Below are 72,089 nucleotides of genomic sequence, written 5' to 3'. Positions count from 1 at the left end.
TCACGGCCATGCATCTTATTGTTATAGAGTTCAATTTCCATTTTTGGACACAAAACTCCTCGCCAATCAAATGATGTCACAGATTCTTCACGACGGGTGCACATCATTTCCATAAGCTTCAGTCGTATTTTATCAACCATGACAACAATGGGCATCTCCTTCTCTTCCTTAACCCAACCGTTCAAACATTCAGCAACATTTGAGCACAACTCCCCATATCAACAGCCCGGGAAAAAAAACTAACCCATTTATCAACTGGAGCTCTCCTAAGATAATCTTGTAGCTTCTGATTTTTAACTAGCATCAAGTCATCCCAACTCTCCTTAAACTCTACATGTGTATTCACATATGCACATTTTTCAAAAAACTTCAACACACAATTGTTATATGTCTTGGTTGACTTAGGCAAGCATGCATTAACATTGTTTGTCATGTGCCAGTAACACCACCCATGATATGCACCTGGAAAAACGGTAGGGATTTGGTTGGCTAAACCACTACCTCGATCACTCACAAATATGAGTTGTCTTTGAGGAGAAACGACATCCCTGAGATGCTCCATAAAACATATACAGTTAGCATCAGTCTCAGCTGAAACCACAGCATAAGCTAAAGGATAAATTTCTGCAAAATAAAATCAAAAGAAACAGGAAAAAATGACAAAACAACACAGCAAAAAAATAATGAAACCAACAAGACAGAAAAAGGTTTCATCAAAAAAAATGATGAAAAAAAAGGTTTCAGAACATTACCATCACTACACCAAATTTCCAGATTAGTAACAGACATTCGTAACGGCTTATTGGTCGTTACAAAATCCCGTTACAAATGGCCGTTACGAAAACATTTGTAGCAGGCTCTTGCCGCTACGAATTTTAGAAAGTTTTGTAACAGAGGCCCGCCGTTACGAAATTTTTTATAGGCGTGCCAACTACACGCTTCGTCATACCTGGGTCGTAACACATGGAGTCTGTACGTGTGCCATTGACACGCGTTCCATTGTGTTTCCACCCAAACTGAAAAACGCTAGAGGATATTTCCTCCCATGCGTGTGCAATTCACATGCGTGATATGGGTATACCCTAATGAAAGCAGATCGGATTTTCCCATGACTCGACGACCAAAATTCCATTATCTCTCTTTCTTTCTTCAATCTTCTTCTTCTTCTGTTCCCTGGAGAACCATTAACAATCGCCTTTGTACTAACACCACCATCAACAACAACGTCAAAAACAACCAAATCTCTGTTACAATCAATAAACCGTCGATTAGATTTCATACCTTCCTTCATGAAACAAGGTTCAGTAAATTTTGAGTTCTAGATTTAGGTTTTTTAATGGGTTTTCAAAGTTTTGAAGTTAATGATTTCGAGTGAAATAGTGATTGATCGAGTGGATTTTAAGTTTTTTTGGAGATGATTAGGTGTTATTGAAGGAAGAACACAAATTTCAGAGAGGTTGAATCTCTTTCTCCATCAAAGGGAGCTTCAATAAAGATCATGGTGATTCAAAACGATAACTTCTTTAAACCCAATTCCATTTTTCATTGCATAGTCACATCTATGTTGTCTAATTTTTGTTTAATCGAAATATTGAATTTAGGATTCTGTAAAATTCATTTTAGGGTTTTGAGAGTTGGGAACTCTGTTTGAAACGTGAATTTTTTAGGAGGAAGGGGAGAATGAGAATTTCGACAGTGTAATTAAGACGAAGAAGATGAGGGGAAACAGGGGGAGTTTATGAGATTAATGGCTTAAGAAAAAAACAGATTCAGAAGATTCAGATACAAGGTGGCAGGAGAGCAAAGAGAAGAATTGTGCTAGTGGAAGTACAAGTAGAAGAAGAAGCAGAAGAACACCACCTCCACATTCTTTTTCTGTGGAGAATAAAGATGTCTGTGGAGACACTTTTTCCATTTATATTTTGATTTACAATTACAATTTATATCCTTATTTTTCTGTGATTTTTTGTTTATGAGATTAATTATTTGTTGTCAATAAGTAGGGGAAAGAAGAGGAGTTTTTAAGATGTCACCAATGTGTTGGTTTGAAATACAAAGGGGTGGTTGTTTGTTGCAAAAATTGTGAAGTTAAACAGTAATAGAGAAGTTGATCTAATATGAACTAATTTATGTTTTTATGTTCATGGTGCACAGGTATCCTGGGCATACAACTGAAGTGATTGCAGAGTCTTTCCCATTTTGTCGTGGAAGCTATAATTGCAAAACCATGATTGCATTTTGGCAACATGTCTAAGGTTGATATTTTTGTACTTTCTGTTGGCTTTATTAAAGTAACCAGTTGACCTTATTCAATTGATGAGTTCCATCCTTGCGCAGGATTTGAAGAGCCAGAAAATGAAGATGGAGGCAGAAGAGAGACTTAAATATTATAAATATTTGTTACAAGCACTTTTACCAGTCTTAAGTCAAATCCACGAAGAGCAAGTAATGGAAAAGGAGATCGAGGCAAAGATTCAATGTGCCTGGCTTAAGCTTGTTCATCATTCACCCTTTTTATATTGTCCGTTTTTGAGTTAAGCAATATGTTCTTTACTTAGAATAAATATTCTCCAAGATCAAAGTAATGTATGTTGAAAAGTGTTGGGTTAGGCTCATGCTTTTTTTATATCAGTCAACTGTTTATGGTCTTTCCAGTTATTTGTAGTTATCTCACTACCTTCATGTTCTTTTATCTAGAAAATAGGCCTTACAGTTGAGAGTGTACGAGACTGCAATCGAGTTGTTGTACGTCTTCCTTCCTACACAAAGGTAAGGTTGTTCTTTCTGAATGTAAGATAATGATACATGAATTGCTTAAACTTTATTTGTTGGAATCACCTCCTGGAAAAGATAATATACATGAATAAATATCAACCTTTAAAGCAGATATGCTGCACATTTTTTCTCAATTGAATCTTTTGCTTATAAAGTTTGCATTATGGTAAAAACCTCATAGTTGGATGCATCTTCTAGCACTGAATTGCGTTTTATTTTTTCCGTAGTCTAACCCAACTGCGAGAGGTTGAGTTTGCGTTTCTCAAAACTGTTTGTCATCGCTTCAGGCCTGGTATAGGAGAGGGATGGCAAATTCTTCTATGGGAAACTACGAGGATGCAATCCAGGATCTAGATATGCCATGAACATGGAACTTTCCTAGGGTGGAAACAGTAATATAAAAGAGGAACTTGAGATAATTAAAACACAAAGTCGCGGAGTAAAAAACTCACCTAAGAAGGCCAGCAATATGAATTGTAGCTCCATTGGTTAGTACATTTCCACTGTTATGACTTTTTAAGACAAGCAGTTTTGTTATCTTTATCGTGAATTCTAGAAAATGCTCCTATTGGGTGACCCCAGTTTCTGTTAAGGTACTACGTATTTTTGGAATATGACTCATTATCTATGATTTATGTTAACTCCTACTTAGCTGTATGATGTTACAGAAGGTGGTTCACATAATGCAGCCGCGTCATAGCCAAGCATTTTTTTTCTTTTGCCTCGCCCTAAAGATTGAATTATAATTGTTGATATGATAGTAGGGCCACTTCCCTGTTCATTATGTTCAATGACACTGTACTGTTCCCAGTATTTCCAAAAGCAAGCAATTGGTCAAAAGCCTGGGACTGATCTAAACGGTAATCCTACTTCAGGAAATGTATCGACTGACCTTAAGCGATATGTTGAGAGGATCTCATTGGAGAACAATTCTGGGCACCCTGTTGCTGATTCAAATCCTACCTGGGTGGCTGCACACAGATATGTATGTGGCGGTGTACATTGGCCAGCAGTTTTACCTGCTGAAATAGTTTTGGCAGGTCGATTTCTAGTAAAAGAAATAGAGAAGAGGAAGTACTCCAAGGGGGCTATGGATTCACCCGAAGCTTTGGTATTTCCTCTGGTTATTTGTTGCTTTGTGAGTTCAGTTCTTTTCTTCGTTCTTGCCTTGAGAAAGGATTGAGTTCACTAGTTGCTCACTTGTTTCATTCTTTTGTAGGAGATTTGTTATAAATATGAGCTTTACTCACTAATTGTTCTCACTTACTGTCTTCAGCTATCTTATGCAGATGAAGTTTCACTGAGTGGGTTTTCGCAGGTATACATGCAGCTCAATTTTGTGTAAAGGCATTTGTCTTCATCTATCCGTTATTTTATTTTCTTCTAAGTAACTAGTCTATTTGAGCAGGAATATCACTTCTAGGTAACTAATCTGTTTGAACTGTATTACAGAAACACAGATGACAGATGAGATTAATGAGAAGATTGAGAACATGAAGCAGGTTCAGGGAGCGTTGTGAAACCCCATTGGAGCAGCTGCTGACTTTGGTGGGGTAACATTTTGCATTTTATTTATATTTGTTAAGATTAAAATTAACCTTGACCGGAGAGTGATAGTTATCTTTGTTGTTTGCAGGATGAATTGGAATCTGAACTCGAGGAGTTGGAAGGAGCTGAGTTGGAGGAACAACTTTTACAACCTGCAACCATGGTAATCATGGTAAGATATTGGCAATCATGGTAATCATTTATAATCATGACATGGGTTCTATTGCTTATCAATTCTTGTAATGGTATGATTTTCTGTTTGTTTTTCTTGCCTCGCAGTTATGATGAAAAAGCTTTGACGAAGAAGATTTTGCACAAGTAGTTGCAGCTTCACCACCTGCAACTCTACCATCTACAGTTCACAGTTGATAGTCAAAAGTTCCAGGTATCTCTTCTTTTTTGTATGTTTCATTATCTTTCCGTTTATTTGACCTCTGAGCATTGTGAAACAATTACCGGATATAAGTTACAATATTTGTTTTTCATAGCTGATACTTACGTTTTTCGTTTCTCTGCTTCTTTGTTTTGCTTGATGCAGCTGGAGTGATCAAAGCTTAACCAACTAATGAAAGCTTAAGGGATTGAATGGTTGGCTCCATTTGGGGTTCTAATAGTAAGTGTTCTTATGCTAAGTCTACTACCATACTCCTCATTTTTTTCTCTTTTCATTGATTGTTACTTGGCATTTTGGGTTTCCACTATTTAAAGCTTAAAATGCCATTAGATGTACTCTTACTCGATCCTTTATCCTTACGTTGTTTGCCACTAATTGATATCTTCCAAGTTTCCTTCACATAGTTTTGTTGTATATTCTCAATGGATGTGCTTTGCATGATTGTTTAGTTTTCTGGCTATTTTCACGGTTGCAGCAACATAGCTGTTATAAATAGTCATGGATTAGAAATCATACATGAATTTTATGGCACATAGTATCCTTCTAAGATGTCTTACTGTTGTTTTCATATCTCCTCATCTATGCGGTGGCAGATCTTTCGAGGGGTTTCCCGTTGGTGTTTCTCCGACTACTTGAGATGTTGGAAGGACAAGAGGGCTTATACCCCAGAAAGCATATTCAAGCGAGAGGTTCTACCATTAAATGGCATCCATTAGCTCCCTTTGTAGCTGCAAGTTTTGAGTAACTTTCTGCTTATAGTGATTTAGAGAATGAACTGAACTTAGGAACTTAGTAGGTTTCTATGACTTTCCTCAGAATTTGATACTTAACAATAACATATCTTTTTGGTACTTAATAGAATTTCTATTCTTTTTGAATTTTTATTCTTCTTTGAATTGATTGAATGTTGATATGAATTGATTGAAAAAAATATTGAATGTAGATTATGGATAAATGAAAGATGTATGTAGGATATTTGGAATGCCAGGCGTATTTCCGGCAGAAAAATGAACTGCCGGTCAATATTGACTGGTCAAAATTGGTCTATATTGACTAATTTGACCAGGTCAATAATGACTGGCAGTAAAAATATTTGCTGTTACCAAAAAATTCGTAACGGCTTCAAGATGTTACAACTGTATGTTACAAAATTTCGTAACGGCTCTTGCCTGTTACGGCACGCCACGTAGTAACGGCTTAGGCTTGTTACAAAGGCCGTTACAACGCAAAATTCGTAACGGCCCCAATTGCCATTACAAAAAATTGTAATACCCCTTTTTGAAACAGGCAAAAGCCGTTACAACCCGTTTTGGTAACGGATAAGTTCTGTTTCTAATCCCAGAATTTGGTGTAGTGCATTATTCCCGTATAGTCCTGTTGCTGCCATCAGGTGACTGAGATATTTACTCTTCAAATGTGCTGCATCCATGAATAGCAAGGGATGGCAGTAATTAAATCCATGGATACATGCTCCGAAGGCAATGAACAATCTCACAAACTTTTGAGTGCTTTCAGTTTCCAAAACAACATGAGATCCAGGATTGGTTTCAGACAATTGCTTTGTAAACCAATGCAAATAAGCAAATGATTTCTCGTCCTCTCCCCATGCCATATTCAATGCATATCTCTTCCATGCGTATGCATAATAACGACTTATGTCAAATCCATATTCTCTCCTAATTTGTTCCATAATATCCTTTGTCTTCTTCTTTGGGTTCGGTTTAATCTCATCCTTGATCAAGGAACTTATTAGCTTCTTTGATATATGTGGTACGTTAATAAATCCAGCGCCACAAGTATGCTCATTATTTAACTCCTTGATAACAAATGGACTTCCTTCGACACCGTCACAAGAAACAGCATACATGTGGCAATTACACTTGTCCTTCTTCTTGTTAGCACAACAAGCAACAATCCGCAACTTCTCGTTTCTTGTTACCTTATATGCATAGCCGCTTGCAGCATGGTATTTCATTAAATCGTGACACACTTGGTCCACACCTCCTGGAAACACTTGTTCAACACTGTGAAAAAAACCTAGCCAACGAGCGGATTTCAACGGTTCTTTGACTACTTTAGGGTCATCATAATCAGTGACACTGGCTAGTGGATGATTAACAGGTACAACTTCTGACCTATGGGATGATGAGATGGAACTCTCACCTCTGTGGCATACTGAACTTGAACTTTCACCTCTATAATGTACATATAAGTCTAGTGTTGGAAAATTATTAAACAGAGAAAACATAGCAGCTGATTGGAGATCATAATCAGACTGAAGAAGCTTTTGCTGGTCACCAAATTTGTGAATGATTTCAATAGAAAATGGTGATAATTGGACCCAATTTAAACAAATATTATCCTTTAACTCCATAAGAGTTGATCTTAAACCAATACGAGACGACAATGAAGCTTCATTGTGACATACAACTGCAATGACAGAGTCCATATCTACAAAACAAAAAGTATGGAACCAAAAACGGTTTCACTCAATTTAAACGTGGAAAAAAAAATACATCCATATCGATTTCAATATGAAACAACAACAGCAACAAATAATCAACAAGAGCAAATGATTTCAATATGAACAACAAAGAAAAAGTAAAACATTATTGTAGCTTCTCTAACGAAATCAACTAGTAAATTCAAAAACAAATCAAACAAGTAAAAAATACCTGAAAATCCAATTTGCGTTACTGAAGAATATGGTTCGACTACTCAATCTGAAGATGATAGAGTTAATATGAAAATTCTAAGAATTAAACTGTTATTTCTCTTCTTTTCTTCAAATTAAGCTGAACAGAAGATGAGAACGAAAAACCAGATTTCTTCAATTTCTTCAATCAATCTGGATCTAAGATTGAAATCTACGATCTGTTCTCTAATTCAACTAACTGAAGCGAAAAGGAGATCTCAAAATTAGTTTTTGAGATGATCAAATCTGAAATTGAACCATAGAAAAAGATAGAAATAGCTTTGAAATGTAAATATCGATGAAATTGGTATAAATCTGGTATATATGAACCCTAAAGTCTCGAATCCTCTTTGTAAATCCGCTCTCCATTATGTTTCCGCCAAAATTTCCATTATAAAGATCGTGTATATATGAGGTTAAGGGCAGAATTGGAATTGTAAAATCAGTTAAAAACTAAATTTAACTAATTTGAATTAAATTGGGGTTTTTGTTCCATTTTCATTGGATACGGTTTTTATTTATCCCAAGTAATATGGGTGGTGTTTGTGTAACTCTAAGAGTATCACCCTGGTTTTGTAGAGCTTATTATGATGAGAATATGTTCTTTCGTATTTCTAACTTCTTATTACTTACATGCAGAAACTCTATGTCCTCATAACTCTTTGGATACTTGGGACACTAGAACGCTTTGAAGTTGTAAGTTTTAGTTTGCTTTAATCGAGGACTAGCAAAGTCTAAGTGTGGGGGAATTTGATAGGTGTAGAATACACCTTATTTACTATCTATTTTTTATGCTTTCTCTGCTATGTTTTCTTGTAAATTATACATTTTACGAGTGTTTTGAGTTTTATAGCTACTCTGGAGTTGCACGGAAGAAAAGAAGAAAAAAGCATCCTAATTTAAGCCAAAACGACACAATGGTCATAAAACAGGAAAACACAATCTGGAGCCAGGCCAAGGTTAAGGGGCAACTCGATTTGGAGAGGTATTAAAGACATGACAGCTTACGTAAGGGGGTTGCCAGATGGGTGGCCCTTATCCAGAAGGCGGGTGTGCTGTTAGCACCCAAATCCAACCTAACCCTAAAGTCGAGAAGCATCATCTCAATCATTCTCACATGAAAGTTAGAGAAGAAATAAAGCAGTCGTTGCTGCTATTGTTTGTCCGAGAGATTTAAAGAGAAATTCAGAGAAACTGAGAGATGGAAAGGGGATTTAAGACGATCAGTTATCCAAATCTGTCAGGACCCCAGTTTAATTATGCTTTTAATTATGTTAATTATGCTTTTATTAGCTTAGAAAGAGTTGTTATGGGCTGACCACTTTCTATAGGCGCCCATTAGGTCTTTTGAATTGTACGGACCGTTGTCAGTACTCGTGCGAGTCACACGAGCGGGGTTGTGTGTGTGTCCTTCTTATACTGGTCTGTGTTGTAGAAGACATTTATCTAAAAATTAAATCTGAAAATTCTTCTCTCTCAAGTCTGCTCTTCCTCTCCTCTCTAATCCTTAGGTATTCATTCATTTTTGAGCTAATTTGTAAGGCTAGTCCTTACAATTGGTATCAGGAGCAGTCGATCTGTAAACTATGGTTAATCAGAAAGACTTTGACGATCTTCACAAGAAATTCAATGCACTGATGAAGAGTCATGAAGAAATTGTTAAAAAGTTTGATGAAACCCAGAAAAGCATTTAAAACTCGTTAACAGAGATGAGAACAATGGAAGATAGGATCGTTAGCAAACTCAAAGCTGGTAACGGCCTTCTCGAAACACCTAAAGATGCTCATTCACGAAACAAACAAGGATAAGGTAATGATACTCAAGGTAATCGTCAAATCTTTAACCAGCTTACTAATCAGCACAAGCCTAAAATTGAATTTTCGAGGTTTGATGGTAATAATCCTAGATCTTGGATTCGCAAGTGTAAAATTTTTTTTCAATTACATATTATGGACGAAGAACAAAAAGTTATGTTAGCTTCTTTATACTTGGATGGCAAAGCAGACTTTTGGTTCCAAGATTATCAAGAAGGTAGAGACATCATATTATGGGAAGAGTTTGCGGTAGATATCAATTTTCGATTTCATGAGTTGGGTCATGATGATATAGTTGGAGAGTTCAATAAGTTAATCCAGGAAGGTAATGTGCTAGAATATAAGGAATTGTTTGAAGAACTAAAGGCTCTTATGATTGCTAAGAATAAACACCTGACTGAAAACTGTTTCACTTCCAGTTATGTGAGTGGATTAAAAGAAGAGTTAAGGCTGGCAGTGCAAATGTTCTCCCCAAAAAGTCTTAAGCAAGCTATGTACCTAGCTAGAATGCAGGAGGCCATCATGGGGAAAACTATAAAAAGGCTAAGGAAACATATAGGCTTCCTCCTATATCCATTCCCAGTAGAGGCAACAAAAAAAGCTTTGTGACATCTCCAAGAACAAGTTCACCTTCTCCAAGGAGTATGGCTAGCTCAAGTTTACCACCCATTAGGAAGCTCACTTATGCTGAAATGAAGTCCAGGCGTGACAAAGGGCTATCTTATAATTTTGATAAAGTTTATGCTACAGGACACAAATGTGTCAGACAACAGCTGTATATGTTAGTGGGGGAAGATGAAGATCAAGGTACATCTGAGGAAGCTTCTCCAGTCATACAAGAAATTGAAGAGGAAGTGGAGATATCTCTACATGCCCTATCAGGTATTAAACCTCAAAACACCATTAGAATTCAGGGTGTGGCTAGAAATAACAAACCCATAACCATTTTGGTGGATAGTGGTAGTACACACACCTTTGTAGACCCTGAAATTGATAGGTACAGTGGTGCCCTTATAGAACCCACGACAACTTTCCATGTGGTTGTAGCAGATGGAAACAAACTTACTAGTGAAGCAAAATGTCCTAAATTTTCATGGAGCATGCAAGGGCATACGTTTGAATGTGAAGCCAGAGTCTTAGCATTGGGGGGATGTGACATGGTGTTCGGAGTGGATTGGATGAAGGCTATTAGCCCTGTCAAGTTTGATTTCAAGCAACTAACTGTAACTTTCAATAGAGGCAATGAGGAGGTTGTTCTTATGGGAAGTACTGAAGCTCCAAAGGTGTCTATGATGACAGCAAAGGCATGCCAAAAGTACCTCAGGAAGAGCAGGCATGGAGTCATGGGGCCACTTTTCTCCATCACAGCCAAAGAGGTACCTACTAGTACCCCAGAGCCATTACAACCCATTTTAAATTCTTACAATTTAGTTTTCCAAGAACCCAATAGCCTTCCTCCTAGGAGAGATCATGATCATCACATACCCTTAAAACCACTCTTTACCTCTCCCAATCAGATACCTTATAGGATCCCATATATGCAAAAGGAAGTGGTGGAGCAGCTAGTCCAAGAAATGCTCAAATCATGGGTTATCATGCCTAGTCACAGTCCCTTCTCATCTCCAATCTTATTAGTTAAAAAGAAAGATGAAATTTGGAGGTTCTGTGTTGATTACAGAAAATTGAATGAACTCACCATCAAGAACAAATACCCAATTCCAGTGATAGATGAGCTGCTAGATGAGTTAAATGGGTCACATATCTTCTCTGAGATTGAGCTGAGATCTGGTTATCATCAGATTAGAGTTTCTCCCCCAGACACTCACAAAACAAGACTCATCAAGGGCATTGTGAGTTCTTAGTCATGTCATTTGGTTTAACCAATGCACCAGCAAGCTTCCAAGCATTAATGAATGATGTCTTTAAACCATACTTGAGAAAGTTCATATTGGTTTTCTTTGATGATATATTAGTATATATCCCTAACATGGAGACTCATGCCAAGCATTTGGAACTCACTTTGGGATTATGTAAGAGGCACAATTTATTTGCTAAAATGAGCAAATGCTCTTTTGGACAAAACTCGTTGCAGTATCTGGGTCATATTATCAGTGGAGAAGGAGTTGCTGCTGACCCCAGTAAGGTGGAATGCATGAGTAAGTGGCCCATTGCAAAGACCCTTAAGGAGCTGAGGGGATTCTTGGGATTAACTGGGTACTACAGAAAATTTGTACAAAATTATGGGTTAATTGCTAAACCATTAACTGAGTTGCTGAAGAATAACAAGTTTCAATGGAGCTCAGAAGCCACCAGTGCATTTGAACTACTTAAGGAAGCTATGACATCCACTCCAGTACTCATCCTTCCTGACTTCAACAAGTCATTTGATATATCCATAGATGCCAGTGATTTGGGAGTAGGAGATGTGCTGATGCAGGAGAAAAGACCAATTGCCTTCTACAGCAAGGGAATGGGTGCCAGATTCTTAGATATGTCTACTTATGAGAAAGAGATGATGGTCATAGTCATGGCAGTTGGAAAATGGAAGCATTATTTGATGGGTAAGGAATTCACCATTTACACCGACCATCAGAGCATCAAGTACTTCCTTGAGCAAAGGGTCAACTCACTTCTGCAACAAAAATGGCTAGCAAAACTATTGGGATATAATTATGAATTGAAGTATAAGAAAGGTTGTTATATCAAGGTAGCATATGCATTGTCAAGGGTGCAACTTCCAGAAATGTAGCCTGCGATTCTATTTCTCAACTACAACCAGCTTGGATGAAGGAAGTGCAAGAGAGCTACTTTGAAGACTCTGTAGCCAAGGAACTGCTTCCAATACTAATAGTTGGGAACAACAAGTCTGGGGAGTATTCACTGGAGCAAGGGGTCATTATATATAAGGGGAGGATATACATTGGCAACTCTGGTGAACTGAGAACCAGAATTATGGCAGCAGTACATTTTTCTTCTATAGGAGGACATTCAGGTGCAAGGGATAGTTACCAGAAGGCTGAGTCTTACTTTTACTGGAAAGGGTTGAAAGTAAATATAACTCAAATGGTGCAGGAGTGTGACATTTGCCAACAACACAAGGGATTCACTACCCTTCCAGCAGGACTCTTACAGCCACTGCCAAATCCTGAGCAAGCATGGACAAACATCAGCATGGATTTTATCTTTGGTCTACCAAAGTCTGAAGGGAGGGAGGTCATCCTAGTGGTAGTGGACAGATATACCACATACAACCACTTCTTGGCACTCAGCCATCCTTACATAGCAGCAACAACAGCCAAGGTAATGCTTGACTCAGTCATTAAACTTCATGGGCTTCCAAAAACAATAGTATCAGATAGAGACAACATTTTTCTGAGCAATTTTTGGCAATGTTTGTTGACAAGACTGGGCACCTCCTTGCATTTGAGCACTGCTTATCACCCTCAAATAGATGGGCAGACTGAGAGGGTGAATGCCTGCCTTGAATCTTACTTAAGGTGTATGACCAGTTATAAACCTAGCAAATGGGTGTCATGGTTATCATTGGCAGAGTGGTGGTATAACACCAGTTACCATACCATCCTGAAGCTCACACCATTTGAAGACTTGTATGGATATACCCCTCCACAGTTTGGTGTTAATTCAACCTATGCTGGGATCAGCCTGAATGCAGATGATTATTTACAACATAGAGAAGTAGTGGGACACTTGTTAAAGGGAGTGCTTGAGGAAGCTCAACACAGAATCAAACAACAGGAAGACAAAAATAGGATTGAAAGGGAATTCAAGGAAGGGGATTGGGTGTATTTAAGGCTACAACTATATATGCAGACATCAGTGCAGTTAAGGAAGAATTTGAAACTTTCTGCTAAGTTCTTTGTCCCTTACAAAATATTGGAAAGGATTGGGAAAGTAGCCTATAAGCTGCAACTTCCACCTGAGTCCAAAATTCACCCAAAATTTCATGTCTCTCAGTTGAAGGCCAAGCTAGGATCGGGGAAAATTCCTCAAACTACTCTGCCAAGGTTAAACAATGACCAAGAAATGAAGGTGACTCCTCTACATATTCTGGACAGCAGGCAAGTAAATAAGCGCAACCATAAATACACCCAATCAACTCAGGATGCCACATAGTAGGACAAAGAATTCATGGCATACCAATTTCCAAAGCTAATCCTTGAGGTCAAGGATTTGAAAGAGTAGAGGGTATTGTCAGGACCCCAGTTTAATTATGCTTTTAATTATGTTAATTATGCTTCTATTAGCTTAGAAAGAGTTGTTAAGGGCTGACCACTTGCTATAAGCGCCCATTAGGTCTTTTGAATTGTACGGACCATTGTCAGTACTCGTGTGAATCATACGAGCGGGGTTGTGTGTGTGTCCTTATCCTGGTCTGTGTTGTAGAAGAGGTTTATGAAAAAAGTAAATCTGAAAATTTTTCTCTCTCAAGTGTGTTCTTCCTCTCCTCTCTAATCCTTAGGGATTCATTCGTTTTTGAGCTAATTTATAAGGCTAGTCTTTACAAAATCGAGAACACAAAGATGGTTTGAGTTATTGCTGCTACTGTTGAATTCGAAAGAGAAGCAGACGGAGGAATCGGGATCTGAAGAAGAAATTGGTTGTTGTCGTTAATGGAGGAGATAATGAGTTTGCAGTTAGTGGTGTTCGCTGCTTGAATTACAGAATGGAGAACCGAGAGAAGAAATTGTAGTGAATTTGAATGAATTTGAGAATCTCATAAGCTGGGGTTCAATGATGAAGTGTCGTTGTTGATTGAATATAAGATGCAAATGGTGATGGTGGTATCTGAGATGGGTAATTCTACAAGGGGTTTTCCTTCTGAGTCCAATTGGTAGAAGGGGTCTGAGAGAAGAAGAAGCAGATCGAGATTAAAGGAGACAGGGTGTTGGTGTATTGAAACAAGGAGAAATGAATGGGTCTGTGTAATTGAATCTGGTGGAGGTATGAAGACTGGGTTATCTATGCCAGTACTGCAGCTGAAGCCTGAAATGAATGGATGATGCTTGAAACTAGATGAATGTTAAGAGTGTCACAGGAGAAGAACGGTCTGAAATCGGCCTGAGAATTGTCGTAAAAACAGAGGAAACTCTGTCTATTTTTCTGCTCAGGCGAGTCAACTCGACCGACGATGACCGATCCATCTCAGTGATCCAGCTGAATAAGACCAGTTAGCCGAGTAAGAGCATCTGACTCAGTGTCTGACTTCCCTTCTTCCTTGACTTGTTGACCGTCAGAGACCGCACGCTTGACCGTTAACTTTAACGGAATATTCCGTCGACGTCAACAAAACTCAGGTGGCCAGTGGCGACATTTCAGGTATAATTTCGGTGATGCCGAGAATTTTTCAGGCGGACAAAAATACAAGTATTTTTGAAGAATTCTCTAGACTCATCTAGGCTAATGGGTTTGAGGAATTGGACTTGAATTTGGAAAGTGAAGATGGAAGATTTGAGAAAGACAAGGACTTGGAAAGAAGACTTACAAATGGAAAGGGATTCTATTCCTAAGAGGAATGCAAACAAATTGAAGCCTATAAATATAGAAGTACTTTACACACTTCTACACCTTTACATACACAACACTTCTCTTTTCTTTATTCTTTGTGTGAACTCCTTAGCATGAGTAGCTAATTTTCTTATTGATTGAGGATAAATTCCTAGTTCTTAACATGATTTGAGTTTTTGTTTTAAAATCTACCTTGAAGTTTTTCACATGATTATCGTTTGTTTTTACTAATAGGAATGTTTATACATTCATGGTTGATTGATAGATTGTTTAGGTGGCCAAATAAGTGGAAAATATTCCGTCGACGGTAACATAACTCAAGTGGCCGACGACGATATTTCAGGCAGAATTCCGGTGATGCCGAAAACTTTTCAGGCGGCCAAAAATACAGGTATTTGTGAAGAATTCTCTAGACTCATCTAGATTCATGGGTTTGAGGAATTGGACTTGAATTTGGAAAGTGAAGATGGAAGATTTGAGAAAGACAAGGAATTGGAAAGAAGACTTACAAAGGGAAAGGGATTCTATTCCTAAGAGGAATGCAAACAAATTGAAGCCTATAAATAGAAAAGTACTTTACACACTTTACATACACAACACTTATCTTTTATTTATTCTTTATGTGAAATCCTTAGCATGAGTAGCTAATTTTCTTATTGATTGAGGATGAATTCCTAGTTCTTAACATGATTTGAGTTTTTGTTTTAAAATCTACCTTGAAGTTTTTCACATGATTATCGTTTGTTTTTACTAATAGGATTGTTTATATATTCATGGTTGATTGATAGGAATATTTATAAAGCTAGTGAAAGTTAGGGGATAAGTAATCGTTTCTTGACTCATTACACAAGTAGCAAACACGAGACCTTGCGGAGGGATTTTGTGGAGCAATTATGTGTGAAAACAACATTAGCAAGTTGAAAAAGCGGGGGTCTAACAACACCACCCAATATTTCGATTAGCAATCTGTATGGACAAACTCGAATATACTTTTAAGAGAATCAACAAGACTCAATCAACTAAAAGTATATCAACGAGTTTATATATCTCTCTTGATTTGATTTACTCAAGCAAGAACTGCGAGTTCTAATCAAATACCGGGAATAACTTGGATGGTACCAAAGACCAATATCCAAGGATCAATCAATGACAATCAACAACCAAAGGTTGGATTACTCTAATTAATGATCTAACGCACAACCTGTATTATTTTAATTATAAAGATAAACAATATAATGCGGAAAATGAAATAACACAAACACCAAAAATTTTGTTAATGAGGAAACCGCAAATGCAGAAAAACCCCGGGACCTAGTCCAGATTGAACACACACTGTATTAAGCCGCTACAGACACTAGCCTACTCGAAGCTAAATTCGGACTGGACTGTAGTTGAACCCCAATCAATCTCCCACAGATCCAAGGTACAATTATGCTCATACGCCTCTGATCCCAGCAGGATACTGCGCACTTGATTACCTTAGATGATCTCACCCACAACTAAGAGTTGCTATGATCAAAATCGCAGGCGTTGATAATAAACAAATCTGTCATACACAGACAAGTCTATCAAAGGATCAATCTGTCTCCCACAGATAAACCCTAAAGGTTTTGTTCCGTATTTTGATAATAATCAAGGTAAACAGGAACCAATTCATAATCCAGTCTTATATTCCCGAAGAACAGCCTAGAGTTATCAATCACCTCACAACAATCTTAATCGTATGGTAGCGAAACAAGATGTTGCGGAATCACAAACAATGAGACGAAGATGTTTGTGATTACTTTTTATATCTTGCCTATCGGAGATATCAATCTCAAGCCAATCAATCTGATTGTACTCGTACGATAGAAGATGCAAGATCAGATCACACAACTACGATAAAAGTAGTATCGGTCTGTCTTCACAATCCCAATGAAGTCTTTAAATCGTTAACCTGGTTTTAGAAGAAGAAAACCAAAGGTTAAAGGAGAATCGACTCTAGCACGCAAACTAGTATCACATGTAAGGTGTGGGATTAGTTTTGCACAATACTAGATGTCTCCTTTATATAGTCTTTCAAATCAGGGTTTGCAATCAATGTTAGCTTAGTGACAAAGCATTCAATATTCACCGTTAGATGAAAGCCTGATTTAGATTCAAGCTAATATTTCTCAACCGTTAGATCGAAAACTTAGCTTGTTACACACACTTGACAATGTACGCTTCTAGGTTTGTTAACCATACCCAAACGTATGCACTTGTTGGTTCAATAATAGTTAACCAAAAGGTTAGCCATTTGAGCATTTCATATGAACCATGTTCTTCTTCACCATAACTAGTTCAAACGACTTCAAATGAACTAGTTAGACAGTTGTTCAATTGCAAGGAAATGTTATGTATTACACAAGACACAACTTAAGCAAAGATGATTTGATTCACTTGAATCGGTTCATGAACTTTTATATCCACGGTTTGCAAACTGCATTCCTTAGTCTTTTTAAGTTTAAGTTCAGAAATCATCTTCAGATATATAACCTTCACAAGTTCGCTGACTAGGTTCGCAGACTTAAGTTACCGGTCAGAGTTTACAAACTCCAGCAGAAATTCTCGGGTATGAGAACTTCGCCGTTTCGCATACTGGGTTCGCGGAATAAGTTCTCGAACTTAGCTTCACGCAAGTAGTTTGTCAACTCCACCAGAAATTCTCGGGTTTGAGAACTTTGACAGTTCGCATACTGAGTTCGCGGATTCACTCGAATCGATTCATGAACTTTATAGCCACGGTTTGCAATTTGCATTCCTTAGTTAATATAAATATAAGTTCACAAATAATCGTCTTTAGATATAACCAACTCAAGTTCGCAGACTTAGGTTCCCGAAAGGAGTTCACAAACTCCAGCACATATTCTCGGGATAAGAACCTCCGCCAGTTCGCGGACTGGGTTCGCGGACTGAGTTCACAACTCTTGTTCCGGTTTTCCTGATCAACAAAGTACGCATACTTTGGTTCAAGGAATAAGGACTTATACATATATGTGTTGCCACACAATGCTTATATCCAACAATGGTTATATAATCTAAACTCTCATTTCAATCATTGAAATATTCTTAGAGGACGTTATATAGTTGTTACACCATTTATCGTCAAAGCAATTTTCAAGATGATTGAAACATATCATGACTTTCATCACATGGTAAAGATAAACTTGATCGAAGCGAAAGCTTACCAACACATATTTCGAGATATGGATAGGCAATGTATACTCGACTCGAAATACCAAATGTGTATAATCCATGTCTATATATATAGCATACGACTTCTTGTCTCAAAGAGTAGGAGATATAGTAGATAGAATTTTGAGTGATAAGTTCAAGTCTTCACATACCTTTTTGTCGAGAAGTTCCACCGGTTCCTTGAGTATTTCTTCTACTTGTAAGATGAATCGCCATGAAGTCCTTGAGCTCAACTACACTTTCTATCATAATCCGAGACTTAGCTATAATAAACTAGAAATCACGACTTATAGTTTTGATCACTAACATTGACAAACATGCTTGAGATAGCAACGCATGCGAGTTCGACCGAGCAATGCTCTAAAAGTCTCCCCCTTTGTCAATTTTAGTAACAAAACTATCAATACATATGGAATACAAAAAAGATAAAGAAACTTTAGTAGCTCCTATTCCACGTGTCTAATCTTCAACATTCCTCGAAATCTTCGTCACTTCCAAGTACTCCAATGATCCCAAAGGTTGTAAGTTTAGCATCACCGTTGTTGAAGACTCGTAGCTATAACAATGAGAAAACATAGTTCTCGATCATTGTTATATAGTGTCATAGTATTATTACACAGTGTCAAAGTTCAATTGTATCACAAATTCAACAATAATACTATGGTGATATGTATCACTCTCCCTTAGTCAATACTCCATCTCACATGGAAACCACTCCCCCTTACATAGTGATCTGAAAACCATATGTATTTGTAGTATGAACTACATATTAATTCTCCCCCTTTTTGTCAATAAAATTGGCAAAGGTACAAGAACGGGATCATAATGAAATTTCCAAGAGAGACATTTCATGACAAAAGAAAAAAAAAACATGCCAACTAATTTAGATGCAATCATAAAGCCGAAGCTAAATGCATTCATCAAGAGTTTAAAGATACAAGATAACCCCTCTAATATTCCACAACCGCACACCCCTCAAGATATGACCATTAAGTACAAGTTTAAAAGAACTCTCCCCCATTTGATGTCATTCCCGAAAGAACAACAAGAGTGACCTTAATTTCAAAAGAAATGAAGGATTTTTATTGGACACACAAACAAAAAAAACCATGAGAATGATTTCATATATCCAAAAACTCAATCAAATTAATCACAAGTAAACCCGTGATTAATTTAATCGGAATACACAATCAAATTAAACACAAAGAGTGATCAATTCAATTGATTATGCTCAACATAAGAGAACTTATGGAGACACGAAAATACTCAACTAGATTAATTACAAGAGAACCCATAATTAATTTAATTGTAATACACAACCAAACTAATCACAAAAATAATCAATTTAATTGTCATTTGTTTTGCTCGACATAAGAAAACTTACAGAGCAATAACTAAATAACCAAACAAGATGATTAATTTAGTTCAATATGCTCGACATAACATATCTCACGGAACAACAACTAAGCTAAAAAAATAAACTTCGTTGTATAATGCTTGACATAAGATACATTACAGAGCCTCATAGTAATACATAAAATATGGATCAGGAATGATCAATACTGCGGAATACACAAGAATTCATTCTATCTTCCACTACTATTTGCATAATGATATTAATAGACATAATCCTTGAAAACAAAAGATTTTAACCTATCTTCCATCAAATATTTGACAATATAAGCTTAACTTTTGTATTTGTCAAAAGTCCATTCATTCTTTTACCAGTACATGAATACCAATCACGAACGACTTTACTTTTGACAAAGTATGGGACAAACATAGTTCACGGACGTAAACACCAACATCCCATAACAAATTGCAATATAACAAATCATAAAGATTGATACTGCAAAAACATCATCCTCCAAATATTTTTAGAATTTAATAACAATAAATCTAAAAACATGAAGATGAAAACGTTGGACATAGCTATGTCTAATCACAATAATGGATATTCCAAACTCTAGTAATCCTTCTCAAAAGAAGAATAAATTTTCATAAGAAGTTTCCTAGGCATCAGGACAAACTCGTAATGCACATATAAGATGATTTGTCCTTAGAGAGTAGAATCAATCTTTTTCTCCTGTATTTATACCAAGAATAGCTACCAAAGGCGTATAAAAATATTTTCAAGGAAGAACATACAAAGTCATTAACGACCATGCACCATAGTTCACATAAAATGATTGTGAACATTCAAGAACCCCATAGTAATGCGTACTACTGCCCATTCTTGAACTTCCTTCTTTGTGATTCACCAACAACATTATCGTAAAAGCTACAAATGATCTTATAAGAGTACTACTCCATGAATCCAAGTGCCCAAGTCCAATAGAAGTGGAACAGGTGCAACGAAATGAAGCAAAACACTCAAAAACAAGAGACATGACAAATACCAATCTTAACTCGTCCAATTTCAATAATTATCACCCCCATTTTGAAGATAATTCAAAGAGGAAGAGAATGCAAAAGGAATGAGGTCATTCCGAATTTGGACGAAGAAGTTACGGCCAAAACAAATTTACCGAATATCGACGTCAAGTATGCATACGGGTTTGCAAACGAATTTTCAAACCCGCGAACTTAAACCCCTGGATTTTGATTTTAAAAGATGTTATGCATAACTGGTAGGTGTACCATGAAGTCCAAACATCCCGAACTACTATTTTCAAATCTAAGCATTTAAGAACCTTAAACACGTATCAAGTTAGGTAGAAAAAAGCGATAAGAAAGGTACGTGAATCATTATAAGTTCTATAAACAAATAAAAGCACAAATCTTTCTCAAGTTTATAGACATACCTTTTTAGATGAATCCAATTGAATTCTACAGCCTTACAACATAATCTGTGCGTCCCAATTTTCATGTTTCCCTCACCGTATACATAGCAGGGCATTCCTTGGTGAGGATGCACTTACAACACAATCAAGTTGTGTTGGGGTGAACAATATCTTGTTCACCACAATTTACCTTTGGATTATCATGAAAGGGATCACTTTTAGAGCCTTTCACATCCAATTCCATTTTCCCAAAAAACTTGTTAAGTTCCAACATCATGGATACTGCCTTCTTCATAGTCATGGAATTTTCTGGAAGATTATTCTTTTTCACACTCAAAGCATCATTAGCTTTCTTTGGTACCCACTTCTGAGTGCGTTTAGGAACAACCGGAACCTTCTTCCCATTACTCTCTTCAAGATTTCTCGGAAGATAATTGGATCGACTATTCTTTTGCAAGTTAGCCTTTCTCCAATTGGGAGCATCGGATCTTGTCTCCGTCTTTACGAAGTTATCCTTTTGATAACCATTAGGATTGTGAAAAGGCTTTGTATAACGTTTATAGGAAAATCTAGTTTTATCACAGCAACAATTCCTTTGCCCAAAGGTTGGAAAGTTACAACCTATAATGTTAAGGGGATTAGCCTTAGCATATGATCTTGGTTTCACAACTTCCTTTGATGCCCAAACAAGAACATCATGAAGTTTCTTATTCTATATACGAAAACGACATCTCCTTTCCAGGTGACCTTTATTTCGCAATAGTGGAAAACATAAGGAATGTTCTTACCTCGATCCGTATATGCTTACTTTGGAGGTTGATATTTTTTGCTCTTTCGAACCTTAATTGTCGGTGAAGGTATTTCACTTTTGCCATCAGTGGAAACCTTTTGTTGAGAAGAATCACTAGCCTTGTCAAATTTTACTTCTTTGTTAATACTTGGAGCATCTATTCCCTTATAGACCAATCCTCGTGTATCACGATGATTTTTACTTGCTCCTAGCATATTGGTTAATTTGCTTGAACTAATATTGAACTTTTTCAAGTCATCTTCCAACATCTTGATTTTATCAAGAGCAGCAGCTAAATCAGCCTCAAGGCGTTTTTCTCGAGCGAGACAAGCACTTTCTCTGTCATCAAAACTAATTTGTTGAGAGTTAAACCCTGCTTCAGATTCTGCAAGTTTCTCTTCCAACAAAAAGTACTTTTGATAAAGATTATCAAATTCAAGTGACTTCATACGTAGGTTTTCCTCATAATCCTTGAAGATCGATTCGTTAGAACGATTCGAAAAATAAACACCTGCGTAATATCTTCTCAATTTCTTGTTTTCTTGACAGAGAGGAGTCAGAAGAGGTGAGACATGAGAAGTCGTAATCTTCTTCATCTTCCACGAATCCAAAAACTTAACATACTCTGAGACTTCCTCATCAACATCTCTATAAATATCTGAATCACCTTCATCAGAAAGTTCATCCAACTATTCTTCTTGGAGAATTTCCCAATCAACAGTTTTTACATCAAGAGAATGTTTAGATATTGACTTAGATGTGATAGTTCTCTCAGGTGAATCCAAGCTTTTAGAATCATCTGGTAATTTATGAACTGGTACGTTATTAGAGATAGACTCGTCCATAATCAGATCACTACAAACACAGACTTATAAGGTCTTTAACATGTTTGCCTGCTCTGATACCAATTGAAAAAGCGGTGGTCTAACAACACCATCCAATATTTCGCTTAGCAATCTGTATGGACAAACTCGAATATACTTTTAAGAGAATCAACAAGACTCAATTAATTAAAAGTATATCAACGAGTTTATATATCTCTCTTGATTTGATTTACTCAAGCAAGAACTGCGAGTTCTAATCAAATACAAGGAATAACTTGGATGGTACCAAAGACCAATATCCAAGGATCAATCAATGACAATCAACAACCAAAGGTTGGATTACTCTAATTGATGATCTTTATTTCAATTATAAAGATAAACAATATAATACGGAAAATGAAATAACACAGATACCAGAAATTTTGTTAACGAGGAAACCGCAAATGCAGAAAAACCCAGGGACCTAGTCCAGATTGAACACACACTGTATTAAGCCGCTACAGATACTAACCTACTCGAAGCTAAATTCGTACTGGACTGTAGTTGAACCCCAATCAATCTCCCACCGATCCAAGGTACAGTTATGCTCCTACGTCTCTGATCCCAGCAGGATACTGCGCACTTGATTCCCTTAGATGATCTCACCCACAACTAAGAGTTGCTACGATCCAAAAACGCAGGCTTTAACAATAAACAAATTTGTCTCACACAGACAAGTCTATCAAAGGTTCAATCTGTCTCCCACAGATAAACCCTAAAGGTTTTGTTCCGTCTTTTGATAATAATCAAGGTGAACAGGAACCAATTGATAATCCGGTATTATATTCCCGAAGAACAGCCTAGAGTTATCAATCACCTCACAACAATCTTAATCGTATGGTAGCAAAACAAGATGTTGCGGAATCACAAACAATGAGACGAAGATGTTTGTGATTACTTTTTATATCTTGCCTATCGGAGATATCAATCTCAAGCCAATCAATCTGATTGTACTCGTACGATAGAAGATGCAAGATCAGATCACACAACTACGATAAAAGTAGTATCGGTCTGTCTTCACAATCCCAATGAAGTCTTTAAATCGTTAACCTGGTTTTAGAAGAAGAAAACCAAAGGTTAAAGGAGAATCGACTCTAGCACGCAAACTAGTATCACATGTAAGGTGTGGGGATTAGTTTTGCACAATACTAGATGTCTCCTTTATATAGTCTTTCAAATCAGGGTTTGCAATCAATGTTAGCTTAGTGACAAAGCATTCAATATTCACCGTTAGATGAAAGCCTGATTTAGATTCAAGCTAATATTTCTCAACCGTTAGATCGAAAACTTAGCTTGTTACACACACTTGACAATGCACGCTTCTAGGTTTGTTAACCGTACCCAAACGTATGCACTTGTTGGTTCAACAATAGTTAACCAAAAGGTTAGCCATATGAGCATTTCATATCAACCATGTTCTTCTTCACCATAACTAGTTCAAACGACTTCAAATGAACTAGTTATAGAGTTGTTCAATTGCAAGGAAATCTTATGTACTACACAAGACACAATTAAAGCAAAGATGATTTGATTCACTTGAATCGGTTCATGAACTTTTATAGCCACGGTTTGCAAACTGCATTCCTTAGTTTTTTTAAGTTTAAGTTCAGAAATCATCTTCAGATATATAACCTTCTCAAGTTCGCAGACTAGGTTCACAGACTTAAGTTACCGGGCAGAGTTTACAAACTCCAGCAGAAATTCTCGGGTATGAGAACTTCGCCGGTTCGCGGAATGAGTTCGCGGAATTAGCTTCACGCAAGTAGTTTGTCAACTTCAGCAGAAATTCTCGGGTTGAGAACTTCGGCAGTTCGCGGACTTGGCTCACGCCATTCTTCCGGTTCTCTTGATCAACAAAGTTCGCAAACTTTGGTTCAAAGAATAGGACTTATACATAAATGTATTTCCACAACAATGCTTATGTCCACCATTGTTTATGTAATTTAAAATCTCATTTCAATCATTGGAACATTCTTAGAGGACGTTGTATAGTTGTTACACCATTTCTCGTGAAAGCAATTTTCAAGATGATTGAAACATATCATGACTTTCGTCACATGGTAAAGATAAACTTGATCGAAGCGAAAATCTTACCAACACATATTTCGAGATATAGATAGGCGAGGTATACTCGGCTCGAAATACCAAATGTGTATAATCCAAGTCTATATATATAGCATACGACTTCTTGTCTCAAAGAGTAGGATATAGAGTAGATAGACTTTTTAGTGATAGATAAGTTCAAGTCTTCACATACCTTTTTGTCGAGAAGCTCTACCGGTTCCTTGAGTAGTTCTTCTACTTGTAAGATGAATCTCCGTGAAGTCCTTGAGCTCAACTATACTTTCTATCATAGTCCGAGATTTATCTATAATAGATTAGAAATCAAGACTTATAGTTTTGATCACTAACATTGACAAACATGCTTGAGATAGCAACGCATGCGAGTTCGACTGAGCAATGATCTAACGAAAATAGAACTTGATCTAAGAGTGTAACTACTAATATCAACCTAACAAACTCATATATTTTAATGCGTTTAACTAAATTACATCTTGAGTGATCTACTACTAGGTGGTTTGGTAAATAGAATCTGGTAGTCGAGAACTTCCGTATCCGATGATATAAGGGATTTAGGGGTTAACACTGATCTAGCTGCTATACATACGGTTAGTGATAATCTTTGACTAATAAAAAGTAGAAAAGAACATAACTTGATTCATTGTTTTGCAACGAAGAAGGATTCCTTGATCCAACTTTTCTTATTGATTTCCTTTATCTTTTTAATTGCTTTGTTTACTTTCTTTTGCTTTTAAAATCTAAAACCAAAAACCCCCTTTTGTGACATTATAAGATAACTAAAGCCTCTTACTCCTTGTGGGAACGAACTTGACTACACTATATTACTTGTTGATTAAGTGGAAAAATATTAATTAATTTGTTGTGGTTACGACACGCATCAAATTTTGGCTCCGCTGCCGGGGAGCGGCGGAGCAGCTTTAGTTGTTTTTATTTTATTTTCGTTTTATTTTTGTTTCTAACTTTGTTTTCTAGAATTTGTAGTTCAGGTACCAGTTTTCCATGTATGGTGTACAAGAGCAAGCATATTACAACAATCAATACGATTTTCAACCTCAACATTATGGCAACTTCCAACCCTCCTTAGGATACATTCAAAACCAATATTTTGGCTATGATCAATTTCCTACAAAACCTTATAGATATTCTCATACATATCAACAACCTTATGACGGGTATGTAAGTGGACAATCACAGGGATGGAAGGATAGTTGTACTTCTAATAAATTGTTTTCTAGTAATGTGCAGACAGAGAATTTGGAATCTACTCCTCTTCGTCGTGTTTTTCCTTCACTCTTTCCAAAAGAGGAGATACAGTCTAGAAACTCTATTAATGGTGGAAAGTGTATTAACGCCAGGAAACTTGCACATAAATTATACAAGTTGGAAGATAAAGGAGCCTCAGAAGAGGATGTCGTAGAAAATTAGTAGGACGATTCATATGGAACTTAAACGACGTCTGGATAAAGGTTATGAAACCGATAAAGATTCTTATTATGGTGAGTCTGAAAGTGAAGATGATTGTGTTGAAAAGGACCAACCTTTGGAGATTTTTGATGACACTAGTGTAGCTTACTCGAGCCTTGATCTTAATAATTATCAATCACCTATTCAAAAGCTAAAGCTTGAGGAAGATGCAATTAGTGCTTTTAAAAAATTCCTTAGGGAAGGAAATGAGTCCGCGGTAGTGTATGAGCCTTACATAAATGAGGAAGTTATTCCAACTCCGGATCATAATAACGATCCTTCACCTATTCAAGAAGATCTTACAATCTATACCGACGAAAATCATTTTAGTGAATGGCCCGATTCCGATGATGAAGATGTTGAAGAGATGATGCTCGATAATGAAACCAAATTGATTGAATTCGTGGAAGACCCAATTGAACTTTCCAATGATTTTAATGATTCCAAGACTTTGGTTAAGGTAGAAAATAACGAAGAATGGTTACAAGATTTGATAGAGGACCACAATATACAAGAGGTAAGTAATTCATATGAATTCTCTAAGGATGAAGAGGATTCCGCAAAACAAGAGATTGTGCAAGGTTTGTCTAACACTTTGCATATTGATTCTTCTCCTTTACCTCTTATTGGTTTGGATATATGTGCTTCGAAAGTATTTTTGGGTGATTTTTTTTCTAGATATCCACCATTGGAAACACTTGATGCTAACACTATGCAGGTTTGCCAAGAGGACTACATGGAAGTTCCCATATCATGTATAAAGTATTTTTTTTATACACTTCCGAGTGTGGATAAGAATAAGTGTGGGGGAAATTTCTATCGAGCGACAACATTATTATTATTTTCTTGTGCTAATATTTGTATGGAGCTATTGTTTGCAAAACAGGTACTGTGGGTGGATCCCAAATTTTCAGATTGTTAGTATATGGGGAATGAATCTTATAAGAACTAAGTCGGTCGACGACGTTAAAACAAGCGCTAAATGGGAGGCAACCCATCGGTTTTGTATTTCTTATCCTTTTGCTTTTTGTTTTTTTATTTATTTTTCTTGTTCCATATCATGTTAGGATTTTCCACCTTGACTAGGACGATTCAATTACATTGGGGACAATGTATAATTTAAATGTGGGGGAGTGGTTAAGCATTTATCTAAAAAAAAATTGCATAAAACCTCCAACTTGTAGAGATTTTAGAGTCACTAGCATACTTCTAGGTATGTTTGCATAGAGAATTCTGACCGACATAACTGAACTTGGAAGTAGTAGGGAACTACATTCGGATTTCTTGCTTGTTAGAGTGTTAAATAATGGATTTAATCATGCCGGTGATGCAAATGAGGAGCAGGGAGAAATGCATTATTAGAGTTGTTGATCAATCATTGGTGGAGATTACCCGTATTTATATCATGTGAGGCACCGACCAAAAATTCTTTGTAGCCGACTAAAGAGATTTCTTTTGAGTGTGTGTCACCGTACGTTAATTCCGGGTAGAATGGTGAGCTACCCAACTTCACACCAATTTTCAACACTATTTTTGATCTCTTGAGTGCTAATTTTTTCAATCATGAGGGTAACGTCTATAGATGAAAGCCTCCTTCTTGTAGTTCGATTTGCAGTTAGCACCATTCTCTCGACAACAACGGGTCCATAGAAACACCTACATCAACAACAAGGGAGAAACATCAAAATCTACAAGGAAAGTTGAAGACGTTCAAGGTTTACAAGCAACGGAACAAGAAAAAAGGAAATTTTATATTCAAGTAAAGCAACATACAATGAGCAGATTTTTACATACATGTTGAAGACTTACAATACAATGAGCATAATTCTATATCCAAGTACGAAGACTTAATTACAAGAGCAAAGAAAATCAAAAGGTGAGAATTATTGAAATTTATGATATCGAGACAATACAAGTTGTGAACAATCAAGCGGTAAACTACTTTTCCTACGACCATGGTTTGTTTTATTTTCATTTTGTTTTGTATTTTATTTCTCTCATTATCAAAAAAAATGATGACAAGAGAAATTTTTGTTAATTTTGGTTTTTATTTATTTAATAAGCCGTGAGGAAGAAAAAATATATAAGGAAGTTTCAAGCGACAAGGATTTTAAGGAAAAAGGTTACAAATTGTCAAGGATCTACGAAATTCAAGAGTTTATCATCAATAGTTGAAGCCGAAGACGAAGACCAAGAAGATGAAGACGAGGAGCCGAAGACGTTTCTATGGGATGTTGTGAGAGTGATGTTATCATCATTTCAATCGGATGTGAAGGTGGGTAAGTAATCTCATCCTCGATAATAGTGGTTGATTTGCTTTCTTAGAGATCGTCAGAAAAATGGTTTTTCAAAATGTTAAAAGATGTGGGTTTTTAAAATATTCCAGAAGTTATCCTTCCCACCATTCAACGTGTTGCAGGAATTCTCTCTTCATTCCCACCTGCACACATGTGAGAACCATAAAAGTACGTCTTTTGAGTGCAATTGCATAAAACCTTTTTTGGTGAGGCAGAAGTCGAGGCGAATTGCTTATTGATCGCTCTCAAACACGCGTTCTCTCATTATGGTGTGCTTATTTCTCACTCAACATTTAAGAATGAGAATATGTTCTTTGGTATTTCTAACTTCTTATTACTTACATGCAGAAATTCTATGTCCTCATAACTCTTTGGATGCTTGGGACGTTAGAATACTTTGAAGTTGTAAGTTTTAGTTTGGTTTGCTCGAGGACTAGCAAAGTCTAAGTGTGGGGGAATTTGATAGGTGTAGAATACACCTTATTTACTATCTATTGTTTATGATTTCTCTGTTATGCTTTCTTGTAAATTATGCATTTTACGCATATTTTGAGTTTTATAGCTACTCTGGAGTTGCACGGAAGAAAAGAAGAGGAAAGCATCCTAATTCAAACCAACATGGCACAATGGTCATAAAACAGGAAAACACTATCTGGAGCCAAGCCAAGGGGCAACTCGATTTGGAGAGGTATTAAAGACATGACAACTTACGTAAGGGGTTGCCAGATGGGTGGCCCTTATCCAAAAGGTGGGTGTGCTGTTAGCACCCAAATCCATCCTAACCCTAAAGTCGAGAAACATCATCTCAATCATTCTCACATGAAAGTTAGAGAAGAAATGAAGCAGCCGCTGATGCTATTGTTTGTACGAGAGATTTAAAGAGAAATTCAGAGAAATTGAAAGATGGAAAGGGATTTAAGACCGTCCGTTGTCCAAATCGAGAACACAAAGATGGTTTGAGTTATTGCTACTACTGTTGAATTGGAAATAGAAGCAGACGGAGGAATCGGGATCTGAAGAAGAAATTGGTTGCTGCCGTTAATGGAGGAGATAATGATTTTGCAGTTAGTGGTGTTGGATGCTTGAATTACAGAATGGAGAACCGAGAGAAGAAATTGTAATAAATTTGAATGAATTTCAGAATCTCATAAGCTAGGGTTCGATGATGGAGTGTCGCTGTTGATTGAAGATAAGATGCAAATGGTGATGGTGGTATCTAAGATGGGTAATTCTACAAGGGGTTTTCCTTCTGAGTCCAATTAGTAGCAGGGGTCTGAGAGAAGAAGAAGCAGATCGAGATTAAAGGAGACAGGGTGCTGGTGTATTGAAACAAGGAGAAATGAATGGGTTTGTGTAATTGACTCTGTTGGAGCTATGAAGACTGGGTTATCTATGCCAGTACTGCAGCTGAAGCCTGAAATGAATGGATGATGCTTGAAACTAGATGAATGTTAGGAGTGTCACAGGAGAAGAACAGCCTGAATCGGCCTGAGAATTGTCGTAAAAACAGAGGAAACTCTGTCCATTTTTCTGCTCAGGTGAGTCAACTCGACCGACGATGACCAATCCAGCTCAGTGATCCAGCTGAATAAGACCAGTTAGCCGAGTCAGAGCAGCTGACTCAGTGTCTGACTTCCCTTCTTCCTTGACTTGTTGACCGTCAGAGACCGTATGCTTAACCGTTAACTTTAACGGAATCTCGATGGAATATTCTGTCGATGGCAACAGAACTCAAGTGGTCGGCGACAACATTTCAGGAAGAATTACGGTGATGCCGAGAACTTTTCATGCGGCCAAAAATACAGGTATAGGTGAAGAATTCTCTCGACTCATCTAGACTCGTGGGTTTGAGGAATTGGACTTGAATTTGGAAAGTGAAGATGGAAGATTTGAGAAAGACAAGGACTTGGAAAGAAAACTTACAAAGGGAAAGGGATTCTATTCCTAAGAGGAATGCAAACAAATTGAAGTCTATAAATAGAGAAGTACTTTACACACTTCTACACCTTTACATACACAACATTTCTCTTTTCTTTATTCTTTATGTGAAGTCCTTAGCATGAGTAGCTAATTTTCTTATTGATTGAGGATGAATTCCTAGTTCTTAACATGATTTGAGTTTTTTGTTTTAAAATCTACCTTGAAGTTTTTCACATGATTATCGTTTGTTTTTACTAATAGGAATGTTTATACATTCATGGTTGATTGATAAATTATTTAGGTGGCCAACTAAATTGATTTGTTAATTGATTTAAAGCTAGTGAAAGTTAGGGGATAAGTAATCGTTTCTTGACTCTTTACACAAGTAGCAAACACGAGACCTTGCGGAGGGATTCCGTGGAGCAATTGTGTGTGAAAACAACGTTAGCAAGAAGACATTGATCTAAGAGTCTAACTTTTAACTTTTAATAGCAAGAAGGCAAACCCTCACTTCAATAACTTCATCAGAGACAATCATTTACTAGATTTGGGTTTTTCTGGCTCGCATGTACATGGACAAATGGAAGGTTTAATAAGGAAGCGTCTGGATAGAGGAATAGCATCTCCTGATTGGTGTTTGATGTTTGAAAGCTCAGGTGTTCTACATCTACCAAGAATTTCAAGTGACCACTCACCAATATTACTTAATACATGCAGAAATATCCCTCGTAATCCACTATCTTGTAAGTTTGAAGCTTATTGGTGCTCCTATCCGGATTTTTTAAAAGTTGTTCTAGACTCTTGGAATATTAATCTGTCTCATGATCTTATTGGAAAGTTAAAGTCTCTGGTTGGTTTTCTACAAAGCTGGAGCAAACATAAAATTGGTTGTATTAAAATTACAATCAGTAAGTTAAAAAAGAAACTACTTCATCTTCAAGGGCTCAATCCGACAGTGGCAACGCTGCAACAAGAGAAGATTACTGCAGATAGGTTGAATGAATACATAATAATGGAAGCAACATACTGGGAGCAAAGAATGAAGCAAACTTGGTTGAAAACGGGTGACAAAAATTCAAAACAATTTCATCTGTTGGTTCAACAAAGAAGAAAGAAAAATAATATCTCCAGTATTCAAGCAAGTAATGGTCATTGGCTAACTAATCCGAGTGCTATAGCATATGAGTAAATTTCATTCTTCAAAAACTTGTTTCAAGAAGATTTGAGCATCCAACCACCATCTGATCTACAAGAATCTTCTTTTGTTCTGGATGATACTTCAAATATGGCTACATCGTCTATTCCTTCACCTGAAGTTATGTGGAAAGTAGTCAAAGATATAAATTCCTTTGGTTCACCGGGTCTAGACGGTTTCCAGTAATCTTTTACAAGAAATGTTGGTCCATTGTGGGAGAAAACACTACAAAATTCATCCAAGTCATCTTCAACACAGGTGTTATGCCGAGTAAGTTAAATCATACTCACATTAGCTTAATCCCTAAAGTCAAAACTCCTACCACTGCAATGGAGTTCAGACCAATCTCTTTATGCAATGTATTGTATAAGTTTGTTGCCAAAATCATTGCCATTAGAATAAGTCCTTACTTGGATAAATTTATCTTTTGGCACCAAAATGCTTTTGTAAAAAATAGGAAAATTACTGACAATATTGTGATTGCAAAAGAAAATTTTCACTCAATGCATAAATCCAAGTCAAAACAGGGATACTTTTCTTTCAAGTTAGACATGTCGAAGGCGTACGATTGAGTTTCTTGGTCCTTTCTCAGTTTCATGCTTCATCAAATGGGTATTCATGATCATTCCCGTAATTTGGTAATGAACTGTGTCACTACTTCTACTTTTTCTATACTTGTAAATGGTGCCCATTATGGAAATTTTAGAAGTGGAAGAGGATTACGTCAAGGATGTCCATTATCCCCAGCACTTTTCATAATTTGTTCTTAAGGTTTGTCTCTTCTTATGGAAAAATTTGAAGATTTGAATCTCTATAGTGGTTATCAGTTTAACAACAGAGGACCTTCATTTAGTCATCTTATGTTTGCTGACGACTTATTTTTCTTTGGAAAAAATTTGTAGATAAATGTTAACCAACTGAAGAAGATTCTAGATAATTATTCTTCTTTCTCAGGTCAGATTATCAATTATTCCAAATCATCGATACATTTTAATACTGGGTGTTCTTCTTTACACAAGTGTAGAGTTATTCAGAAATTTGGAGTAAGAGAAATGGAGGTGAATGAAAAATATCTGGGATCATATACATTGAAGTCAGATTACAACATTGAAACTCATGAACCATTGATTTCAAAGTTTGACAACAAACTAGCAGGCTACATATCGTTCTTTCTCAACTCAACCGGCAGAACAGTTCTGTCCAAGAATGTCCTTTCTGCGATTCCAATCTACTCAATGGGTACCAGCAAATTGCCGAAGGGAGTAATCAATCATATATCTCATATTCAAAGAGTGGTGGGGTCATGATATACACACAAGAAAATGTCATTTTGTTAATTGGGATAAAATGGCTTGAGCAAAGGAAGATGGAGGTTTAGGCCTGAGAAACATGGAAGCAGTTAATATTTCTTTAGTTTCTAAACTGGTCTAGAGGTTTTTAACAACTGCAGAAGCTTCTTGGGTGCAATTATATAAAACCAAATATCTCCAATCTGTTTCTTTCTAGGACTGTGATCCTAAACCTGGAGATTCAAAGACTTGGAAAGACATGCTTTCGATAAGAGGGATCTTTATAAACAATTGTTGCTGGTTTATTGGATCGGGGGACTCAATACATGTTTAGAAGGATCCATGGGTACCAAACATTCCGGGTTTTAGACCAGCATGATTGGATCAGTCCACTGTGCAGGTTGAAGTAGTTTCAGATTTTTTTATACAAGGTCAGAGAAGTTGGAATATTGATTTATTATCGTAGTTATTTCCGGAAGAGCATGTGGAAGCTATATCTGCCATATATATTCCTCAAGATGAATCAGTTGCAGATAAACTAATTTGGTTGAAAACTAAATCAGGAATCTTTACTGCAAAATCTTGCTATAAAGTCCTTGCAGATAATGTAGCAACAACTTCAACGGTTTCTTCTTTTCCATGGAAACAATTTTGGAAGAAGATGAAAACTCAACAAAAAATACACACTTTCATCTGGAAGGTTCTTCACAATGGGTTGGCGGTATATGGAAACTTATCAAGGTTCAACACTCATATCCATAACATTTGTCCTCTTTGTAATTCTGAAAAGGAAACTGTTTATCATCTGTTGTTTTCATGCCAATTCGCTATGGCTGTGTTTCAAGCAAGTCTGTTGAATATAACTAATCCAGTGAGTACTTCTCCGATGGATATTATTCAATCTTGGTTAAACCAATCTGATCAAGGAATTATGCTTAATCTGGGATCATGTTTCTTGTGAAATGTCTGGAAAACACGGAATGATAATATTTTCAACAACATACAGCCGTCAGTGCAGCTTTGTATTCACAAAGCTCTGGAAGATTTTAAGAATTTTGATTTGCACCATGCTCTAAATTACTGTTCTTCAGTCCACATCCAACATCATAATTCAATTCAATGGCAAGCTCCACCACCCTATCACATCAAGATAAATGTAGATGTAGCATACTCAGATGGAAAAGGTGTCGCAGCAGCTGTAGCAACATACTCGTCTAGCAGGCATCTTGGAAGTGGAGCTTTTTGCTTTGATTCTTTCTCATCGATGGTTGCAGAGGCTAAAGCTTATGATCTAGGCACTCAATTGGCAAGACGAATTCAAGGTTCAAGAATAATTATTGAAGGGGATGCAGAAGACATTCCTAAAGCTATCACAGGGAACAAGAATGATATTCCATTGAGTATTCGTTCCACTGTTCTCTCTATTCATGATCGTGTTAAGGATTTCAATGAAATCGTATTTACAGCTGTTCCTAGAGACGCAAATTCAATTGTTCATGACTTAGTTCAATTTGCAATTTCTAATTTTCAAAACAGATGGTGGGTTCATGATGAACCTCCTTATTGTATTATGCAACGTCTCAATTTCTTTGAGGATTAATACAAATTAATATTTGTTTCCTTCAAAAAAAATGCTGACATCATCGGGCATCATTTAGGACTAAAATGCAAATATGTGGACTGAACTGTTAATAGTAAAGGTTATTAGTGTACTTTCCATATATTTGAACTAATCTGTAACTAGTTGATTCGGGCTGGACTAAACCGTATTTTTGAACTAATTTTTGTACTAAACCGTATTTTTCCCGTCTGACTCTAACTATAACAGTGACCGAGATCAACCAAAAGCGAAAAAAAGCGAGACACCCAGTTTACACGAACCCTCAACAAAAGAGAACAGTACGATTTCGCATCTTCCAAGAACAATACGACTCCATGCGATAGACTTCGTCACACTCTGTGAGAAGGATACCTGAATTCGGTTCCTCTTCTTTCTCAGTAGAACATCAGCTTTGCTTTGCTCAGATTCAAACCCTAATAATTCTGTAAGCAAAACATTCATTTCCAATCCTTCACTGGTTATTTGTTTCTTTTGTTTATTTTTTCTAATATTAATTGTTGTCAATTTAAATGAGGATTTGATGTTTTTCTAGTTAGATTTCTGTTAAATTCAGGCTTTATTTATGCAATTAAATGATTTCAGATCTAAATGATTTTGTTTACAGAAACTCTTTAGGGTTTGATCTTTGAAATTTTCGATCGAAAAGGGAATTTTTAGGGTTTGTTTCTATATTTTGAAAGAGAAGATCTGTAAGTTAAGATCCGGGTTTCTTGAACTAAGAAAAGGTATTAATATTAACGGAATAATGGAAATTACTTGATTTATTGCCAATTTTTTCCCAATTTGGGGTTTTGTAGTTTGAATTTGAGTGACTCGTAAAGTCTGTATGATGATTTTTGTAGATTGAATGCAAGGATAATTGAAACAACTAATTAGATGGAGGGAGGAGAGGGTGATGGTGCATCATCAGCTATGGCACCGTTGGCAAAGTGGAGACACGATTTCTCAATGGCTTTTCAGTATTACTTGGATAGATCAACTCCTCATCCAGTTCAAAGATGGATTGGAACTTTAGTTGCTGCGCTGATTTACATTCTACGTGTTTATTATGTTCAAGGGTTTTATATCATCTCTTATGGTTTGGGCATTTATCTTTTGAATCTATTGATTGGTTTTCTGTCACCGAAGGTTGATCCAGAACTCGAGGTAATGGATGGTCCCTCATTGCCTACAAAAGGTTCTGATGAATTCAAACCTTTCATTCGTCGACTTCCCGAGTTTAAATTCTGGTAATTTGTTACGTTTTGCTTTGTAAACTGTTTTCATGATTTTTAACAGGTTGTTGTTATCTGAATAGTTTAGGTCATTCTATGTTGTTTATGATCGGTTAACTGCTTTCTTTCCTTTTTTTTTATGTAGTATTGAGAATTCATATCAAAATGAACATGAGATCCTTGTAAGAAAGGATGGTCCACTACTGTTTTCTTAAAAGATTTATTAGGAATTAGAAAATCTTCATAAAGCTATCATGTTTTCAGTGATGAGCTATTAGGACACCCTTAGAGTAAATAGCAAAGTAACGATATACCATACTACGAGATGAAGCTTTGAGGAGTTGCGAGGTATCTGGAGCTAACCAAATAGAATAAGTGGCATAGAAATTGTATTACCTGGTGTTAAATGATTATATGGAAGATGGAATAGGAAGTGGCTCCAAGTGATCTGTTATTGGGACCCGTCATTAATGCTGGGATCTCACGTCAGTGCACAACTTTGTTGTCAAAGAAACAACTATGAGTTGTATACTTGTTCTGATTGTTCCGTGGTAATGGGAAAATGGTAAACATACCTAGTAGTTAACCCGTCAAATCACTTGAATGCGGCATTACTAACTTGATCTGGGGTGATTTTTTTATCATCAATGAAGGAGTTCCACGTAATATGCAATACACAGACCTGGATCTCGAGTTTGCTCTTACTTGAACCTGTTGGTCATAGTATGTACTGCTTTTGAGTGTCATTGCTGTCAGCAGTTCAGGCATAATATTTAATCAGTTGATAAGTCTCAGCAGCAGTTATTAGGACTATCAATTGTGATTTCTTTGTCAAGGGCCTTTCATTTTCAGGTTTCAGTTCTTGTGGTGGTGTCCCAATTTGCTGTCTGTTTCTTTTCAGAATTGTTTATCTTAGTGATTTTTCTTTTCTGGTTTCTCTTACCAGCTAAACACATGATATATCAAGCCAGATACATGATCGAAACTCTAATGGTTAAGCGTTGAAATCTAATAACTTGTTTTTACATGTGTCTTAGGTATTCCTTCACAAAGGCATTCTTTGTGGCATTTCTCATGACATTTTTCTCTGTGTTTGATGTGCCCGTATTCTGGCCCATATTACTTTGCTACTGGATTGTCTTATTTGTTCTTACAATGAAACGTCAGATCTTACACATGATCAAATACAAATACATTCCATTCGACTTCGGAAAGCAGGTGCATTTCCCCACCACTGTTGCTTCCCATTCATCTGTTTTTGATCATGTCGAGTTTTTGACACTTTCTTTACACAAAACTTGTCTATTTGCTTGAAACAGAAATACTCGGGGAAAAACAAATCTAGTGGTGCCAGTAGCAGTTGCTTATCACCAGACTGAAATTCTGCCAAATGACACGTTGATTAAACTGAGGAATGACTTGAACAAATGCCTCCTTTTAAATTCCCCATGTTATCAAACATGTTCAGTGTCATAAAAGTTTAATTATATACTTTAAGATTCAGGTTTTGTTTTTGTAAATTTTAATTCAGTTCAGGTACCTTTTACACTGCTGTAAGGTTTTTCCTGTAAAATAATTCTTAGAAATACTTCATTCTTATTCGATTAGTTTAGTAAAAAAGTATTCTCATGTTAGTTTGCTGCTGTTCTTTCCTGCTCTTTTCCAGGGCTTTTCTTTTCTCATTCTGGATATTGAAGTTCTGCTTGCGTTTGTGTATTCCCACATTTCCGGAACATCAAAAATTCCCTGTTTAGGTTGAACGGCACCTGTGTATAGAGAGGAGTGATGTGTTGAACGGCACCTGTGTATGCCATTCAGTAAGGCGGAGGCGCCTATTGTAGGATGGTCAACTATATGACTAGAAAAGTAAAACGATTTGCTGGTTTTTAAGGGATTGAGGAGACGACCGTGCGGAGGAGACTCCTTGAACCGAGTAAACTGCTCAACCTCACACAGATGCACTGCAAGAAGGTAGTGCTTAGATTCGAGAGATCAGTCTGTAGGACTCCGGCCTAAACCAAGACAATGGCCGTTCCAGAGTCAATTCGGTCACAAGAGAGGATGGGTCGATCTGTAGGAGGAAAGCTGAGAAACGTGTGAGATCAATGGTGATGGAAGACTGTAGGTGTGTTGTGTATTCTGCGTGAAATAAGTTCTGAATGATTGAATTTACTCAGTCGAGAGTGATTGTTCAGACGACGAGTTCGTGTAGACGAAAGATTGTCTGTATGAACGTTTGTGTCTTTCTGTGTTGTAGACGAGAATTGTCTTGTTGTTTCAATCATGGATTCAGAGACTTATTTATATTGCAAGAGTTGTAGACAGCTTGATCCCATGAAGTGTGACAGTTGCTGGAGTCAAAGAGTGGGGAAGTGGAAATCGTGTTAAAACCAATTGCTCATCGTGCGGAGACTTGGTTGATTTTCCACCCACTACTTCGCCAACTCCTCCAACTGTTTGCACGACTTGCTCACATTCTCATCGTGTGGATGACCACACGTGCCGTAGGCCACCAGACCAAAACCCTAGTTGATATCCCCCATGTGACATGATTGATGTCTCGTGTGATTGTGGAGTTTGCAAAGCAGACGTTTAGTTAGTCAGTTGTTGACTTTATGAGACGATGAGCCTTTGTGTTGCTGAGTCGAACGTGATTTGCAAATGTTCTAGGACTCACGAATTGAACGTGTCTGCTGAGACAGAGATGTAATTGCCGAATGAATGTTCATTACTAAGGTGAGCAAATGTTGCTCATTTGATGAATTGTTGAAATATCGATAGTTGAACCAATATTCCTTGATTCGAGCAAATATTGCTCGTCTGAGCAGATATTGCTCATTTGATAAATTATTAGTGCGGACTAATAATTTAAGATACTGGCAACATGGACGAATATAATAATTGAAGTGTTGATCATAGGATCAACATAAGCCAATTAGTGTTTGAATCTGCTCGGAATCATGAGTTTGAATTCGAAACCCTAATTTCGATCAATTGCTGATCAATTGATGATTTATTGAAAATCAACCACTGAGTGAAGGAGGGACCGGCTACATGGGATGACGGATCGACCATGTAGCGCCCAGATGCTCGTGTGAGAAAATACCAAAGTCTCTTGAAGACCGGTTGGTGAAGGGATGATCAAATGCTAGTTCAATCGTTTATTAAAAGTAGTGCTCGATTGAGCATTAGGTGATAAAACCTAATTATGGATAATTGAGGGACCGACCAAGGGGGCATGGGACTGGCCCTTGGTGGTCCTGGGACCAGCTGATGGTCGTTCGAGCAAATTCCAAATTGGTTGGAAAGAGTTTGGACCCAATATGAGCAATTGAGCAAATTGGGTCAAAATTATAAAGATGTGTGGGACCGGATCCTTGCAAGCCTTGGTCGGTCAAGGAGGCATTCCCGTGTCACCATAATGCCCGTCTCTCAGTCCTGAGAGTTTTCGCATTTTCTGGTGTGCGTTTGAGCAACATTCGAGAAAATACGAAGAAATCAGGATTTTTGCTGAAAATGAGAAATTTCCATGAAGTGATGGAAATAATTTATAAAATAAGGAATTGTGAGGTGTGAGACCGGCCACATCTAGGGCATGACCATCCGGTTAGCACCACGACCCGTATCACCTTTTCTGAATTTATGTAATTTTATGTAATTTCCTTGATGTGAAGGAAATATCATGAAACAAAGGAGTTTTTTTGAAACGAAAGAGTTTCCATGAGACGAAGGAAACAATAATAATAATAATATAAAATATGGGCTTGTGGGACCTGCCACAGCTAGGGCATGGCCGGCCGGCTAACGGGCCGGTCGTGCGGACCTTTCCCAATTTTATATTATTTCATGATTTGGAGGAAATTCTCTATATAAAAATAGAGTTTTTTCGAGCGACGTGGTTAATCGGAGCTTCTGGTTGATTCTGACCCCACCATAATTTTTTTTGGTAATTTTATAATATTTTTGGTTCACAATATATTTTCGGCCAATCACAACAAACAAACAAATTACCTAAAATAACTAATTATAATAAAATCTAATACATTGACAAAAGTATTTAAAAAAATCGCCTATATTTAATCCTAACAATTAAAAGAAAGATTACAAACAAAATTAAAATAAAATCACATCACATCCCATCAATAAAAATATTGTTGGTCATGATCGATTTCATCACAAAATTAAATCAATCACAAAGTTATAAAAAAATGTCCAATTACAGTTTTTTGATAGTTAAACTAATCTTAATTACAATACCAAACTATAAATTAATATTCAATATAATTCTAACTATGATTACATTAACAATTCAAAAAGAAGTAATTAGATCAAAGTTAATATTCTTATCGGTTCAAAACGTGCTACCCGTTCCGCAGAAAAACGATCGTTAGTCCTTTCCAATAGTTCGAAATATAAAACCGTCACTGAAAAACATGAAAGTATCATAATATGATTTAAACAAAACTAAAAATGGGGATCCAAAAAACATATTACCCAAAACAAAAGCAAAAGCAAAGAACCGTGGAGAAAAAAAAACTGTATACAATTATTTTCTTAATTGTATTATCCATTCCATAACAAAATTAAGTAAGAATTACTTCTATTCTTATTGGATGTGTAAAAGATATTCAATGTATTTTTGGACAGAAATATCTCTACGAGTAAATGTAGTATCTAAAATTTTTGTAGGAAATCCGATATTATAGAAATTCTATAAATTTTAAGATATTAATTAATATAAAGAATCATAATTATTTACAGAATTTTTAGGTTTGGCGATTCACTATATAAACCACTCGATGAAGTTCCAAGTCTCACTGTTTGCGCGGTTCTTTTTATTTTTAGGGTTTTGCTTTTTGTGATTTGTCTAATATATATTTGTGATTTTTTTTTTGCATGTTCCATGGAAAGCGTAACAGCTGCGGTAATGGGAGCTCGCGAATGCTGATATCAAAGGTTATGAAATTAATCTTAATGTTTTGGTTTATGTTTTCCATGGATTTTCTTGGATTCTAACATTCCTTTTGTTATAGGTTGGTGTACAATCTACCAAGTCAAAAAATCGTAGCATGATGAATCCAAAGCCGTGATATTTTTTCTTTTTTCAGTTGCCCTTGCATGGTTTTGTGATTTCCTCCGTTTTTCTTTACTAACTCTAATCCATTTTTAGTCTGTTCTCCTTCTTTCGCTTTTTTTTTCCCGTTACTGATACTTCTTTGATAATGCGTTTTTACTACTTTTTTTCTTCTCTGAAAAATGTGATTGAGGTTTCATTGACGTTTTTCTTATGCATTGCGTGCTTTACAGGTTTTGGTATTTAGATGATCTTTTTTTTTGTGTGTGTGTTTTTGCTTGCAGCTTTCATGGTTGTCCCCTGATCTGCATCTTATTTTTAGAATTTTGGACTTCCTGATACACTGGTTACGTGTTGTTCGAGGCCAGTGCATGCTAAGAGTAATCCTTGATAATTACTTGCTGCAAGTATAGTTTGTAATCACTTTGCTTGAGTGAATGATGTAATTAAAATTTTGTCCACTTTTATTTTCCTCATTCTGCTTCCTCTCTTCTTTCTCTTTCAATCCCGTGTTTATTAGTTTTGTTCGTTGATTAAAAGAAATTGGACATCAAATGATGTTTCTTTATTATTATAATAACTTATCGTCGTCATCTTTAGAATTTTGCGAGATTGCTTTATGTATTATAGCTTCAGTTTCTCGAAAATACCTCCGTAACATTGTTTCTTTGAGACCTCTACTATAGGCGGTAAAGAGCGTGCTAACATTAACTTTCTCTTCAATATTGTTGCCTAATTCATGTCTTATACAGGTACCTTTAAAATTACATGTTAGCATTCAAAATGGTTAGCATCTGACGACAAGGTCAATATTTAGATGGTGTCAATATCTGTTTGAATCATAAGGTAATTATCCAATAGCTCTAATTTCAGTTTTCTGATAGACTACTTTCTTTTACAGGTTTCCCTCTCCTACATGACAGCTATATACTCAACAATCTATAGAAAGCTAAGTTGTCAAGCTATTATTACAGATGAACGCCCCAATATACTAAATTCAGTTCAAATATGCCATGAAAGGTTATGAAAAATTGTTTGTATGATAAATGAAGCTGCAAGGACCTTCCAAAAGAAAATAAAAAGCAAGGGCGGCTGTTTTAAGTGAATTAGAGAATTGAAAATACTGATATCGATGTTCTTTCCGTTCAACAATGTTATGACTTTTAGAAAAAATTTACAGAATAATATGATCGCAGTTTGTGTATGTTTATATCTCCATTCCTTCTTTTTTAAAATGCACCTGCATATTTATTTTCGTTTTTTCGTATTGAGCAGTTTATATTTTTAATTGTGTGCAAGCATACTCGATTACTTAACGGTCACGAGTATAGACTCATGGACTCATGGTCGTATCTTTGTCACTCAAACTTAATATTGTGCAGGACTGGTGATAGAGGAAGTAGCCTGCATAGAAAGAGCCATTAAATAAAAATGGGCTCAAAGGAGTGGTATCCATGCCTTGGCAGTCACTCAAACATAATAATTTTATACGGGTCTTAAAGGATGGAGGCAAGTCATAAAGGATGGAGATACAATAGTGAGTGGTATCTCATCACTTGCAAATTAAAAGTACATATCTGGGTTTTGCATGGACTTCTTGGCCATAGAAGCCACTGGCTTATCATAAATGTCTCAAGTGAAGGTAATTTTGGAGAACGTTGCTTCTGCAATAAGTGAAAAATCGATGAAATGTACCAGTACAAGCATTTACATGTATTTCCCTTTTTTAGCATGAATATAAAATGAGGAAGTGCAGTTCAGATATGCCATGAAAGGTTATGAAAAATGATTTGTATTATAAATGAAACTGCAAGGACCTTCCAAAAGAAAAGAAAAGGCAAAGGCTGTTGTTTTAAGTGTCCTTGCATGTTTATATTGTTCATACGCACAGTGGTAGTGGTAACTGGCACATACGTGAAGGTTCACGTGGGTAAAAAATTTAATTTATCCTTTTGTGATGTTTGGTGCAACAGGATGATTTTTTTTAGGGTTTAGGATTTATATGTTGTATTTCTTATCCTATATTTTTACAACATTTATGGAGAAAAAGTTACTGTTTAGACGGGTGTTTAATTATTTAAGATTAGTTATATGAAAGCAAAAAATCATTGCAAAAGCACTAATTATGCGTACAAAATAGAATTAAGAAAACTTTATCACAACTTTGAAATCTTATTTTTCTTGGTTATGTTGCTCACCTGTCGAGCAAATAGTTTGATTTTTTTGTATAAAAGATGTGTTTGCCTGTTTTTTTAGAGCTTTAGGAAATTGGAAGATTCGCTGAGAAGATTAGGACGATAACCTGATTCTGAAAATGACAAGTATTTTAAGATGAGTATTTGCTGACTGATTATAGGTTGCGGGTTCAACTCAAAGAGTAGTGTTCGTATCTGAGCAAAACAACCTGTAGATTATCAGAAAGATAAGAGTGAAAAGGTTACAAATTGTCCATCTATCGGCAAAGTTCATGTCATCATCATAACTTATTCGCACGAGTAAGCTGTGTACAGTTGTTTAATAAAAAAAATATTGTCACGGTTTGCAAAAACTTCAATGGAGATCGCCGAATCCCTGGTTGAAATCATATGCCGCGTACTGCAGATGTAATACCTGTTGTGGGTTATTCTTAATGAAGAAGGAAAATTGGAAAATGTCAAGATCTTCCGTAGACATCAAATACTATGGTTGCATCTGTATCTGAAGAGAGCCGAAAGAGGATATAAAAAGTAAAGATCAGTTTGTCGTGCTTGCAACAAAATCTGTACATACATATCCTTTCTATACCACTGGAAATCATTTTCTTCGGAACTTCTAGCTCATTGGTACTTCTGCTATTTGGTTAGGTGACCAATATGAAAAAAAATTGTGATGAACTTGCCATGATTATGACTTTGTGATTTATCATTCTATAATATCAAGATCTCTTAAAGAATCTTAGGGGGGAAATCTATATTAATTTTAATCCTCTTTTTTTTTTCTCTCTTTATTTCTTCTCAGTTTTTCTATGTAGAAGACGACATATTTAAGCTTATTGACACTATGAATCATTTATGTAGTATGTGTTTTACTACCTCCGTATCAAAAAAATAGGCTGGTTTGTTTGTAAATTTACATTGGCATATGGAAGCAAGTTGTTATGGAAACAAGTAGGACACGGCATATGGCACCAACTAGGACTCAACTCAACCTAGCTAATTCAAACGGACCAAATGGCATGGTTCAAGTTAAATGAAGTTAAAATGGGTCTGATTCACAAGAGTTTTTAGAGTAGGTAGCTATTTCTTATAACAGTCGGGTTGTCGTGAATATCCCGACCTATCCATACAAAATTTGATCACCATTTAACATTATCCATTTTTATGATTCTTTTTTTTTTCTAATGGTAATTCTTATGATTCTCATTGGTTTTATTTGAGGAACCTTAATTACTGGGAATCGGGAAGCTACTATTTTTTGTATACACAAAATCCTCGGTACACAATTTTACCAACATAGCAGTAAACGACAACAAATTAGTATTTTGGTTCATTTTATTTTCTTGCACACTTATTGGGATTACTTTGGTTTTGTAATATATTCTCTATATAAAAAGAGCATCCAATATTCCATAGGCAATAAACATACCCGTGCATCGCACGGGTGACAAACTAGTATCATGAAACAAAGGAGTTTCCTAGAAACGAAGGAGTTTCCATGAGATGAAGGAAACAATAATAATAGTAATATAAAATATGGGAGTGTGGGACCGGCCACGGCTAGGGCATGGCCGGCCAGCTAACGGGCCGATCGTGCGGCCCTTTCTCAATTTTATATTATTTCATGATTCAAAGGAAATATCATGAAACGAAGGAGTTTCCTTGAAACGAAGAAGTTTTCATGAGATGAAGAAAATAATAATAATAATATAAAATATGAGCGTGTGGGACCGGCCACGGCTAGAACATGGTCGGCCAGCTAACGGGCCCGGTCGAGGGACCTTTCCCAATTTTACATTATTTCATGATTTGAAGGTAATATCATGAAACGAATGAGTTTCCATGAGATGAAGGAAACAATAATAATATAAAATATGGGCATGTGGGTCCGGCCACGGCTAGGGCATGGCTGGCCAGCTAAGGGGCCCGATCGTGCAGACCTTTTCCAATTTTACATTATTTCATGGTTTGAAGGAAATATCATGAAACGAAGGAGTTTTGCTCAAATGAAGGGATTTTCATGAGATTAAGAAAAAATAATAAAATATGGAATCAGGCGTGGGACTGGTCACGACGTGACTGGACGGCCGGTGGACCCAGTCCCCTAGCGCCTTAGCTAATATTTTATTATTATTATTTATCTTCCTATTTGCATAGGATCATCGTTCCTTCGTATTTTTGAATGCTCGTTCGTGCATTAAAGTGCTCGTTAGTGCATCATTGTCAAATACACTTGCACTATTTTGGTGGGGCTTACTCGTCAGTGGCTCAGATGCCCGTACGTTGAATATTTATTACTAACCCATGGAATTCTGCTGGGAAGAACCATGAATTGAAGTAATGAAATATTTATGAAGAACGTAAAATATTTTCGAGGATTCAGTCGATGAATCTATCGACTAGAAATAATTAATTGATGGCTCTATACTAGCATGCAATATGTCGAGGAGCATTAATTATTTAAGAATTGAGTGATATGAGCTATTTGAAGTGTCATATTTCTCTTATATAGTCAGGGAAAACATTGTTGCATCCTGAAGACGTTATCGCTCTATACTAGCAGGCAAGCTGTCTAGGTGCCGTCCAATCATTTGATTCTATATAGAAGTGATTACTGAAGTTGCTCAATATTCATGAAATACGTCGTCGCCTCAGCTGAGAGACTGCGTATTCATATATTCTCTGAGAGACAGTATACTCAGTCAGAGACTTTTGCGTCATGAGTTTTCATGCTTCGATGAGAGACATGAGCCTCAATACTCATCTGATTGCTGGATCAGGAATATGTTTTACGAATTTAGCCTTTGCCAAAAATCTACTATCAACATTAAGTCCCCTGCTTAATGAGGGACAGTCATGTTCCTTAGTCAGCACTGGATGTTGATTTTTTAAATGAAATAAGTAATTGAACTTAGTCGTAAGATAGAATGTTACCGGATTCTCGACTGTACAAGCGAACCATGGCTTGAACGAAAATCTCAGTAGCATGATAAAGCATCGTCTGACGAGCATAAATTGGTGTAGCATCGCTGATTTGGTGATGGAACCTTGGTCGATTTAGGATTCACGGGTCCGATCCCAAAAAGAAAATCCTTATTTTAGGAACGGATGTTCATTCGTTCGTTTGTTAGTTAGTTAGTTTAAGAAACAAACAATAATCCCCAGCATAGGAGAGCGATTTTTTTTTAGTAGATCTGCATCTAATGATAAATTTTTTGTCTATGAGCTGTCATGAAAACCAAAATTTTATCTTTAAATATGTGAGATTTCAGAAAATGGAATAAACTTTCGTTCCAAAGGTGGATGCTCGTACGAGAGACTTTTTTTTTAATAGACGTGCGTCTGTTAGTAATAAAAATTTTGTTTATGAGATTTCATGAATTTTTTTATCTTCGAGCTTTTTAGAAATCTTTGAAAATATGCTCCGGTTTCAAAGACAGATGCTCGTGCGATGAAGCAATATATATATATATATATATATATATATATATATATATATATATATATATATATATATATATATATATATATTGTTCAAATTTACGTGAGTTTCACGTTAAAATATGTATATATTTTGTAAAATCAATGTTTTGATTTTGAACAACTGTTGAAAGTAGACAATCATACATGGTGAAATAATGTCTGTATGTGAGTTTTCACAATTGTAGAATAGATGTCTGTCCAATTTTGAAAAACCAGTGAATGTTCACACAGTAAAAATTTATGTGGGTTGTTCACGGTTTTATGAAAATCAAGTCATGATTTTGACTAATGAATTTTACTCGTCTTTGCAGGTTTGAAAGAACGAGAAAGTTTTTGAAATTCTGACGTTATAATCACTACATCTAGTGAAATTGTAAATAGGTAAGAGTTGGATTGTTACCTGATAGGTGTCTAAAACACCTAATTTCATATCTAGTATTTATGCTTTCTTTGCTATTATCTTTGTGAATTGCATCTCTTATGATTACTTTTGAGCTAATCAGGTACTTTGGAGTCACTTGGAGCAAAAGACGATGAAATCATTCATTTGGAGCGGAAAAGACAAAAAGGAAATTCACCGGCGATATTTGGAGCAGGCTGGGATGAGCAAGAAGGAGGTTAGGCAGTCAGTTCTCTGAAACTGACAGGCCTACCATTTCAGACAGCCCTTATTTGAAACATCGGGTGCCTTTAACAGTTTCACTCATTACCAATACCTAAATTTCAGAGATGAAATCATTGGGTTTTATTTTTATTTCTCTCTGCCTGAAATAAAGAACCCATGGCGGCACCATTTTATCAGAGAGATCGAGAGATGCAGGGAGAGATGGCTGTTGTGGTGTAAGAATTTGTGAAATGATAACTGCGTTGCTACCAAAGAAGTTAGGGTTTTGCTGTGTTTGAATTCTCAATCGAGAAATCAGTTGAAATGAAAGAGAAGAATGAATGGATCTGTGAATTAACAGGATATAGTTCGATGAGAGTTTGAAGATGAAGGTGAATTGCTGCTGACGTTGTTATTGAACTGAAGAATCGATGGGGATTGAAACGGAGTTGTCTCTGTTGTTATCGATTGAGCAGATGGGTTCAATTCTGGTGATGTTGGTGGAAGGGTTCGAAGATGAACTGAGGAGAAATTAGGGTTTGAGTCAGTAAGTGAAGATGGGTTAAACTCGAATTCGAGTTTGAAATGATTGTTGCTGCTGGTTAAGGGATGAACTGAATTTGAGATTCACAGTTTGACAAGGGAATCAGAGAGATGATTTTTGATGCGTACAGCAATTTGGTGGAGTTCTTGAGCTGAGAAGTCAGGGAAGTGAGTTGTAGATGTTGAGTTGCAGGAGGTACAAAATTAATGGGTTGAAGTGACTGATGGAGAAAATTTAGACAAGTCTCAGATGAATGATGAGTTTTGGGTTCTCAACAATACGATTCAACTGAGTTTGTGGCTCTGAGATCTGAATTGAGTTTGACAGATGAGAATTAGTTGATGTTCATGGGTTTGGTTGCTGAGAATGGAAGGTAGAGTTTACAGGTTATGGATTTGGCAGTGAACAAATGGAAGTGCTGGATAGGCTGATGTTTAAGAAGCTAATGGTCCTGAGACAGTTCTGGCTGGAACTGATGCTGCAGCTGATTGCAGGTGGAAATAGGAGCTTGTGTTGCTTAAGGGTGGTAATGGATGCAAGGCAGTGATGAGAATTATTGAGAGTTGCAATTGATCGAAAGTAATGAGCATTGCAGGTGCATTGGCTGAATTGCAGTTGAACTGGAGCTTGCCATGATTTGTGCGTGACTTGAACAGAGAATTGGCGGGGAAAGAACGAGATATATAAAAGGAACTTCTCTACTAATCTAAGGGGGGAGGAGATATATTTTTCTTCTACTTTTTATTTTAGGGTTTGTGAACATGATAAATTTATTTCTTCTTTGGATGAACTCCATGAATATGAGCTAGTTTTTTTTTGGTCAAGGAATAAGTTTGAATTCCAAACATGATTTTTATACAATGAATTAGTTTTGTCTCCATACTTTGTTGCTTATGATTCACTATTAATATTGTTACACGATTTGAATACATGTTTAGTCGAGTCGCGAATCGGTTAAATTAGTTTTCATCTCTATTGCTAGATTAGGGTTATTATACGTAAAAGTGATAATTCCTGATTGCAAGTAGCATAATTGTGGGTATTGCTTGTAGTGATGCATCCTAATAGTCACAAGTGGATTATAACCTTGGTTAAATCGGATTAGTGCTTTTACACGTTCGATTGCTTTGATTAGTCTTATTCATAAAACTCAGTGCTTTTAGGGAGTTAAACTTAATTGTGCTTTTACACTTTAGTTTGCTTTCTAGGAAGAATTCACATATGCATCTTTTAATGTTGTTGTGATGAAATCAGGGAATTAGCGAGATATACTTGCGATCAAGATATCTTAGGACTTTTAATAAAGTTGATATTAAATATCAATTCTAGTTATTGTTCAAAAGCATGTTTGTGGATGAAAATGATATCCTTGACCAATCCTTTCACATATTTGAATTGTGTGTTTTATTTCTTTGTTTTGTTTTTATTTTATTTTAGTTCTGCTTTTATTTTATTTTAGTTTATAAAAAATCAGAAACCACCCTCCCCCCTCCTTGTTACCTTTAGGAAACCAAAACATATTGACAACCTAACTCCTCTCTGTGGGAACGATCCTTTCTTGCCCTTGCTTCATTATATATTTTGAGTAGTAAGAAAGTGTAATTATTTTTGACGCCTACGACAGCGATCATTATCATTTTTGTAGACGCTGATGTGAGTATCCTTATTCCATGATTCATTGTTTTGTTGAATCCTGCTTTTGTATGAACGATGTGCTGAAGTAGAAATGTTATGTATCTGTGACAGCCACTTTGCAAGAACGACTGGCTCCCATGATGACATTTCCAAAGATGATTTTTCCGGAGATGACATCTCTTCGGATGCAACTTCAAGAAATAGTACTTCTGGGACCTCTGAGTGATGGTGAGAGATCCTTCATGCTGAGATGTACTCAGAACATCGTAAAGTCCCCAGCTGTCTCTTTGGTGAGTTGTTAGCGCTCCTTATATCATGACTTTTTCTTGTCCACACAACTAGGATCATGAAACCGACGTTAGTTACATCGTTTCAGAACTTTGCTCCATCGAGCCTTGACGGACTTCAATTCTTTGCTGGTGAACAAACAATCTCTGAATCGAGTGTCGAAGAGTACTCTTTGAATGAAATATTAATGATTTCTGTTGATATATCCAGGAGGATATTTTCATGGAAGAAGAAAGTATTGATGATGCCCATTCGTCTTCGGAGGATGGTGAAGAAGAAAATCCCGGATTTCGAAACCGAATAAAAACAATGATGTTTTCGATGGTGATGTTGGCAATTCCGATCCTTTGAGCACTTTAGAGACCACTCCAGTAAGTACCCATCACATATTTTCTTCATAGAAATATTAAATTGATAATTTGTGAATGAGTGAACGAGGATCCATATGAATGAATGAAACTTTTGCTGAAATACGTCACCAGAAAATTCAGAATTCTCCTCTTTAATAAAAACGCTGTAGAATCTTCGTCCGATGTCGGATTTTCATGGTCTACCCATGTTTTTTCATCCTCAGAAAATTCCCAAGCTTTAACAATGAAGCCTTTCGGCTTCTAAGCATGTTTAAGGGCCAAAATCGACGAAACAGTAAACTTCCAGGAGGGTTTCAGGAAATTTTCATCTGTCATGTAGTCCAAGGTTTTGGCCACATCTTTTTGCTCGTTCATCCAATTGCTATGAATTTTGGATATCTTGTAGAGGACATCCATACGAAGAGAATGACATATTACTCAACCTTAGATTCTTCACCAATTGCTCCCAGCTCGCTTCTTTGTGCATGACAGTATAAAATTGTCTTAGACGAGCTTGTTGTAAAACACTCCTATTGTGCCTTTGTTAGACCATTCGCTTGTGTATTGAACGGTTGGTGAAGGATTTTAATGTCATTTATTCATTTGAGATCAGGACCCCTTGATTGATACATGAGCATGGTGCTTGCAGTGTCATCTTGTTTCTGTCAGTCGTAGAAACATCACTTCTGAAACCCTGGCGACGAGATCATAACTGAGGTTGCTCTCAAGAGGGGGTGATGTAATGACCATGGTTGCATGTCCCGGTGGTAGCATTCCTTTTATGATGAATGATCAGCACATGAGAGTTTGGTGCCACGGGTCTTGGACTGTGAAATTGATCGTCATGAACAGTGGACCGTCAGTCCCCAGTATTTTGTTAAATCCCTCCCTTTCATTTTCCTTTCTTATGGAGAGACCTGGTGGACATCGATCGACTGTGGAGGTTATGAATCCCGTCTAAAAATTGCTGCTTGTATGTTGTGTGCTCTGAAAGCTGTAGGAACCTCATACGCCGTCGGATTTCGATGCTTGACCCCAGCTTTCGAAGCTAAGAGACTGAGGAATCATATGCAAAATGAATTACTCAGTTTGGAAATGTCTAGGACATTGAATGACGCATGCACATTCACAACTTGTAATCCCGTGCAAAATTTCAGATTCGATAAACCTGAAGTTAAAGGCCATACCTTTCATCTCGTATGTCCGATTGATGCGCCCTTTTGGTATGTTGTAGAAGAGACATAGACGAACATATTTCGTTGAGGAAGCATTGTCCCATTCCTCACCCATTGGTACGTTTTTGTGAACCCATAGCCTGAAGTGTGTTGTATCTCATTTGTAGAGATGATGAGATCATCTTGTAGAAGACTTTGGCTTGTGCCCGTCCATCGTGCAAGCTTTGGGAATACTTTCATGTGAACATGTTTTCATGTCTACACATATTGGTATGAATCATTAGTGCTTGGAGAAGTATGCTTCATTGAGTAACACTTAGAGAATGGTTAGTTGATGAAGCCTTGTCATGAGGATGTTGCTCCTGGGACCGTTGTTGATGTTCAGATATCACGATTGAATTTTCTCCAGAAATTATTGTTGATGTTGAGACCATAAATGGAGTTCCTCCACATATCCTTGTTGATGTCGATACTATGGTTGGAGTTGCTCCGGAAAGGATAGATTATCGGCATAGTCTTCGCTCCTCCATCCAATGAGCTGTGAAGTGGCTTCCTCTGTTGTTATGGTAGATAGTAGCGGCAGTCTCCATTCTTGATGTGAGGAGAAAAAGTTCCTTGGTCGTGCAAGTGGTTTCGTTAATTACGTTTCATGGAATCACATCAGGCTGCAATGACTTGTTTATTGAAACATATTGAATTGATATTTTCAATAAGGTCAAGTCCCCAGTGTATGTTGAAGGAGTTTGTGACATCCATGGATGAATGATGTTGCATATGCTTCGGAAGTCTTATCATGTGATATATAATGAAGACTTATCGATTGTAGTTTAGTTACACTTTGATTGCGCTGGTGTTGAATCAGTGTGCCATCGTCGAGATATTTGTGCTGAAGCCAGATGCGCCATTATCGAAGGTGTACTCTTTGATTGGGAGCACAATTTGAAGGCTTACTAGATGCTTAGGCGTTGAAGCGTCGAATGTCTCAGGCTTGATCGTCTCGGCCCCGTGTATCTTCTGTTGATTCAACATTCCTTTCGTTGCGGTAGTGGGATTCAACACTTGTGCAGACATTAAAGTTTTCTGATTTTGTGGCACCCATGGACACTATTGCAAGGCTATGGAGAAACGTCCACAGTGTTCTTTTCCATGCTTGGACATCATCTCAGTAATGAATGTCTCAATGTTCGATTCAGAGAAATGTCAGATTAAACCACTTGGTAAAATACTAATGCGGTGAAGCTATCATTCATAACGTCTTGCAGAGTTACTAGCAGAATTGAGTTCCCATGCTAGGATAGCATGTGAGGAAATAAATAACACAGACATGAACTGAATGACACTTGCCTGAGTGTAGAACCTCTTGATGAATGTCTATACATATTTTGCAGGTTCTTGCTTCAACCTCGTCAAAGTTCGAAATTCCCCCAAGTGCTCTGATGATGGAAAGTCCGCCAAATCTTCTGGATCAGAACTTTCTTCATTGGAGAGATGTGCAACCAAAGGCGATTTGTCAGTAGCCATATTTTCAGTGTGGATCCATGCTTGTTTGAAGAACATATCAGATCCTGGATCTTCCTGATTATGCAAAACTTGATTTGATGAACTTATGTTCACTTTGAGAGTGATGTAGCCATAAGTATTTCCGAGCTTCAAGGTCTCTGATTGAGATGGGATCACGAGTAGATTCTTGTCGAGTGATGCCTGCGGCTCTGAGGTTTTCAGTGGAATGATGTTGATGGTGGTGTCAGCATCGATCAACATTCTTCCGAATTCATTTCCTCTGAGATGGATTCTGGTAAGAAGTCCCCAGTCGTGCATCTACTTGTCCGTGGATGGAGGTTCAAGGAGTATTTCTGTGATGGACAGACGTCTGACACAATGTAATTCGATGTTGCGAACATGTCCTCCCCTTATGCCTTAGATAGATAGAGCAATTCACAGATATGATCGATCAACGATTGAATTGCTTCTTTGACTGGTTATTCAGATAGTGTAAATGTTCTGACTGGGATAGGATTCTTGTGTACTCCTTCAGTCTCCAGTTGAATCTAGTATGGATCAACCTTCTCTTTGAAGATGTGCGTCAAAATATTGTAGTTACTTGTTGGATGATCGATGAACCTATGAAGGCGACAGTACCTGGGATTCTCCATTTCTTCTTCAGCTGGATATCTCGTGATAAAAGACAATTTGATTGCGCCATATTGAACCAGACTTCCAGTAACTCGATCACTCCTTCATGAGAAGAGAGAAGTTTGAGTCTGTCTGATCAGTTTCCCATTCGTTGATGCCGGGTCGAGGTTTGTGCATTTCAGTATCTTTTCTTTGCGCCTTCAGAGGAGAATGAGATGTTGGAGAAGCGCTTTGATGTTGTGTCTTAGCTTTCCTTTCATTCCTTTCAGCAACAACGTTTGTTGGAGGGATGGAGATTGTACTGATTGTTGACTAGGCGTCGGATGCTTCGAGGTTCCTCGACCTTACAAAATTTGCTCTTTCCAGTAAAGAAGGTGCAGTTTCTGATCATTTGGCTGCTTCATGAAGCTCTGAGAAAGTCTGGAACCGAAGATTTTCCAGCAAGGCTCTGTAGACCGGGATCATTCCGCTGATGCACAAGTCCACCAATCGTTGTTCAGTGACATTCGGGTCATGACAATCCAGAGCTTGGACTCTGAACCTCTTCACATAATCGTTCTAATGTCCATTGTTCTTCTGAAACATTCTTCCAATATTAGAGAGAGTAATTTGCTCTGACACGAAGAAGTATTTTCTGTAGAAAGTGTTAATCATTTACCCCCAACCAGTGATACTTCCTGGTGCGATGTTGTTGTGCCAGGTATATGCTCTGCTTTTCAGAGGCTTTGAAAATTCCTTCAGACGTACGACATGGTTGAGCTCATGTTCACCCAACGCCTCCAGAAACCGAGAAACATGTTCTCGAGCATTGCCTTTTCCTTAAGCCTCCATTATACGCTCCATATCTTCACGAGTGATGAAACCGGCAGGCTCCTTTGTTGTTGGGATTTCTGCAGTTTTGCGGACTTCATCATCGTCAACTATGTAGACTGGAACAACTTCAGGATTAACAGTCGAAGATGTATCTTTGGCTTTTCCATTCTCTTGAGTTTTCTCTGCCATCTTGTCAATGAGAGTCTTGAGATAATTGCACAGATTTTTCTGAGTGTTAGCCATGTCATCTGATTCTTGGCAAGAGTTTCTTGCACCTTCATGATATCACCTATGGTAGGTGGATTTTCTCTGATTTATTCGGGAGACTGGCCGAAGGGAGGATTGTCCCCAATGTTATTTTGTGGAGGAGTGGTATCACCGGCTCCGGTGTTGGGAGTAGTAGTGGTATCTGGAGTACCACCATTATTGCTAGTAATGGCGTTGTTTATGTTAGGATTTGTAACTGAACGTGACATAAGATCAACCATCTTGTGTAAGTTGAGATTGCAACCGAGAGAATCATCTCCCACTGTGGTCGCCAATCTGTAGATGGCGAAAAACGATTTACTGGTTTTTAAGGGATTGAGAGACGACCGTGCGGAGGAGACTCCTTGAACCGCGCAAACTGCTCAACCTCACACAGATGCACTCCAAGAAGGGATTGATTAGATTCGAGAGATCAATCTGTAGGACTCCGGCCTAAACCAAGACAATGGTCGTTCCAGAGTCAATTCGGTCACAAGAGAGGATGGTTCGATCTGTAGGAGGAAAACTGAGAAATATATGAAATTAATGGTGATCGAAGACTGTAGGTGTGTTTTGTATTCTGCGTGAAATAAGTTCTGAATGATTGAATTTACTCAGTTGAGAGTGATTGTTCAGACTACGAGTTCATGTAGATGAAAGATTGTGTGTATGAACGTTTGTGTCTTTCTGTGTTGTAGACGAGAATTGTCTTGTTGTTTCAATCATGGATTCAGAGACTTATTTATATTGCAAGAGTTGTAGCCACCTTGATCCCATAAAGTGTGACAGTTGCTGGAGTCAAAGAGTGGGGAAGTGGAAATCGTGTTAAAACCAGTTGCTCCGTGCAGAGACTTGGTTGATTTTCCACCCACTACTTTTCCAACTCCTCCAACTGCTTGCACGACTTGCTCACATTCTCATCGTGTGGATGACCACACATGCCGTAGGCCACCAGACCAAAACCCTAGTTGATATCCCCCATGTGACACGATTGATGTCTCGTGTGATTGTGGAGTCTGCAAAGCAGACGTGTAGTTAGTCAGTTGTTGAATTTATGAGTCGTGAGTCTTTGTGTTGCTGAGTCGAACATGATTTGCAAATGTTCTAGGACTCATGCATTGAACGTGTCTGCTGAGACAGAGATGTAATTGCCGAATGAATGTTCATTACTAAGGTGAGCAAATGATTCTCATTTGATGAATTGTTGAAATATCGATAGTTGAACCAATATTCCTTGATTCGAGCAAATGTTGCTCGTCTGAGCAAATATTGCTCATTTGATGATTTATTAGTAGTAGACTAATAATTTAAGATACTGGAAACAATTTCGAATATAATAATTGAAGTGTTGATCATGGGATCAACATAAGACAATTAGTGTTTGAATCTGCTCGGAATCATGAGCTTTGAATTCGAAACCCTAATTTCGATCAATTGCTGATCAATTGATGATTTATTGAAAATCAACCATTGAGTGAAAGAGGGACCGGCTACATGGGATGACGGATCGACCATGTAGCGCCCAGATGCTTGTGTGATCAAATACCAAAGTCTCTTGAAGACCGGTTGGTGAAAGGATGACCAAATGCTGGTTCAATCGTTTATTAAAAGTAGTGCTCGATTGAGCATTAGGTGATAAAATCTAATTATGGAGAATCGAGGGACCGACCAAGGGGGCATGGGACCGTCCCTTTCTGGTCATGGGACCAGCTGATGGTCGTTCGAGCAAATTCCAAGTTGGTTGGAAAGAGTTTGGACCTAATATGAGCAATTGAGCAAATTAGGTCAAAATTATAAAGATGTGTGGGACCGGCTCCTTGCAAGCCTTAGGGATAGCCTTGGTCGGTCAATGAGGCATGCCAATGTCACCATAAAGCCCGTGTTTCAGTCCTGAGAGTTTTGGTATTTTCTGGTTTGCGTTTGAGCAACATTCGAGAAAATACGAAGAAATCAGGATTTTTTCTGAAATTGAGGAATTTCCATGAAGTGATGGAAAAAATTAATATTATAAGGAACTGTGAGGTGTGAGACCTTATACAGCTAGGGCATGACCGACCGTCTAGCACCTCGGTCCCGTAACACCTTTTCTAGATTTATGTAATTTTATGTAATTTCCTTGATGTGAAGGAAATATCATGAAACGAAGGAGTTTTAATGAGACGAAGGAAACAATAGTAATAATAATATAAAATATGGGCGTGTGGGACCGGCCACGGCTAGAGCATGGTCGGCCAGCTAACGGGCCCGGTCGTGCGGACCTTTCCCAATTTTATGTTATTTCATGATTTGGAGGAAATATCATGAAACGAAGGAGTTTCCATGAGATGAAGGAAACAATAATAATAGTAAGATAAAATATGGGTGTGTGGGACCGGCCACAACTAGGGCATGGCAGGCCAGCTAACGGGCCCGGTCGTTCGGACCTTTTCCAGTTTTATATTATTTCATGATTTGAAGGAAATATCATGAAACGAAGGAGTTTCCTTGAAACGAAGGAGTTTCCATGAGATGAAGGAAACAATAATAATAATAATAATAATATAAAATATGGGCGTGTGGGACCAGCCACGGCTAGGGCATGGCCGGCCAGCTAACGTGCCCGGTCGTGCGGACCTTTCCCAATTTTACATTATTTCATGATTTGAAGGTAATATAATGAAACGAAGGAGTTTCCATGAGATGAAGGAAACAATAATAATAATAATAATAATATAAAATATGGGCGTGTGGGTCCGGCCACGGCTAGGGCATGGCTGGCCAGCTAATGGGCCTGGTCGTGCAGACCTTTCCCAATTTTGTATTATTTCATGATTTGAAGGAAATACCATGAAACGAAGGAGGTTTGCTCAAATGAAGGGATTTTCATGAGATTAAGGAAAAATAATAAAATATGGAATCAGGCGTGGGACTGGTCACGGCATGACTGGCCGGACGGTAGACCCAGTCCTCTAGCGCCTTAGCTAATATTTTTTATGATTATTTTTCTTCCTATTTGCATAGGTTCATCGTTCCTTCGTATTTTTGAATGCTCGTTCGTGCATTAAAGTGCTCGTTAGTGCATCATTGTCGAATACACTTGCACTATCTTGGTGGGGCTTACTCGTCAGTGGCTCTGATGCCCGTACATTGAATATTTATTACTAACCCATGGAATTCTGCTGGGAAGAACCATGAATTGAAGTAATGAAATATTTATGAAGAACGTAAAATATTTTCGAGGATTCAGTTGATGAATCTATCGACTAGAAATAATTAATTGATGGCTCTATACTAGCAGGAAAGCTGTCTATGAGCATTAATTATTTAAGAATTGAGTGATATGATCTATTTGAAGCGTCATATTTCTCTTATATAGTCAGAGAAAACATTGTTACATCCTGAAGACGTTATCGCTCTATACTAGCAGGCAAGCTGTCTAGGAGCCGTCCAATCATTCGATTCTATATAAAAGTGATTACTGAAGTTACTCAATATTCATGAAATACGATGTTGCCTTAGCTGAGAGATTGCATATCCATGTATGCTCTGAGAGACAGTATACTCAGTCAGAGACTCTTGCGGCATGAGTTTTCATGCTTCGATGAGAGACATGAGCCTCAATACTCATCTGATTGCTGGATCAGAAATATGTGAGATTATGGTTTTACGATTTTAGCCTTTGCCAAAAATCCACCATTACAGTGACAAACTCCTTGATGCAGAACGAAGTTGTTGCACACGTCGGTACCCATATACTCTTGGGAAACGAAGTCTCATCCCGTGAAGTTTTAAATTCTCGATTAAGCTAGCTACAAGAGTTTAACAATGACGCATTTTCGTCCTAGTATAATCCGTGTTGGGTTCAGAAGCCATCTACATATGCTAATCCAGCAGAAACAAGCTTGCGACGAGAAAGAAGTAGAAGTTAACATTTAATTCCATATTAGTTTTGGGCTTTAGACACTCTAGTCCTGTTCCCTCAAGCCTAGTACTAGGAGTTCCAAATTTACTTAATCTCGAATGAGTCAATCCTTTTATGAACGATTCAGTCCATAATTAATTTTTTTGATGACCCAAATATCCATCATCTAAATGTAATATTATTAGTTCTCCATGATTTAGTTTTCATTCTTCATTTTCACTTCATGGAACCTGGGAAAAAAAATCGCAAAACCTTTTCTCGTTGCGTCAATGGAAGTTCAATCTACAAACCTAAATATGATAATCGAATAAACATTCGATTCAACTTGAAAAACCTAAATCACCATCATCAATTCATCTTCTTGAAGATCAACACGAAATTGAGAGGAATAGTTGAGGAGATTTAGTTTCAGGGGATTTCATCGTTGAAGGTGATTTGAAATATATAAGTTGATGAGATTCAATTTCGGGAATTTCTTCATTGACGGCGATTTGAAACATAAGTTTGAATCTGTTTTTATCATTTTATTCGATTGTCACTGTTAATTTGTCAATTTTGAAATCGATTTCAAAAATATTCATGTGACTAATGATAAGAGTCTATAACTGGATTAACATTTGTCTTGGAGCTATGATTTGGGGTGGTGTCGTTTCTGAAACTCTGCAACTTAAAAAAAAAATAGCTCCAAGAAAAATAATGCTCATGGAGTGTATTTCCTTATACACCAGTTATACACAGTGCACATAAAAGTGCACTGTGTTTTTTATGCTTGTTATACGAGGGTTATATGCTTGTACACCAGTTACAGTTTAAGTTACAATTAATTACCATAGTATTTGAATATTGGTAGGTTTTATTATCAATCAGATAGTAGCTATAGTTTGTGGAGATGAGTATTGCAAAGTTACTTATTGTTCTTAATGGAAGTATTTTTTTATACATGTATCACTCGTGATGCCTCCATTTTGGATCACACTTGCTACGGAATTTCAAATACTTAGTATGGTTTACGTAGATATGCCCACAAGTCCGTTATATGTGTTTTGCTGATTTTTTTAGTAAGATGCACATAAAAATGGAAGAGGATGTCTTGGAAGCTTTATGTTTTCGGTAAGATGCATATAACACAAACACATAAATTTAAAACTTGACATCACTTGCACAACCTATTTTTGTTTGAAATGCTTTTAATCCAAATTTAATTTGCAATGGGTTTATAAGTGGTGTCTTAAAAGAAACCATATTCTATTGTGTTTGTTGTGTAAAAATTAAAGGAATACCTTGCACCGTGTCGCAACATCTTGGGCTGCAACTAATATCATAATCTAAGGACTCATCTCTATCATCTTTGACCTTCATTCCACCTGCACTTGAGAAAAAATAAAAAGGTTGAGAACTTGAGATACTAACAGGTAATTTGTTTTTTCAAGTCTTTTTTTAACCAGAAACAGAGATATATTAGATATCATATAAAAGTTACATCATTAGCCAAAGATACAGAGATACTAGCTGGAGGATTAACCCACCATTCTCCTATTACAGAAGACCTGCGGACTGACTTGGCTAAGGAATCAGCCACTTTATTACACACTCTAGGAACATATTTACAAAACTAGTTACACTGATTGTTACATATTTTTACACACTCAGTTAAAAGACCAGAAGATTTCCGTGGAGGTAAATGCAAAGCTTCATTAACAGATAACACTAAACTTTTATTATCAGATTCAAAGATAACATGATCCCAGCCTCTAACTGTTGCCCACTGCATAGCCAATAACAGTGCCCATGATTCAGCTTGATGTGCATTAGCTACTCTTGTGAGTAATCCCTTTGACCCAAGATGTGCCCCTACATAATTTCTGGCTATCATGGCAATTCCATCTAAATACATAGATTTATGAAAAGATGCATCTACATTAACTTTTAATGTTTCTGGTGGTGGAGGTGACCAATGACCATGAAACACTATAGGATGACTACCATGTAATGTATGTTGATGACGTGAAGGAGCAACTATAGTAGTAAGATATTTAAACAAAGGATGCAAAACCGAGTTGGTGTTAACCTGAGAGTGTTGAAACATCACTTGGCATCTGTATTTCCAAATGTGCCAAATAGTTGCAGCTATTCCATGAATTGATGGAGGGTCTGAGTCAAAATTAATGACTGAATCTGGTGAAGACCAAGTGCTAATCCAATCTTGTAAACAACTGTATCTCTGTAATAAAAGAAAGTGTTGTGGGAGAGTAGCTTTCCATATAGCAGTAGCAAAAGGACATTTGAACAGAAGATGATTAATGTCTTCTACTTGATTTGTATTACAGATTTACAGAGAACGCAAGATAGGTCAAGCATACCTGGCACATGTATCAAATTTTGTCTAACTGGAATGGCATTTTGTAAGAGTTTCCATAGAAAAATCAGTAACTTATATGGCATCTTCAATTTCCAAAATTTTAACCAGAAAGTAGAGTTGAAAGAAGGGTTTTGAGTAGTTTGTAAACTAACCTTGCATAACTGATTATATGTTGATTTTGTTGTAAAAACTCCAGTATATGTAAGAGGCCAGATAAGTTTATCTGGGTTTTGCAGAAGTAAAGGAATAGTTAAGATGGAGTTTACCTGAGTTGGAGTAAAAAGTTGTCTCAACAGTGGGATGCTTCATTGAGAAGATTCAAAATCAATTAGTTGCGAAACCCATTGGTAGTCATTTGTATTAAGATCTTCCCACTTGTATAAAGTTGTTTCTTCACATGGAATCCAGTTATATGTCCAAATATTGATCTTATAACCAGTACCAATCTGTCATTTAGCCATTTTATGAACTATATGTAAACCATGACATAAACTTTGCCAGATCCATCTAGAATTATCAGAAGATGGAGGAGGTTCATACTTGATATCATGATAAGGAAAATACTTACTCTTATAAAGCCGGGCCCATAATTCTGTTGAGTGAATCAAATTCCAAGAAAATTTTGCAAGCAATGCAGAGTTATAATGTTGTAAATACTTTAAACCCAAACCTCCATGTCTTTTAGGAAATCGCATTTTGTTCCATGAAATAAAATGCTTGTTATTATGAAAGGAAAAACTGTTCCACCAATAATTTCTTTGTAGCTGATCCATTTGACTTAAAACTGTATCAGGTAACTTAAGAACTTGCATATGATAAGTTACCATTGTGCTTAAGACAAAGTTAAGTTGTGTAGTCTTACCAGCTTGGTTAACTAGCTTGATTTTCCATCCTTGAAGTTTGGAATTCATGTTATCAATAATCGGCCGACAATTCTGAACTATGGATCGATGCATCAACAAAGGAATGCCTAAATGCTTTTCACCTAAACCCATAATTTTCATCTGAAGTATGTTTGCAATATTGTTTTTATAAGAAGGAGATACATTACGACTGAAGAAAATTGTTGATTTTTGAAGATTAATGACCTGACCTGAAGCATTGCTGAATTGCTGATAGCTTGTAGATTTCGAAGATTGGTTGACGAAGCTTCCAAAAATAATAAGCAATCATCTGCGAAAAATAAATGACTGATTTCAGGGCTGTTTTTGGCAATTCTGATACCTTTCATATGACGCTGATTAATCTGATTTTGAAGTATTCTCGAAAATGCTTCCATAGTAATGAGAATAAGATAAGGTGATAAAGGATCACCTTGTCGAATTCCTCTCATTGGAGTAAAAGACGCAGAAGGCCTTCCATTGATAAGAAAGAGATATTTGTTGTTGTAATTGAACCATTTGAACCCAATCCTGATGAAAACCCAAACAAAGAAGAATATCAAATAGAAACTGCCATTCTAATTTGTCGAATGCTTTCGACATGTCAAGCTTCAGACCCATGTAGGACACTTTACCTTTTCTCCTTTTTTTCATTGAGTGAATAATCTCATGTGCAATGACTATATTATTTTGAATGTGCCTACCAGAGATATAAGCACATTTTGTAGGAGTTATAAGCATATGAAGTAAAGGTTTCAGCCTATTTGCGATGATCTTTGAGATAATTTTGTAACTTACGTTACAAAGACTAATGGGTCTGTAGTCATTTGGGGTTTGAGGATGTAAAGTTTTTGGGATCAATACTTGCTAAGTATAGTTTATTGATTTGAGCATGAACTTGTGATTAAAAAAATGTTGAACCATAGAAGTTACCTCATTCCCAACTGTATTCCAACAGTGTTGATAAAAAGCAGCTGGGAATCCATCATTACCAGGTGAAGACCAAGGTTTGATTTGAAAGACTACTTCTTTAATTTCTTGTTCTGTAGGTATGCTAAGAAGCATAGCATTTTCTTCATCTGAAATACAACTACAAAATTCAGATAAAATAGAAGGGTTAGAAGTTGGTTTTGAAGTTTTTGATATAGCTGAAAAGTGTTGAAGCAAATTATTCTCAATTTCATTATTTGAATCATGCCAAATACCCATTGAATCTTGAATTGCAGATATTGAACTTCTTTTTTTGTTGAAGTTGGCTTTAGAGTGAAAGAAGGAAGTATTCCTGTCAGCATCATAAATATGGGCTCCTGCTTTCTGCATATAGAAGTCTTCTTGAATATTTAGCCATTGCTGAAGAGAATGAGTAAGACAAGTAACCTGAGGATCAGATGTTGGCATATTCAAATTGCAACACTGCTGCAGTTGATGTTGAACAAACCGAATTTGATTTTCAATATTACCAAAAGACATTTTCTTCCAAAGTTGAAGTTGTTGCTTTGTAAATTTTAATTTAGAAGAAAATTGGTAAGATGGAGAGCCCAAAAAATTGTGAGACTAGCTGTTATTTATGATATCTGAACAAGAATCAATTGAAAACCAATACCTTTGAAGCCGAAAAGGAGTATGTTTATTCCCCGAAAATGTTTAATCTAGATAAAATAATTGGATAACGATCAGAAGCTACCGGTGGTACATGTTGAAGATGTGCAGTATGATAACTATTCATCCAGGTAACATGTACAAGAGCTCTATCTAATCTAACTATTGTATATTGATTACCATCTTTGCGGTTAGACCAAGTGGTGTTTGAACCAGAAAAACCTATATCAATGAGACCAAGTTGTTGAATGATAGGTCTTACCCACTTAGAGTGCTGATTTGAATGATTGTGAGAACTAAGAGTTTCTGAATCTGACATGGTGAAGTTCAAATCTCCGAGAAAAACCCAAGGGAGGTCCACATGAGGTTGCATGTCCAACATATATTTCCATTGAAGTTTGTTTTCTTCTATGTTATTTGAACCATACATACAACTCAAGAGAAAGTCAGGCTCATGGGAATGCATATGTAAAATGGCATGAACAATGTGCCTAGTAGAATGCATGATTTCTATATCAACACCTTGTTTCCAAGCTAGTGAAATGCCACCAGATAGACCAAGAGAGGATGCATACCAAAAGTGAGGATAGTTAAACTGTTGTAAGTAGAAATGAATCTTAGAATCTTGGGTTTTAGTTTCATATAAAATAAAAAATCAGGATTATAAGTGTGAATACAATGATGCAAATAATCACGGGTGTCAGGGTTTCCAAAACCCTGACAATTCCAAGAGAGAATTTTCATGTAAAATCAAAAAACCAGTCAAAAACAGCGGTAAAATCAAAAACCAAATAAAGATGTTATAAGAGAAAGGAATTACATGTTTATCACCATCAGGATGGCAATGATCAAGAACCAAAGTTATATCAATAGCAACTCTAACAATTGGCTCATAATTCGAAGCTTGTGCAGATTCAACACCATGCTTACTAGTGGACGCTTTATCAGAATCATCTTGATCCTCAGAATTAGTTGTGTTGTTAGTACGAGTACGTTTATGCCTAACAAAAGTTTTACAACCTGAAGTACTTGCTGTGGAAACTATAGCATGAGGGACAGCTTTGTCAGCAGGTGCCAAAAACGAATCTGATTGAGAATCTGTGGCCGAGAAAAAAGATACTTGCATACCATCCAAAAGACCGGGTTGATGGGACATAGAAGGTTGGCGAAGATTTGATCTTCGCTGACGCCCATGTTGTAAAAACAGATTAGCAATTTCTTGTGGATCTCTTTCAGGAAGAGATACTGGCTCAACTTCACCTCGAGCTTAAGCCGAGCTCGTAGGATTCGTGCTTATATCCCTTGTATTTCTAGCTCATAACATGTTGAAATCCCCTGTTGTGCGTTTTACAGGGCTTTGATTCGGACTATGGCGGACAGATTATTTCTATGTGGAAGCAAGAAAAGAGCTGTTATTGTTACTTTAAATATTTCAAGCCACTGGCCAGATGATGCTGAAGATAGCTAGAAGGAGGAGGTTAAAGCTCTATCTCTAGCTTGTTATCTGACTTTATTTTGTGTATCAATTGATAAGCTTGATGGATCGAGAGTTAATGTGATAGTTATCTAAATGAGGTTGAAATGTTTCATTTTGTAGGCGGTGACGAAATTCCTGCAAGGTCTTTCAATTGAATCAGCTTCAGACTTGCAAAAAGTCTTGAGAGTTAACACATATACCTCACAGTCGAGTGCTTGTCAGCAGCTGAAGGCAGTGCTTCCTGTTTTTCAAAGTTGTATGGGGGCATTGCTGATCATAATTTCTTATCTTCATTCCCGAGGACTGGTATGAAGGGGGACCTTGTGGTGTGTTAGCAACCATACAGGTGAGGCCACTCTTTATCTTACTTTTTAACTTTATTTGGATTTTCTTAGAAGCATGACATATGTGTATGTAGTTTAACATATCTCCCTGCTGGTTATCGTATAGTCTGCAATGTAATTTTGCAATACTCTTTATTGTATTTATATTCTTTTTATTAGGTGTTTGAGGGTGAAAACTGTTTCTGCTGGTTTTGGTAAATTTGGGTGTGTGTGTATGATAAACGAATCTAAACCCTAAACAAATGCACTGCACGGGAGTACTTTAGATTCGAGAGATCAATCTGTACAATTCTGGCCTAAACCAAGAAATGGTCGTTCCAGACTTGCTTCGGTCACAAAGTGAAGGAGATGGGGTTGATCTTAGGGAGGGAAGCGAAGAAGGTGTTGAGATTGTGAAGGTGTTGGCTGTTTATGACTTGTATCAGAATGTTGAACTGGCTTGCATAATGTAAGCTATCAGTTCTGGGTGTTTTCTGGATACATAGTTAACAATACTTGGTTTTCTGTGTTCTTTGAAAATAGGTCGAAGAACCTATTTATACAAGTCATTGAGCGCAACCCTCATCTCATAGGAAGTGGAGGAAGTGAAGTGATGGAGTAGTGGGGTCGTGTAGGTGATTGTCACGCGATCACGTATTTCCCACTTCCCTCATCATCATTAACCGTCCATGCCTCCTGACATGTTCTCATAATGGGCGCGTTGCATGCCGCATGCTGTAAACTGCCAGACCAACTACCCAGTAAGTATCCCCCCAGTTTGTGACATGTTTGATGTCTCGAACGAGCGGGTCAAGTCGTGGGACGCGCCGCAAGAAATAGCATACTATGCTATTAGGTTAAATAACTAAGTTATTTAAGGAATTGATATTCATGAAATATCGTGTATGCTCGATGTATGTAATGCATCGTTTTTAAGCAAGCACCTCAAAGCAATCGATATGCATGAAGCATCGCTGTTATAAAGCTTGATTGAATAAGTCGCGGATCAAGCGTCTTAAAATAGAAACACGCCCAACCATCTTCGAGTGATTGTTTGGAGGCCGCATAGGCGGGCCACCCTCTGGTCGATCACTCCCTGTGGCGGAGTGGCGGACGGTGATCATTGAGGCGCTTCATTGATCGCCTAATTTTTAATCTAAACTGTCCGACCAAGCTGGCAAAGTTGGAAGGACAAGATGATTTACGACATATATTTGTTTCCGTTGACGGAATTTAGGGTTTTAAAAGGTGCGCAAACATCCCTCTTTGGCTTGGTCGAATCCAAGTAGGGGCGCTATTTTTGAGTGAGCCGATCAGGTGTGTGTGAAGATGTCTCACTGACGTGCATGCCTGCCCCTCTCGGTCCCACAAATATTCGATCTTGGCCACTCAATTTGACCGGTAAAGATGAGTGGTCGTGATCGATTTGCGACAGAAACATATTTCCGCAAAGAGGTTTAAAGTCCGTGTGGCATGCAACCTTTGGCGCGTGTTTCGAGACGCCGGGCCCTAGTCTGCATAGGCCGTACGATCACACGCAAATGTGGGCCCATGGTGATCACGTTGACATCCTTGAGACCTCTTGAGTCTATGTATACACCCTCCGTTTACGCTGGCGAAGATGGACGGTCACGATTGAACTACGACAGATGTGCATTGCCGCAAACCCTAATTAGGGTTTTGAATGAGTCACGCACACTTAACTTTGGCCAAGCGGTTTGGCACGCCATGATCATCTTTTGGAGAGATCGATCACGTAGAGCCCATGTTGGGCTGACGGTGAACACATGTACACCTTCTTGATGGTCCTAAATGCGGTCTAAGCCATCCAAATAGGCTGGCTAAGTTGGATGGTTGTGATCGATTTAAGACACTAGTGGACTTCCGCGACCCTTAGAAAGCATCACGTCCATCATGTTTCGGGAAAACGTTCATTGCTCCATGACCACGTCGTGAGCAAACCGATCAGGTAAGGGTAGAGTGGGCCCGCCAACGTGTGCGTTAGCGCTTCCCTAATCATTCATGGGATGATATAATCCGTCCAACCAGGCTGGCGAAGTTGGACGGGTATGATAGCTTTTGAGACCGTTTTTTACGGTCTTGGCTCGTTCGAGCTTGGTTTTTACACAGCGCAATCACTCACGTTTGGGTCAACGTTTGAAATGCTCGTGAATGAGCAACATGGGGGTCGATCAACTAGAGGACTGGTGGGCCCGCCGGTGGTTGCCTGGTCCTGCTAGGAGTAATCTATGTTTGTTTAATCATGCGGCCAAGTTGTGTGGCCGTGATTGTTTCTGAGACTGACATTAATAGTCTATATTTTCTTTAATAATAAATGTGTGTTCGATCACGCTATCTAAAGTGTGTGAACGCATTGATCTCTTTGCCGTATGAGTATTTTTATGCATATCTCAATACTGGAAATTCGGGAGATTCATGATACTCTGCTGAGAGTGAAAACTTCATCGTCATGTCATGTCAGTAATGAGAGTTCGGCTGGGAACATAGCACGGGAAAATACCGGGAAAATAATGCATTAAATGGATAATGCTACTAGGAAAATTCATAGAATATTCAGGATTGTTGCACCATTCTGAATGAATTCCATACATATTGAATTGCTCAATGAGTGAAGAGGTTTTTTTGCACTCATCACTTCTTAAATGACTTTATACCCTTGCAGGGCGTCAGCGCATTAAATACAGGGTTTTACAATTTTAGCCCTATTCGAAAAACCACCATCAACATTAGGTCTTGTAAATTATCGAATGATTCCAGATTTATTCTTATGGTAGGGAGATTCCCTAATGTGTTTTGAAGGCATGATTTATTTTTTCCTTTTGTTCAAACCTTGAGCATGTGGTTCTAATAGAGGCTTGTGCAGGAAATGATGGCCTCTACCATGCATAATCATGGGCTGTTGAACTTAGGGAGAAATATGTATCCTATGTTTTTAGCTGATTTTGTTGTTGATACTGTTAACTTGTTGGTTCGTCTAAGAAAGTGTCTGTGGACTGTTTTCCATTGATATTTTCTAACTGATATAATTTGCAATCCTTGGCACCAGGTGGATGTAACTTTGTTTCCCTTTTTTGAATTCACTCAGGTACCAGCTCACTTCCTCTAGGTGCTAAGGCGTATTGTTAGAGCAGGTGAGGAGAAGTGCTGCAGATTTGAGAGCAAAACATTAAGCAAGAAAAGGCAGAGACTGTTATGTGAGTTCTTTGCTTGTTTTGTTTTATTCTTATATGTTCTTAGCTGTAACCAGTTGTTGTATAAGCTTTATGCAGCACATAACTTATAAGTGTTTACTATTTTAGTATTTTCAAGTTTAAATTAGCCTGTTAGAGAATCACACAATAATATTTTTTATTGTCTTTTTTTCAGAGTTGGTGGGGTCAGTTGTCTCTCAGTCCAAGAAATCAACGCTTCATAGGAATCAGCCTGTCTAATTTTACATGGCTGCTTGTATTTCAGGACGTTTGAAAGGCTTTGGTGGGACTACTTCTAATTTTTTAACCAATCAGGTGAATCTACTTCTATTTGTACTCAAATTTTATTATTATTGGATGGAGTGTTTTAAACTTATATGATAAGTACTATAACTAGCTAGTTGTATGTCATGTTTGCGGCATGTGTTTTAAAGTTTAAGGAGGATAGGGTTTTCATGACCTCTCTTATAGAATCAGGAAGAAATATTGCATATGGGTCTTAGGTTATAGTCTGTCCAGTGCGAGGTTTTGACATTGTAGAACGGGATACTGAAATGAAATGTTATGGTTAGTTATTATATCTTCATAGGTGGCTTGAGTTATTACGTTCGAGTGCATTCCCTTTTAGTTTATAACCATTGTTTGTCATTGTTGGGTTTGCAGGTTAATTGAATGATGCTCTGTTGTGAGATCAGAAAGGTTGGAGAATAAAGCAGTTATTAGGTCCCTTCGCAGCTATAATTTTTGTAAGTTTCTATGTAGGAAGTTCTTTGAATTTTATAAATTTCTATGTAGGAAGTTTCCGTGAACTTGGTAAGTTTTGTAACCTAGAATTTGATACTTAGAAGAAATTTAGTGCTTAGAAGAATTTATGGTCTTCCTTGAAATGAATGTAATATGATTTGATGATTGTGGTTGAATGAAAGATATGAATGTGATATGATTTGATGAATATGGTTGAATGGAAGATTTATGCAGGTAAAAAAAAATTGTACTCCGACAAATTTCCGACGGACACTAAGCTGCCGGCCTATATTGACCTGGTCAAAATTGGTCGTTCATGACCAATTTTGACTAGGTCAATGTTTACTGGCAGTAATTTTTTTGCTGTTACAAAAAAGTTCGTAACGGCTTGAAGATGTTACGACGACATTGTTACAAAGAATTCATAACGGCCGTCATCTGTTACCACGTGCCATTTCGTAACGGCCTTCAGCTGTTACTGACGCCGTTACAACCCAGAATTAGTAACGGCCCCATTGCCGTTACAAAAATAATGTAATACCCCGTTTTGTAACAGGCGAGAGCCGTTACAACCCGTTTTAGTAACGGCTTAGCTTTATTACTAATCCCAGAATTTGGTGTGGTGGACTCACACAAAAACCATAACCCCTGTTTTTTAGGTGGGCCCCCCGACCTTCCCTTTTATGTGAGATACGGGAGAACGCACGAGATATTCTCCTGATCAACATAGCATCACTCAATTTTGTTGCGCTAAAACCTTATATTGCCACTTTTTTAACTTATTAAAGGTGAGATGTGGTGGAATAGAAAGATCATGTTTTGTCTTTTAAGTTTTAGTATTACTTTTGTATCTTTCTTCCATTAAGATATATTAGATTTAAAAGATTTTTGGTCAAGGTGTGATAATATCATCAATCGTATCATATAGATTTTATTTTTTATTTGGAGAGATTTAATTAGCAGCATATTCATCACGATCGAGAATTTAAATCATGTTTGGGTTTTCTTATCAAGAACATGAATATATTTGAGATACTAATGGCTACATCTAGTTATGTGATAGTGATGATCATAATTTTTAATGGACCATAAAAATATCAAGAAAAAAATATCCCAATAAAAAAAGATCATCTTTTTCTCTTCCAAAACGTGATCAAGAACACTAAATTTCCTTTTTTATTGTTAGGTTCAGATCACATGTATTAGATCTAGTGATGATAATAATTCTTAATGGATCAAGATAATATATCAAGAACACAACATCTCATCAATTTTTTTTGTCTTTTTCATCCAAGAACATGCACGAGCAGAAACAATCAACTTCTTATTTTATTGTTAGATTCGAAATATTTGATATATTAAAAGCCGATTTTTTTTTTATTATTGATGACCGAACCTAATTTAATTTTGAGATTCATATAACTAAAAAAATATAGATGTGCTGAATCTGAGATTCAGAGAGCCAAAAAAAAATGGCAAAATCGTGAGGATAAATGTTTCCGTTACTTAACTATTCAATGACGGTTTTTTCGTCAGCAAAAGCAACGATTATATGTGTCTCAACTGTTGCAAATACAAAAAAAAACATGTTGGTGAACATATTAAGAACAGAAAATATCATCAAACAAATTTTTCTTTGGTTGATAACCGAATTTGAACCTGTAATATTACATTTGAGCTTCAGAGAGCTACAAAATAGATGTACGAACCCAAACATTTTTTACAAATACTCTATTAAACTTTCCGAAGTCAATTATTTAATTTTACAAAAATACAGATCTAGGTTCGATCATAAATATTTTATTTCTTGCAGGCTTCGATATTATCGATTACCCTGAATCTAATAATTAAGGGTTATTTGGTTTTGGTACTCAGATTTTGACCAAAAACCGGTTTTGGTCTAACATTTGTCCAGCCTTTGCGCTTGGTCTAAAGACCAACGTTGACTGTCATTGACCATTATTGACCTGATTTTATTAAATTTATAAAATAATTTATATGAGTTTACAAGTCTACCCTTGAATCAAAGGGTCCTGATTTACAGTCTACTTTTCTCCCTCCGTAGTCCGTCCGCAACTTTGATTCACAAGAAATATTTGCAGCATCACTACTTCAGTTCCAACCTCTTTTCTACCCCTCCAACACTTCAACACAACACCCATTCAATCCACTTTCCTATGATCATTAATAGCTTCAGAATACACAAATATCTCCAGTGTTCATCATCGAAAGAATCACCATACTTAACTGTACGACAGACTAGAGAACATCATGTCCAACAATCCCAAATTTGAACTTCATAAACAATCCCTTTTTACCATAGCAGCAATCACCAATTCCTTCCAAGCCATCATTCAAAATGCAGCTGCAACTCAAATCACCACCAACTTCAGTCTCATTCTTTTATCAACAACCACAAATCTCTAGGACAGCCAACACCAGTTAACATCCTCTATCTCACTTAAACCAACCCATTACGGTATCCACTTTTCAGACCATCAGCTCCAGTCAACCATCTTCTTCCACATCAACTTCAATTTTATCCTCAATCAGTGCCTACTTTAGTTCAATTATATCAAACCAACATCGTTCCATACCAGTGAAGACAACAACACCACCAGCTCATCCTGAGCTCATCAAAATCATCTGCAGCTTCACAACTGACCCATTACTCATCTATACCTGCTACATCTCTCAACTTCAGTTTCTGCAATTTCAAACACACAACATAAACTTCATTACCATCTCAAGCCAACCAACACCACCTAAAACACACATCAATATCAATTCAAACCATACTGCAACTTCAACACAACTGCAACACCATCTTCTAGGTCTTCTTATCTCAGCTTGAACAACATCAGAATACTCCCATTCATATCATCACCACTAACTTATCCACTGCAATTGCTTCAAGTTCACCAATTCAGTTAACACACAACACCCCTCAAGCCATTATCCATAGCGTAGATTATCCACTACACAAACTCCATCAGCACCCAATTGTTCTTCACAGATCCACCTGACTGCAAACCAAATCTTCTCCCTTTTCTTCTCTGTAATTTCTTGGTTTAAAAATAACTTCGAGATCATACCCATTCTTCCAAAATACCATTCATTTAAATTGCATATATTCTTCATTTTCCTCTGAATAAATTAAATTCTTTAAACACTTACTTGATTTTTTTTCGAGTTCAACCCTAGAATTACTCTCTTTATTTTTTGGGTTTTTCTCTTCTTACTTGTAATTGATCGAAATCAGAGAATAAGAAGGTGTTTCTTTAACTGTTTTGACAGAATGATTAGTATTTTGAGTTTGGGTTTGATGGCAATAAGCTAGGGTTAGAAACGAATATTTGAGGGGGGGGGGGGGGGGGAATTAAAAGGGTTTTCTAAGAGAGATTGATTGGATTGGGGAGCTGCTTCTTCGATTGGGTTTTTAGTTGAATCTGTTCATGAGGTCATGCAGAGGAAGACAAATTGATTGGATTTGGGGAGAAATTGATAAGATTTGGGTAGCTGCTTCTTCAATAGGGTTTTGGTTTGAATCAGTTTGTGGGTTTATGC

At 37.1% G+C, this 72,089-nt stretch overlaps 1 protein-coding gene and 2 long non-coding RNA genes across 14 annotated transcripts; all 3 read left to right on the top strand.

Annotated features, from left to right (window-relative positions):
• Positions 1-1,127: 1,127 nt before the first annotated feature.
• Positions 1,128-5,721, top strand: LOC113333501. Of its 11 annotated transcripts, none has more exons than XR_003352088.1 (11): positions 1,128-1,501; positions 2,155-2,255; positions 2,338-2,769; positions 3,063-3,263; positions 3,651-3,886; positions 4,052-4,093; positions 4,228-4,323; positions 4,412-4,495; positions 4,603-4,708; positions 4,862-4,936; positions 5,311-5,721. It is a non-coding gene; the product is annotated as an uncharacterized LOC113333501 (long non-coding RNA). The 11 variants fall into 11 exon arrangements; XR_003352084.1 differs by having other exon boundaries at positions 1,668-2,255; XR_003352082.1 differs by having other exon boundaries at positions 1,624-2,255.
• A 28,777-nt stretch (positions 5,722-34,498) lies between these two features.
• LOC113333705 (protein RER1A-like) lies at positions 34,499-37,120 on the top strand. Of its 2 annotated transcripts, XM_026580136.1 has the most exons (5): positions 34,501-34,696; positions 34,877-34,997; positions 35,115-35,501; positions 36,524-36,704; positions 36,806-37,120. In XM_026580136.1, exons 3-5 carry the CDS (start codon positions 35,149-35,151, stop codon positions 36,863-36,865), a joined length of 594 nt encoding a protein of 197 aa, XP_026435921.1. In that variant the 5' UTR covers positions 34,501-34,696; positions 34,877-34,997; positions 35,115-35,148; the 3' UTR covers positions 36,866-37,120. The 2 variants fall into 2 exon arrangements, with proteins under 2 accessions (XP_026435922.1, XP_026435921.1); XM_026580137.1 differs by lacking the exon at positions 34,877-34,997 and having other exon boundaries at positions 34,499-34,696.
• Positions 37,121-49,086: 11,966 nt separating this feature from the next.
• LOC113333549 lies at positions 49,087-50,358 on the top strand. Its single transcript, XR_003352148.1, has 3 exons — positions 49,087-49,311; positions 49,520-49,680; positions 50,309-50,358. It is a non-coding gene; the product is annotated as an uncharacterized LOC113333549 (long non-coding RNA).
• The last annotated feature ends 21,731 nt before the right edge of the window (positions 50,359-72,089 follow it).

The sequence above is a fragment of the Papaver somniferum genome, unplaced genomic scaffold (assembly GCF_003573695.1).
Source record: "Papaver somniferum cultivar HN1 unplaced genomic scaffold, ASM357369v1 unplaced-scaffold_133, whole genome shotgun sequence".
Classification (NCBI taxonomy): Eukaryota; Viridiplantae; Streptophyta; class Magnoliopsida; order Ranunculales; family Papaveraceae; genus Papaver; species Papaver somniferum.
The sequence above is the reverse complement of the archived record's forward strand: the minus strand, read 5'-3'. Positions and strand labels throughout refer to the sequence as shown.

Coding starts and splice junctions, on each gene's coding strand:
- LOC113333705 (XM_026580137.1), top strand. CDS start 35,149: ATGGAGGGAGGAGAGGGTGATGGTGCATCATCAGCTATGGCACCGTTG. Junction 35,502..36,523: donor CTTCCCGAGTTTAAATTCTG/GTAATTTGTTAC, acceptor CATGTGTCTTAG/GTATTCCTTCACAAAGGCAT. Junction 36,705..36,805: donor CATTCGACTTCGGAAAGCAG/GTGCATTTCCCC, acceptor TGCTTGAAACAG/AAATACTCGGGGAAAAACAA.